The sequence below is a fragment of the Microcaecilia unicolor genome, chromosome 2 (assembly GCF_901765095.1).
Source record: "Microcaecilia unicolor chromosome 2, aMicUni1.1, whole genome shotgun sequence".
Classification (NCBI taxonomy): Eukaryota; Metazoa; Chordata; class Amphibia; order Gymnophiona; family Siphonopidae; genus Microcaecilia; species Microcaecilia unicolor.
The window spans coordinates 522,803,200-522,875,288 of record NC_044032.1 but is presented as its reverse complement, the minus strand read 5'-3'; positions in this window follow the sequence as shown (position 1 = coordinate 522,875,288).

Sequence of the window (72,089 nt, the reverse complement as noted above, 5' to 3'; positions counted from 1 at the left end):
AATTGTGACTTAAAGAGGTCATTTGCAGCTTATGTGATTAGTTGTAGAATTGAAGAGGTATGTTTTCAGTTCTTTTCTGAACTGGAGATAGTGATACCTCTTGTAGCTTTTGGTATTCAGCTCCCCCATTTGGATCACAGGAAGATGAAACCTGAGCTGCTTTTCCCAGTTTCTCTTTCCTCTGATCCTGGCTCATCTTTCAGTACAGCTCTTCCCTTGTTCAATATGGGATATAATATCAGGGATAACAGTTGGAGAACCCACTCCGTCACATCCTGTGTAAAGCTTCTTCTGCCATTCTTCTAGACTGCCACTCCTCCTAGGAAAAATAGACTGTGATATCCTCAGAGATTACTGGGACCTGAGCAGAAACTCCTGCAGGCATTTTCCTCTCTGGTTTTGCTTCTTTCTGGGCTCTCTTTGTGAAATTAGGGGATGAAACATGTGACCTGTGGCGCTAAGGCGGCCTCAGCACAGCAGGGCCGGGTCCGGCTGAAATTACCTAACGAACCCCAAAATTACTTTTATTTTTTTAAATTAAATACAATTATCCAAAGACTCTCAATCAGTCTCTTTTTCATACTAAGACAGCCTTTTACTAATGATTAATGCATGTTATCTGCAGCAGGGCTCATAGGAATAAAATGGGTCCTGAGGAAGATAACATGCACTAATCATTAGTAAAACACCCCCTAGATTATTACTTCGAGACTGTAGTAATTTACAGGATCTCCTTTTCAGGTCCTTAGTTTCTTAGCTAAAATAAAATCAACATCATTATTATTAACTTCACATTGTTTTCAGTTCTTAACACAAAACCACTTTCATAAATTCCTGAAATATTTTTCTAAGAAAGGCTTTGGTTCCAGTTAAATCAAGTGTATTTACCAAGCACTCTTTTTCACATTCACCACAATTCCACAGCGTCAACCAGGTTACAGCTCCAGTTTAAATTTTGTATTCATTTTCAAAGCACATAGACTTACAAAGTTACACAGAGGGGCATTTTTGATATGATGTCAAAGTCAGACTGTGGACATTTTTGTGCTAAACGTCTCAAATCTGAATAGCAAACGTATCAAAATCTTTTTTTTTAAAGGGCTTGTGCTCTGTGCGTTTATCTTTTCATGACATTTCTGAAAAAAAAATGCACAAGTAAAAAACGTAGAAAATCAAGCTACTGGAATGTAGGAGGGGCCATCATTTTTAGCAAATTGGTCCCCTAGACATCCCAGGAGAGCAATGGGGCACCCTAAGGGGCACTGCTGTGGATTTTATATAAATGCTCCCAGGTACACGTCTCACCATTGCTCCCTTATCTGCTGAGGCCTCTAAAACCCAGCCAAAACCCACTACCCTCAACTGTACACAACTACAAAAGCCCTTATGGGTAAAGGGCTCACCTACTGTATATGTGGGTGCAGTTGGTTTCTGGTCAGTTTTGGAGGGCTCACAGTTTCCACCACAAAAGTAGCAAGTAGAGGGAGATATGGGCCTGGGTCCAACTGTCTACGGTGCACTGCATCCACCACTACATTACTCTAGGGACCTGCATGCTGCTCTAATGGACCTGGCTTTAACATCTGAGGCTGTCATAAAGGCTAATGAGTACTATTTTAGTCACATTTTGGGAGGATGGGAGGGGGGGTCAGTGACCACTGGGAGAATAAGGGAGGTCATCCCTGAATCCGTCCAGTGGCCATCTAGTCATTTAGGACACCTTTTTGTGTCTTATTCATTAGAAAAACAGGTTTAGACCAAAACGTTGGAGTTTTCGCCCTAAACCTTTTTGTTTTGTTCCACTATTATTGTAAAATGTCTAAGCCCACCCTAACTCAACCTTCAAAACACACCCTTTGTGATTTGGATGCACTGTAGATAGATGTCTGCTAAACAGGTTTTGAAAATACCAATTTGGACATTATCAGAAGAAATCCGTCCAAATAGTGCTTCATGACACTTTCTGGATGTTTTTCTCATTCGAAAATGAGCCATAATAACCTATGTAACTTTGTAAGTCTATGTGCTTTGAAAATGAGCTTTGCACATTTCCTCTTTAGCAATACAGCTGTTTCAGTCCCATATCTAGGTATTTTCTCAATGCAGGGGTTCTGGACTTATGTTCTTAATTGCAAGTAGAGAGAGAGAGAACTGATTCTTCCCAAGAGTGTTTTGAACAATTGAGAATGAAATTATTTTCAGAATAAGTGTTGCCATATTGCGACAGACCGAACATTCATCAAGCCCAGTATCCTGTTTCCAACAGTGGCCAATCCAGGTCACAAGTACCCAGCAAGATCCCAGAACAGTAAAACAGATTTATGCTGCTTATCCTAGAAATAAGTAGTGGATTTTTCCCAAGTCCATCTTAATAATGGCTTTTGGACTTTTGTTATAGGACACTATCCAAACCTTTTTAAACCCTGCTAAGCTAACTGCTTATACCGCAGTCTCTGGCAAGGAATTCCAGAGTTTAAGGAATATTTTCTCTGGTTTATTTTAAATTTACTACTTAGTAGCTTCATTGTGTGCCCCCCCCCCCCCCCCCCCAGTCCTAGTATTTTTGGAAAGAGTAAACAAGCGATTCACGTCTACCCGTTCCACTCCACTCAGTGTTTTATAGACCTCTATCATATCTACCCTCAGCCATCTTTTCTCCAAGCTGAAGAGCTCTAGGCACTTTAGCCTTTCCTCTTAGGGAAGTTGTCCCATCCCCTTTATCATTTTCGTTGCCATTCTCTGTACCTTTTCTAATTCCACTATATCTTTTTTGAGATGCAATGACCAGAATTGCACATAGTATTTGAAGTGCAGTCCCATCATGGAGCAATACAAAGGCATTGTAACATTCTCATATTTGTTTTCCATTCCTTTCCTAATACTTTCCAACATTCTATTTGATATCTTAGCCACTACTGCACACTTGAGCAGAAGGTTTCAACATATCATCAACGATGATACTTAGATCCTTTCCTGGGCGGTGATTCCTAATGTGTAACATTGCATCATGTAGCTATAGTTTGGGTCCCTCTTTCCCACATGCATCACTTTGTACTTGCTCACATTAAATGTCATCTGCCACTTGGATGCCCAGTCTTGTAAGGTCCTCTTGCAATTTAACAATTTTGAATAACTTTGTGTCATCTACTACTACTACTAATCATTTCTATAGCAATACTAGACATATGCAGTGCTGTACACATTATATTCAAGTACTTTCTCTGTCCCTAGAGGGCTCACAATCTAAGTTTTTTTTTATCTGGGGCAATAGAGGGTTAAGTGGCTTGCCCAAGGTCAGAAAGAGCTGCACTGGGAATCAAACCCAGGTCACCAGGATCAATGCCCATTGCACTAACCATCATTGGAGCCGACTATGTGGGTGCTGTGGGTGCTTGAGCACCCCCAATATTGAGAAAATTCCTTGTATGTGTCCAAGGAGGGGTTGTTTTCATTGGGCTTAGCACCCCCAATAATTTTGAAAAGTTGGCTCCTATGCTAACCATTAGGCTACTTCTCCATGCCTGATGTAAATTTTTGACATTTGCAGTTGCTCCTCCAAGTTTTTTTTCTTTTTTCATCATTCTCCTCATGTTATCATGGAGGCTTATTTTCAAAGCACTTAGACTTAAAAAGTTACATGGAGGGGCATTTTCGATATGATGTCTAAGTCCGACTTTTGACGTTATGCAAAAAAATCTGAATAGGAAAGAAGGTAATTTTCAAAAAAGAAAAATGTCTTTTTTTTTTTTTTCAAAAATACTGTTTTGAACAAGGTTTTGTGATTTGAACGTTTTGTTTTTTGGCCCATTTTCAAACAAAAAATGTCCAAGTGCAAAACGCACAAAATCAAGCCATTGGGATGTAGGAGGAGCCAGCATTTTTAGTAGACTGGTCCCCCAGACATCCCAGGAAAGCAATAGGACACCCTAGGGGGCACTGCAGTGGACTTCAGAAAATGCACCCACACATCTCACCATTGCTCCCTTATCTTGTCTGCTGAGCCCCCCAACCCCCCCCCCAAAACCCACTAACCCAATTGTACACCACTACCATAGCCCTTACAGATGAAGGTGGCACCTATATGTGGGTACAGTGGGTTTCTGGTGAGTTTTGGAGGGCTCTTAGTTTCCTCCACAAGTGTTAACAGGTAGGGGGAGGTATGGGCCTGGGTCCCATCTGTCTGCAGTGCAGTGCACTCACCACTAGAATGCTCACAGAGCCTGCATGCTGTTCTAATGGACCTGAGTATAACATCTGAGGCTGGCACTGAGGCTGCCAAATAATGTTTTTAATCACATTTTTTAGGTGTGTGAGGGGGTTAGTAACCACTGGGGGAGTAAGGGGAGGTCACCCCTGATTCTCTGCAGTGGTCATCTGGTCATGTAGGGCACCTTTTTATGCCTTATTCGTTATAAAAACAGGTCTAGCTCAAAACGTCATAGTTTTAGTCCTGGATAGTTTTGTTTTGTTCCATTATGGCTGAAAAACGTTGGAACGTCCAGATCCTGTCCTTAGCATGCCCCTGACATGCCCCCTCGTGATTTGAACGCACTTCTGATGGACTTCATAGAAAAATGTCTAAAAATTGGTTTTGAAAATACCAAGTTGGATGTTTTTGTGAGAAAAACATCCAGATGCAGATTTATTCCACTTTTTGGACATTTTTCTCTTTTGGAAATGAGCTCCATAGTAACCTATGGAACTTTTTCAGTCTAAGTGCTTTGAAAACGAGCCCCTATAGAGTCTCCATTTTAAAGTTAAATGCTAATGTATTGGATTTCCCGTGTGTACTTACAGCACAGTAGAGAGGCAATGGTTAGTGCAGCGGGCTTTGATCCTGGTAACCTGGGTTTGATTTCCACTGCAGTTCCTTGTGACCCTGGGCAAATCACTTAACCCTCCATTGCCCCATGTACAAAAAAACGTAGATGGTGAACCCCTCTAGGGACAGAGGAAGTACCTGTATATAATGTGTACAGCACTGAGTATGTCTAGTAGCACTATAGAAATGATTAGTAGTAGTAGTGAAGTCATAGCCACACCCCTTTTTCCAAGATGGCAGCCACCAGAGGATGCACTATATCACTTCCTGTTTCACTAATAGCTGACATCTTGGATGGAATCACATGACAGGAAGTGCTGTCAAAGAGCCCCGACACTGCCCCCTACAGCCTTGGAGGAATGTGCGCAAGATAGAAAATAGGCCTTTTTAGCCTGGACTCACCAATTTTCTATTTTTTTTAAAAACTTTTAAAAATGCTTTATTTTGCTTTTACCAGTGTTAACCTTAGAAACATAAACGTTTTTGTTTTTTTAAAGTTAAGCACAGCATCAGTAAAAGAAATAGCAATGAAAATTAGTGGCAGAATAAACACTTTATACAGGGGGTTGCTTTGCCCTAACAGTATTCATCTAGGAGGCATACAATGTTTTAAAAAAAGTTAAGTAAATCATATGCAATCATTTAGCAAAAGCAGCAGCTCCCAACCGGCTGTGGTCAGATAGAAAATACAAAGTTGGTGGTTACAACATAACTGAGGAAAACACTTACAGATAAGCAAACTTTTTCCAGAACTAACCTGCTGTACAAAAGCCTCTGTAATGACTGTGAATTGCTTGCTTTGTGACAACGCTGTACTGCCTGTGTAAGATCAATTAGTCAAAACAGGAAAAGGGAGTACATGCCTTCCAAAAAAACACAAGCACAGCAAACCGAAGGTGGAGGCAAGACCAAGTCCAAATGACCAGCCCAAACACTAAAGTAAGAGCTTCAAAACAAGTTTATTTGGACCCAACACTGTCCATGTTTTGGCAACAAAGACTTCTTAAGGGGTCAAGTAGCATAAACAACAGCAGCAACACCAAAAAAATATATATAGATGTGCTGAAAAAAGCACAGGCAGGGTAATGCTGCATCCACGAAATCCAGTCTCTGGGAAACAGATGCAGCGTTATCCTGCCTGTGCTTTTTCAGCACATCTATATATATATTTTTTGAAGTTGCTGCTGTTGTTTATGCTACTCGACCCTGTAGAGAGAGGCATAACTAGCAGAAGAAAGGAGGTGTTGATGCCCCTGTACAAATCATTGGTGAGGTCCTATCTGGAGTATTGTGTTCAGGTTTTGAGTATTTTGTTCAGGTTTGGAGGCCGTATCTTGCCAAAGATGTAAAAAGACTTGAAGCGGTCCAGAGGAAGGTGACAACAATGATATGGGGCTTGCGCCAAAAGACGTATGAGAAGAGACTGGAAAATCCGAATATGTATAGTCTAGAGGAAAGAAGGGACAAGGGAGATATGATACAGACATTTAAATACTTGAAAGGCAGGGGCTTTTTTGTGGGGGTACTGCACCTTTTTTCATTGTCTACTAAAATTGACCCATGGTCCCGAAGTTTATGTGAAAGAGCTCAGGCCCTACACATCAATTCTGCCTTGTCATAGATTATGTGACTGGTTGCAGGGGGCCTGACCATTGTGGGGTGGGTCCCTCAGTGATCACCTCACCCCTGAAGGGTGGCCTGGCATTTGCGTACCGGCAACTTTTACGTTAGAAAAAACGCGCTGTTGAAAGGTATTAATGTAGAAATAAATTTTTTCCAGAGAAAGGGAAACAGTAAAACTAGAGAGCATGAATTGAAGTTGTGGGGTGGTGTCAAGAAATTCTTTTTCACAGAGTGAGTGGTCGATGCGTTGAATGGCCTCCCAAGGGAGGTGGTAGAGACAAAAACAGTGACGGAACTGAAAAAGGTGTGGGATGAACACAGAGCATCTCTAATTAGAAAATGGATGATATGAAAAAAACAAAGCTTACATGGCTGCATGTGTGTGGATGTGTTGAGTGTCACTTAGATGCCAATTCCAGTTGTGAAGAACTAAGGCCGGTACTGGGCAGAGATCTATGGTCTGTGTCTTGTTTATGGTAATCTAGTTTAGGATGGGCTGGAAAGGGCTTTGAAAGCAACTTCAGTAGCTGGAACGTGAGGACAGTGCTAGGCAAACATTTATGGTCTGTGTCCTGCAAATGACAAGCTGAGTTTGGATAGGCTGGAATGGACTTCAACAGCAACTCCAGTAATTAGAATGTAAGGACAGCGCCGGGCAGACATCTGTGGTCTATGTCCCAGGAACGCCAGGGAAGGACCATCATCAAATGTTATACTCAATCCCTCATCTTCTTCCCTCCATCCTTTACCATTTCCCTCCCATTCTCCTTCCCTTTCACCTATCATATCCTTGTCTACCTTCCCTATTCTAGTTCATTACGTTCTTTTCACATGTCCTTTGTAATGCCTTTCATTTATTTATTTATTTTATTTATTTATTGCATTTGTATCCCACATTATCCCACCTCTTTGCAGGCTCAATGTGGCTTACAATATATTTTGGATAGTGGAAATGAGAGGAGAGTTGACATTTAGTGTTACAGAAGTAATTTTGGGTTGCATGGTAATGGAAAACATGATAAAGATATAATGTGAGGCGCTCTTAACATTGCTTGCTAGATACTGTATATGTGGGGATTTCATATGTTTGTAAGTAGTTATGATCATCACAATTTATAATACTGTTCCTACATTTCCTTGTTTTTACTGTATTCTTTACCATGTAAGATGCTTTCTTTTACTATGTAAGCCGCACTGGACCTGCTGTATGTGGGAAAGAGCGGGGTACAAATGTAATAAATAAATAAATAAAAATATCACGTTCATTGTTAGTTAGGTTATGGATTGATGATGAGTGTGACTGTTTGGGCAGACTGGATGGACCATTCAGGTCTTTATCTGCTATAATTTACTGTGCAGCTGTGTGGGAATTTACGCATACTTTATAGAATACGCCTAGACGTATTGTTTTTTTTACACCAATTTTTCAGGTGTGATATATAGGATCTAGTCCATAGGGGTAATTCTACAAGGAGTCACTTTGTTTTAGGCAGCTGTATCCTAGTTATTTATGTGTCTAAGTAGCCTCTTATGGAATACCGACTATGGAAAAGTATATGCCATGATCTAATGGAGCACATAGGCAGAGTTTGGTGGAGTATGGGTGGAGTGCACAGCTACACACGAACTATAGAATGCTATCATTTACATGCATAAATACTAACATCTAGGCATGACCATTTAAACCAGCTATATTGCTGGTGTAAGTGATCACGGCTTAAAGTATATGTCTTTTATGTCATTTGAACTAGTGTTCTATAAAGAAATGAAGGCACTACTTTTCTTTGTAGAATAGGCTTTAAGTAGGCTCCATTACCCTTGATTGAAGTGGGCACCCCGTTATAAGATTACTCTCCATGTGGTTACCGCTATATGAATAAGTGAGGGTTTTTTAAGCAATTTTACAAAATAATTCCAAGAATAAATCTTAATACAGAAAAGATGAATAATATTGAAACAAACTGGTAAAAACAAAAATAAAATAAGCAACATATTATATTATCCAATCTCTAGTCCACAATAGAAGCGGGAGAACAAGACAATACCAAAGAAAAACCAAATCACTATTCAAAATTAGAGACAAGAAGAGAGTGTCATGGAACCCAGGTTGGTGAGCCCTTGGGCTGCAGCAGACAAGTTCTCTGGGGAGGCACAGAGCAGAGGCGAACCAGGCACTGAATACAAACAGGATACCAGACATGGCAAATAGACAGAGCACACTCAAGACAAGCAACAAGCAAGACAATACACAAGGCAGGAACAGGATTCAGGATTCTCAAACAAGATTCAGGATTCTCAAACAGGATACTGGAACAGGATTCTGGAACAGACTTGGCTTGGCTGGAACAGGATTCTGGAGCAGGCTTGGTTGGAACAGGATTCTGGAACAGGCTTGGCCTGGCTTGACCGGAACAGGATTCTGAAACAGGCCTGGCTTGACTGGAACAGGATTCTGGAAGGGACTTGGCTTGACAGTAAACAAAACTAGCTCAAACACAGAGCAGGGGCAGAACCTAGCTCAAACAAGAAGAGAACTTGGCAATGCCACACAGAACTCAAGGACAAGGGAAGCCACTCATGGGAAAACTGTAAGCTGTACCATACAGTACGCAGAGAAAAGGGAAGCCACTCAAAGGAATACTCAAGGGTGTGCCACTAGGCACTCAAGGAAAAAGGGAACCCACTCATAGGAATACACTCTAGGCTGAACCTTAAAGCACTCAGGGAAAAGGGGAAGCCACTCATAGAACACTCTAGGCTGTACCTTACAGCAGTCAGGGAAAAAGGGGGAAAGCCACTCATTTTATTTTATTTTTTTATTTATTTGTTGCATTTGTATCCCACATTTTCCCACCTTTATGCAGGCTCAATGTGGCTTACATAATGCCGTAATGGCGATTGCCATTTCCAGATTGAGAAATACAAAACGGTTATTAAGTGACAGAGTAGGTTAAGCAATCAGGTGTAGCGAGTTAATTTCTGGCATGAGAAAAAGAGTGGTATTGCTATAGAGTTCATGAGTGACAGGGAAAGTTAAGCAATCAAGTGTAGAGAGCTCATTCCTGGAATTAGAAGTAGAGAGGTATAAAGATACCAAAGTACAGTTAAGCAATCCAGTGTCGAGAGTTCGGTTTTGTCCCATTCTGGTATGGATTTCGTTGTCTGGTATTTAGGATGGATCATTGTGGTATGCCTTTTCGAACAAATTGGTTTTTAATAACTTTCAGAAGTTAGTTAGGTCGTGTATTATTTTGATGGTAGTCGGCACGGCATTCCATAGTTGCGCGCTTATATAGGAGAAGCTGGATGCATATGTTGATTTATATTTTAGTCCTTGGCAGCTAGAGTAATGAAGATTCAGGAACGTGCGTGCTGATTGTTTTATGTTTCTGGTTGGTAAGTCTACGAGGTTTATCATGTAGACTGGGGCTTCGCCGTGAATGATTTTATGAACCAGGGTACAGAGTTTGAATGCAATACACTCTTTTAGTGGGAGCCAATGTAGCTTTTCTCTTAGGGGTTTGGCACTTTCGTATTTCATTTTTCCAAATATGTCTGGCTGCGGTGTTTTGGGCGGTTTGGAGTTTCTTAATGATTTGTTCTTTGCCTCCAGCATAGATTGCATTGCAGTAGTCTAGGTGGCTTAGCACCATTGATTGTATCAGGCAGCAGAATATTTCCCTTGGGAAGAAAGGTTTTACTCTTTTGAGTTTCCACATTGAGTGGAACATTTTCTTTGTTGTATTTTTTCGCATGGCTTTCTAGTGTGAGATTTCAGTCGATTGTGACTCCGAGGATTTTCAGGCTATCTGAAACATGAAGGGTGTAGTCTGGGGTGTTTATGGTGGTAGGTTTGTTCGTATTATATTGTAACGAGAGGATGAGACACTGTGTTTTTTCTGCGTTGAGTTTTAACTGAAATGCATCCGCCCATGAATTCATGGTTTGGAGACTGTGTTTGATTTCGTTTGTGATTTCAGTTAGATTGTGTTTGAACAGGATGTAAATCATGACATCATCTGCGTAAATGTAAGGGTTGAAGCCATGGGTAGATAGAGATTTGGCTAGAGGTGTCATCATTAGGTTGAAGAGGGTCGGTGAGAGCGGTGATCCCTGGGGTACTCCACATTCTGGTTTCCATGGTGGTGATGTGCTCAAATTTGATATCACTTTGCATGTTCTTGCGGTTAGGAAGCCCTTGATCCAACTAAGTACTCTTCCCCCGATCCCAAAGTATTCTAGGATGTTTAGTAGTATTTTGTGGCTTGCCATGTTGAACGCACTGGACATGTAACATAGTAACATAGTAGATGACGGCAGAAAAAGACCTGCACGGTCCATCCAGTCTGCCCAACAAGATAAACTCAAATGTGCTACTTTTTGTGTATACCCTACCTTGATTTGTACCTGTCCTCTTCAGGGCACAAACCATATAAGTCTGCCCAGCACTATCCCCGCCTCCCTACCACCACCCCCGCCTCCCACCACCAGCTCTGGAACAGACCGTATAAGTCTGCCCAGCATTATCCCCGCCTCCCAACCACCAGCCCCGGCACAGACCCTATAAGTCTGCCCAGCACTATCCCCGCCTCCCAACCACCAGCCCCGCCTCCCACCACTGGCTCTGCCACCCAATCTCGGCTAAGCTCCTGAGAATCCATTCCTTCTGAACAGGATTCCTTTATGTTTATCCCACGCATGTTTGAATTCCGTTACCGTTTTCATTTCCACCACCTCCCACGGGAGGGCATTCCAAGCATCCACCACTCTCTCCGTGAAGAAATACTTCCTGACATTTTTCTTGAGTCTGCCCCCCTTCAATCTCATTTCATGTCCTCTAGTTCTACTGCCTTCCCCTCTCCGGAAAAGGTTCGTTTGCGGATTAATACCCTTCAAATATTTGAACGTCTGTATCATATCACCCCTGTTTCTCCTTTCCTCCAGGGTATACATGTTCAGGTGAACAAGTCTCTCCTCATACGTCTTGTAACGCAAATCCCTTACCATTCTCGTAGCTTTTCTTTGCACCGCTTCCATTTTTCTAACATCCTTCGCAAGATACGGCCTCCAAAACTGAACACAATACTCCAGGTGGGGCCTCACGAACGTCTTATACAGGGGTATTAAAACCTCTTTTCTTCTGCTGGTCACACCTCTCTCTATACAGCCTAGCAATCTTCTAGCTACGGCCACCGCTTTGTCACACTGTTTCATCGCCTTCAGGTCCTCAGATACTATCACCCCAAGATCCTTCTCCCCGTCCGTACCTATTAGACTCTCCCCGCCTAACACATACGTCTCCCTTGGATTTCTTCTCCCTAAATGCATCACTTTGCATTTCTTCGCATTGAATTTTAATTGCCAAACGTTAGACCATTCTTCTAGCTTCCGCAGATCTTTTTTCATGTTATCCACTCCCTCTGGGGTGTCCACTCTGTTGCAAATCTTGGTGTCATCCGCAAAAAGGCAAACTTTACATTGTAACCCTTCGGCAATGTCACTCATAAATATATTGAATAGAATCGGCCCCAGCACCGATCCCTGAGGCACTCCACTACTCACCTTTCCCTCCTCCGAGCGAACTCCATTTACCACCACCCTCTGGCGTCTGTCCGTTAACCAGTTCCTAATCCAGGTCACCACTTCGGGACCTATCATTAGCCTGTCTAGTTTATTCAAGAGCCTCCTGTGGGGAACCGTGTCAAAAGCTTTGCTGAAATCTAAGTAGATTGCGTCCATAGCACGTCCTTGATTTAATCTCTGGTCACCCAGTCAAAGAATTCAATGAGATTCGTTTGGCTTGATTTCCCTTTGGTGAAACCATGTTGTCTCGGATCTTGCAACTTATTTGCTTCTAGGAAATTCACTATCCTTTCCTTCAGCATCGCTTCCATTACTTTTCCAATTATCAAAGTGAGGCTTACCGGCCTGTAGTTTCCGGCTTCTTCCCTATCACCACTTTTGTGTAGAGGGACCACCTCTGCCGTTCTCCAATCCCACGGAACCTGTCCTGTCTCCAAGGATTTATTAAACAAATCTTTAAGAGGACCCGCCAGAACCTCTCTGAGCTCCCTCAATATCCTGGGGTGGATCCCGTCCGGTCCCACTGCTTTGTCCAACTTTAGATTTTTAAGTTGTTCATGTAACCCTATGGGTTAAATTTTAAAAGATTACCTGGCTCCTTCTGGATCTGGTGTGGAGACAGTGAGCAGAACAGAGGCTTGTGCTGGGCTTGTGCTGTGTATGACATAGTTAGAGTTCTAAATGTTACTGTTAGGCAGTTGGGAGGTAAGAGCGATGCTGTACAGACATGTGTTAGTGATCTGTGTACAGCTGTAGTAGGAAATCTGTTTAAAAAAACAGATTTGGGGTATCTTTTGAGGTTGTTGCTGTGTGAGTGAGAAGTGTAACTAAGATTAATTGCTTAATTGTAAAAGTCATCCGCGATTTTACTGGCTTTTAGAGTGGTGACTGACAGCTGCCTGGAAAGCTGTAGTGTTAAAAATGAAATAACTTAATAAGTTCTACAAGAATATTAATAGTTTGATGAGATAAATGTACTGGTTCATCTAACAAGGTGACATATTTAAAAGTGCTGGCTTAAAGTGCACTTTAAAACTCTATTAAACCTAAGGGGTTTTAGAGGGGGTTTGAAAAGTGAAAAGCTGCATTGTAGTTTTAAATAATTGTTTATTTAGGGAAAATAACATATATCTCACTGAACTTAAGTTGCAGTTCATAAGAAACAGCTGAGAGCTGTTTTAGCCTTAGAGAACCGTACGTTTTCTGTAGTTTTCAAAGAAAACTATCCCAACTTACCTGTTGCTTAATTAATTGTGGGAGGGAAAATATAGGGAGTAAAAATTATCCATTTCTTTAGTTGGGGTAGTTAGATAGGAAAATAATTCCCTACTCATCTTTGAGAGTTCCTGTCACTTAATTAGTTAGAATTTAGGGTTTTTGAGTTTCTTTACGATTAGAGTAGTAGGTAACTTGGATGGTTCGTGGTTGCTGGTTCCTGAGATCATCGCTGCACTAAATGGTACCGAACGATAAAAGAAAGAAGAAGAAAGAAAAAAATACAAGAAAGCAGGAAAAAAATATCCTTTAAACCCTTTTGCACGCTTGAGTGGGACTGCAAAGGACTGTCAGATTTAGTGAAAATTGATTGTTTAACAGTGTTGAATAAATTAATTAATTTTAAAAGTATAACATCTGCTTAAATTATTTACTTTAGATTTAATTCCCTTCTTGTTTTAGAAACAAGTAAGCGAGGTTAGTGAAAATAAGTGCACCTCACTTCTGTCCGTTTCACAGGAGTTCACCCGATGTATTCCAAGGGTAGCTGTAGGGTTAGCAATTGTATCCAGAGGTGGGGTCACATTATATTCATACACACTCTCTTCTGTGAACGGTGCTATATCCACTCCATTCTCACATGCACTTTTGCCAGTCCATCACGGTCCTGCTCCAGGATTTTCTTCTGTGAAAACAGAACAAAAGTATCTATTTAGCAAATTTGCTTTTTCTTCATCATTATCTACATAGCGGTTCGCAACATCTTTCAGTCTCACAATTCCTTTTTAGACTTCCTCCTTTCACTACTATACCTGAAGAAATTTTTGTCACCCTCTTTACATTTCTAGCCATTTGTTCTTCCGCTTGCGCTTTCGCCACACATCTCTCTCTCTTGGCTTCTTTCAGTTTCATCCAGTATTCCTCCCCGTGTTTCTCTTCTTGAGCTTTTATGTATTTCAGGAACGCCAACTCTTTAGCCTTTATTTTCCCAGCCACTTGTTTGGAGAACCATATCGGTTTCCTTTTTCTCTTGCTTTTATTTACTCTCCTTACATAAAGGTTTGTGGCCCTATTTATAGCTTCTTTCAGCTTGGACCACTGTCCTTCCACTTCTCGTTCATCCTCCCATCCCATCAGCTCCTTCCTCAGGTATTCCCCCATTTTACTAAAGTCAGCACGCTTGAAATCCAGGACTTTGATTTTTGAGTGGCCGCCCTCCACTTTAGCCGTCATATCAAACCAAACCGTTTGATGGTCACTGCTACCCAGGTGGGCACCCACTCGGACATTTGACACACTATCCCCATTTGTGAGCACCAGATCCAGCGTCGCTCCTTCCCTTATGGGTTCCGTCATTATTTGTCTGAGCAGAGCACTTTGAAAAGCATCCACGATCTCTCTACTTCTTTCCGATTCCGCAGACGGAACTTTCCAATCTACATCCGGCAGATTGAAATCTCCCAGCAACAGCACCTCTCTCTTCTTTCCCAACTTATGGATATCTGCGACCAGATCTTTATCTAGATCCTCCAATTGCGTCGGAGGTCTGTAGACAACACCGACGTGTATAGAGGTTTTATCATCTCTTTTTAAGGTGATCCATATTGCTTCTTCCTTTCTCCAGGTCCCTGACATTTCAGTTGCCTCGATGTCATTTCTCACATACAGAGCTACTCCTCCACCTTTTCGACCCTCTCTATCCTTCCTAAATAGATTATAACCCGGTATGTTTGCATCCCGTTAATGGGAACCATTTAGCCACGTCTCCGTGATTGCAACAATGTCTAAGTCTGCCTCCAACATCAGGGCTTGAAGGTCATGAACTTTATTGCTTAGACTGTGAGCATTTGTGGTCATCTCTTTCCATCTACATTTTCTGGTATGTGTTTCAACATTTGTGATTTGGGGGTGTTTTTTGTCTTTAGGTACCTTCATATCTTTTTGTTCCACCTCCATTGCTTTTTCTTCCGCCTCAATTCTATTTTGAGGAACATCACAGTGCTGTAATGGAGCAAAAGAATTCTGTAGGGGCAACACTTGTGAGGGTGGATGCCTCTGTGTCACATAACGAAGTCTGCTTGAGCCTACGGTGAACCATCTATTCTTAAGTGGTTTTATCCTTTGAGGCAGTGGTGTGAATTTGGCTTGCTTCTGTGCATTATGATGTTGTGCAGTCTTAGAAGTTGCTTTAAGTGCATCTAATTCCTGCTTTACTTTACTGAGCTCCTGTTTTAAACTAGTGAGCTGATGAAGGATAGGACAAGCCTTAAGGCTCCAGACGATTGTTCTTGAAACTAAAGCACCACAATTATTACAGAGAATAAAAGTCATCCTGATTTGTTGGAATGGGTATGAACAGGTACGCTATGATGGGGTTTAACAGTGTGCAAGATTAATTTTACTCCTCAGCAAACTGAGACAGTTGTAATTAGGGTGGAGTTAATTTGTGATAAGTAGTGTATTTAGAAAAACTATTTAGGAAGTGTCAGTCTTGGGGTGGGTGGGATGAGAGGAAGGGTGGGTGGGCTTAAACTTAAAACCTTTGGAATGTGTTTGCTGTAACCTATCTGTAGAGCTGCATTTAAATGTACCAGAAGAAATATCCAGGTTCACAGCTCTAAGGATTGGGACAAGCAAATCACAATTTTAGCAGAGTAGAATTGTAGGAGAAGTACATTATTGCCAGTTGCAATTTCTTGTTTGAAATTGGTTAGGAGAGTGATTACTACTGTTTCGGTGCTGTGGTTGGTTCGAAATCCTGATTGTGATTCGTGTAGGATTAAGAATTTGTTCAAGTAGTCGGTAAGTTGTTTAGTTACCATGCTTTCCATTAGTTTGACTGCCAGAGGGATGGATGCTACCGGGCAGTAGCTGGTTATGTCTTTGGGCATTGGAGTGAGTAGTATGTTTTTTTTGTCCTTAGGGAAGAGTCCATGTTGAAACATATAGCTGAGGGGTGACGTGAGGTCTGCTATGAAGCGTTGAGGGGTGGATTTTATTAGGTTGTTAGGACAGGTGCCCAGTTTGCAATGGGATTTGGTGAATCTGTTGATTGCTTGAGTGACGTTTTCATCGGTAAGTAAGGCGAAATTTGTCCAGGTTCGGTCTGCCGGATATTCACCAGGTATTGGGTCCAGGCAGTCGATGAGTTTTTTGTGGTCTCTGGTGTTAAGTGGTAATGTGTTTCGTTGCTTTATAATTTTCTTGTTGAAGTATTTGTCAAGGTTGTCTGCTGATGGGGTGTCTATGTTGGCTGTGGTAGCCGGTGTGGTATCTAGTAGTTTGTTCACCTTACAGCACTCAGGGAAAAGGGGAAGCCACTCATAGGAACACTCTAGGCTGTACCTTACAGCACTCACAGAAAAGGGGAAGCCACTCATAGGAACACTCTAGGCTGTACCTTACAGCACTCACGGAAAAGGGAAAGGAAAACCACCTATAGGAATACACAAGGCTGTGCCACAGAATCAAATAACAGACACTAGAAACAAAGGGAAAATCAGGGAAAGCTGCCTTTACATACACATCAGAAAGAAGCAAGGCTTACACTGCAGTCAACGGTCTAAAGCATACAAAGGGAAAAAACCTTACCAGAACTCAGCCAGTACACACAGCCAGGTAGGTAAGGGAAAGGCAGGCAGAGACAGAGTACACCCTGCTGCATGGGAGCAAGGCAATCGGGGAAGCAGCTAGGCTGTGGAAGCAAAGCAATCAAGAAAAGCAGCTGAGCTGGCAACAACCAGCTCTCTGAACAGTGAAAGGTAACAAGGGAAACCACACAAGGAAACAAAACAGGACTTTGCTTGGAAGCAAAGTTAACAGGCTAGTAATCCATACAAGTTTAAAGCAGAACAACACCCACAGAGAAACAGAAGAGGGCTTTACGCAAAACAACCCACACAGAGAAACAGACACAGAGAAACAGAAGAGGGCTTTGCTTGAAAGCAAACCTAACAGGGAAGTATTCCATACAGACTCAAGCCAAAACCACACACACAGGGCTCAGAGGCACAGAGGGGTAAAACATGCACAGAACGCAGGTACAACCTTAAGCAAAAGCATAGAGGAGTAAGCTACATATCTGCACAGATTGGCAAGAGCAATTCTAGCTTTCTTACTGGCCAGACTAGATGGAGCATGCTGGTCTTTATCTGTCCATCTATTACTGTGTTATGATGTAACTATGTTAACGGCATAAACTTACCAACTCTATCTTAAAGCATATGACTCCAAGTAAGGCATCAAAGATCAAAGTAGCATTCACCAGAGAGCAAGAGATAAAACAAAAAAAGCATGATCCAGTGTCCCCAAAGAAAATGGTGAGACCAGAAGAATCTGATCTCTGCTGGATTAGTTGTGCTTTACCAAAGACATGTAGCTTCAAACCAGGCTGCCATTAAAGATCTTAATCCAGAGATGGTAGTGCAAATGACAGGTTTTCAGGATCCCAAAACAAACTTACGAAGCTGAAAGGTAGGTTGTGGCTTTGGAAGTAGATTTCGTAGGTATTCAAACAAATTCTAGGCACACTGCACAGCTGCAGTGAACGGTTGAAGATGTCGCTAACAGAAATTGCAGAAATAATTTGTCCATTCTAGGCATTCTTGAAGGCACTGACCCTGTCAGGTTCTTGCAATAATTTTTAACTTGAGCTTCTACAACTGGAATCTTCCATGGTGCTGGAACCTGAGGGTGCCCATTGCACACCTTTCCACAAGATACAGCAGGTTAAATGCCCCAAAATTATCATCATTAGTATCCTGAGATATCCGTAATGTATGTGAATACTATCTCTTGCCAGGATTAAGTCTCCACTAATGTGACAGGGATGTAAAAGTTTGATCTTGCTGGATATACTTAATCTAGCATTTGGTAACACAAGCAATTTCTAGCATTGCACAGGACTCTACAAAATAGATGCTCAATTTGTATGTTTTTATCTACTCAGAATGGATATCATGATTAATAATGTAACTAAGAAATTCAAGGATCCAGAAGCTTTGTATAACTACCTGCAAAATCTATCTGCTAGTAACATGGAGACTGCGTAATTTTGGATGTTGAGCACCCTAGGGCCTGCTTTTCATTCTGATATGTTTTTCCTCTTGAGGATCACCAAGCACTCACTCGTGTGACTTGGCTGATGCCCTCCAATTTATCAACAGGTACTGGTAGTGCCTCAGGAAATCAAGCTAAATCCAGCTGATGTTTAGGAGATTCGTTTTACACCCACTGCCTCCATTACTGCAAATGGTCTGTTTTTCATCGGTACACTGCTAAGTGGATGCTGACTGCTCTAGCTAGGGCAAAGTCTGTACACTTTGCTCATATGTATGCTTGTGTGATAAGTTTATGACTATGTGTATGGCTTGCTTTAAGGTGGGTTTCACTCTTGTTGCTGTTGTTTGAACTTTGGATCTTTGTAATTGCTACATATTCATATTTCAGTGGGATGTGGCTCCCAACAGGACCCAGTATGTCCTGTCATGCTTTTGTACTGTTTTGTGCTATAGAAGTATTATGTGGTGTGTTGAGGTTTTCTGGAGGTGATCTAATGTTTCAAACTCTACATGGCTCTCATCACTGAAGGACTGTTTGTTTAACGTTATCATGTTGTTTTCAGTCCAGCTGCTACAATAACATATGCCCACCAACTATGCTCAGTGCTTCCTATGACATCATCATATGCCCACCAACTATGCTCAGTGCTTCCTATGACATCGTCAAAGGTTCTGGAATTGGCCCTCCTCTCTCATATCTAGAATGGTGAAAACACAGTACTTGAGATTCTTATCCTGATGTGAATGGTTTGGACAAGACATCTTAAATATTGCCTTTTATTATAAAGAGCTACTCAGATATGGTCCTGCTGCATCAGTTGTATCTAATTTTCTCTGAATCTAAAAAACTCCAAGAGAGGTGGGTGCAGGACTGTATTTTCTCCCCTACAATTCATAAGAAATGTGGAGTAGCAGTTCTCCTCAGAAAAGAATCTAGTTTCCAGAGCCTATGCCAAAGATGGGACAATGTGGGATTATGGGTTTAAGTTACATTGTCCGTGAATCATCACAAGATTTGTTAGGATCTCTATCACGCTTTTTTTTGAAAGAGAAGGACGCCCATCTTTCAATACAAATCGGGAGATGGGCGTCCTTCTTGTAAGGTCGTCCAAATCAGCATAATCGAAAGCCGATTTTTTGACACCCTCGACTGCTTTCCATCGTGGAGATGACCAAAGTTCCCAGGGGCGTGTCAGCAGGGTAGCGAAGGCGGGACTGGGGCTTGATTAGGAGATGGTCATTCTCGACCGATAATAGAAAAAAGAAGGGCGTCACTGACGAGCACTTGGCCGACTTTACTTGGTCCATTTTCTTTTCACGACCAAGCCTCAAAAAGGTGCCCCAACTGACCAGATGACCACCGGAGGGAATCAGGGATGACCTCCCCTTACTCCCCCAGTGGTCACTAACCCCCTCCCACCATAAAAAAACAAGTTTAAAAATACTTTTTTGCCAGCCTCAAATGCCATACTCAGGTCCATTGCAGCAGTATACAGGTCCCTGGAGCAGATGTAGTGGGTGCAGTGTACTTTAGGCAGGCGGACCTGGGGGGGGGGGGTTGGGGAGCCCAGCACCCCAAGTAAGGGAGCTATGCACCTGGGAGCAATTTCTGAAGTCCAGTGCAGTGCCCCCTAGGGTGCCCGGTTGGTGTCCTGGCATGTGAGGGGGCCCAGTGCACTACAAATGCTGGCTCCTCCCAAGACCAAAGGGCTTGGATTTGGACATTTTTGAGATAGATGTCTTTAGTTTCCATTATCACCGAAAACCGAGGACGACCATCTCTAAGGTCGACTTAAATGTCAAGATTTGGCGTCCCCGACCGTATTATCGAAACGAAAGATGGACATCCATCTTGTTTCGATAATATGCATTGCCCGCCACTTTGCAGCACCGTCCTTAGAGTTGGGCGCCCTTAGAGATGGTCGTCCCCATTCGAAAATGCCCCTCCGCATGACCCAAACATGGATGCTCCTGAGTTTTTCTGGGAATTGGCCAATAAAATTGACACTGGCTGGGATATCCCCATAATTCTTGGTGGAGCATTTGGATCAAATTTTGGACAAAAGCTCCATTAATAAATGAAGTTCTTCCAAAACAGTTCAGGTGATTAAACCAGCAACGTCAGTCAGAGATCTGATTGATCCCTGACAACTACTTAATTCCACAGGTAGAGAATATACTTTTTTTTCAGCACTACACATGACATATACCTGCATAGATTATTTTCATATGTAAAAATCTCTAATGCTCTTTGTGATTTTGACAGATGTATAACAGTATTTTAACCTCAAACAATGCAGTCATTTCCTTGACCTTATGCTTAAGCCTCATGGCTTTAATCAGTTTCTATGGCACTTTATCTTGAGATTGTTAGCCGATGATTCTTTTAAGACTGGGATAGCTAATGTTATTAGATAATTTTTTGCTTTTAACTGTGAAGCCCGTTAGATGAGAAAACTTTAAAGCCAAAAGTAGAGGAGTGATTATAAATTATCAGTCCAATCTTCAGCTGCACCTACTAACCAGATAATTGCTACTGACTAGGGATATTCAGCAGCCCTATAATAGTGCTGTTAAATATCCTTATAGACTGCCTCTAGGAAGACTAGGCATCTGCCCAGGATGGCAGAATTTGGGGTGGGCTGGAGCGAGAAGCAGCAGCCAGTGTGGGAGAACAGCCTACTCCCACCCCATGATCAGCATCTCCACCCTCTTCCCTTCCCCTTGCTAGGCCTGCCACTTCTACTGCCAGTGCTCTATCTTCGCCTAGGCCCAAAACTACAAGAGGACTGAGCACTACAAGGGGCCTTTAAACAAGCGCTGCTGTGTCCCATCCTTCTCCCATGCAAACTTCCTGCTAGAGAGGGACAGGGCATGGCAGTATTTTTGAGCACATACCTGTGCTTAAAAGCCCCATGCAGAATGCAATTCTCTTGCAGCTTTGGGACTGGGAGTAGGTCGGGCAGCAGCAATGGCAGGCTTCATAGGGGAACAGGAGGGAGAGGTGGAGAAAGGTAGATGAGATGCTAAACCAGAAGGTGGGTAAAGAAGGGGAGATAAGATGCTGCCCAACTAGGGGTAAGGAGGTAGACCGGAGAAGGGGAGATGCTGGCCATCTGAACTATAGAAAAAGTAGGGAGGGATGAGACTTGGGATGCTGGACTATGGGGGTGGATTGAGGTAGGATCTTGAGGCACCACAGGGGGGGGGGGGGGGATATAACCAAAGGTTCACCTAGGGTATCATATACCCTTGAGCCAGAACTGTCCTTAGCACTATCCAGACAGTGCCAGGGCAGTTTGTGGTCAGAGCAAGGGTGTTCCCTGGAAATTATCAGGTTAGTGGCAATATTCAGTCCACTAACCTGATAACTTTGTCTGGATTAGGACAGCAATAATACTGTCCTAACTTTATCCAGTTAGCTCTCAAAATAGCTGGCTGAATATCACCGCTATCCAGATAGTTGCTGGCACTGAATATTTGGATAGGGTGGCTAATGTTAACATTATCTGGATACCAGCACTGAATATTCAGATATGTTTAAAAGCCACAGTGGTCACTGTATAAAAAAAGAACATGACTGTCATGGCATAATATTGACCCGAATGTTGCTGGTAAAAAGAAGAATAGCAGCAGAGACCTCAACAAGATAGAGAGAGAAATCAAACATTTAGAACAGCAATTTTTCCCTAAGAGGCTTCTCACACATAATGGGCTAGATTCTATATATGGCGATTAAAATCTAGGCGCATCCAATTTACGCACCTAGCAGTATTCTATAAGTTGCGTCTACATTCAGATACGGTTTATAGAATAGCCTGGGTGGACGTGCCTAGATTTAGGCACAGACATTTACGCTAGTGAAAAGCCCTAAATCTAGGTGCACTCCCCCGAATTATATAACCACGTGTGTAGATTGATTGATGGCCCCAACATGCCCACATTCCTCCCATTGTCATGCTCTCTTTTTGGCTATGTGTGCTAGAATTCACACACACCTCTTTAAAAAGATGCGTGCATAAATTCCAATTATTGCCAATTAGTGTTGACAATTTGTCATTATCAGTCAATTATCAACACTAATAGGCTCGTTAATAAATTGAGTAGAACATGCAAATTGGCCATGCGCACAATTTAACATGAGCTACTCTGTGTGCCATATATGGAATCTGGGGGAATGAGCTTTACAAGTTATAAAATACAAATATAATACTTTTTACGCCCAGCAACCCTGTACCTCTTTAATTTTTCACAGAGCCCATTATTATGCAGAAGCCAATAAGTCTTCACCTATTAGCCCAGTACTTCAAGATCAGAAATAATGGAGAGGTTATTCCCACGATTTGCTCGGCTGATGGCTCCATTCTGATCACAAATCAGTAAGAGGTTTAGAGAAAGTTATCCGTAACTATATACATCTGAAACAAGCTCTTGTCATGAACGAGATGCAATATTTTTTGAGAGCCTCACTGTCTCCTATGGAATGTCCCTTGATGCCAACATCACAAAGGATGAGATGCAGAAGAGTCCTACTGTATAATTTTCCTGGGCTTTTAAGGGCTTTTTGCTCCCCTATTTGCAGTAATGGGGTAATGCAGATGGCACCTTCTGGATTCAGTAGTGGTGATCATTCCTTGGAAGGCAAAAGCTATCACCATGTCACTACTTAATACTGACTTTAAGAAATTTGCATACATTTTGGCTGAGTGTTTGGGACAAGGGATTTAAAAAATAATCTATTCTGAACAATTGGACTTCATTAAAAGTACTTCACTACATAAGTAACATTAGGCTCTTATATAGCAGTTTACATTATGGCTGCATTAATTATGGCTGCAGAAAAGGCCTTTGACAGGCTCAAGTGGTCCTTTTATTTCATATGATACAATGGTTTGGAATTGGGAACAATTTATCAAGACGATCCAAGCACTCTGTAGTTATCCTAAGGCTCGGCTTCGGGTGAATAGCATATTAACAGGCTCTCTAATGTTTGAATAAGGAACTCAGACAAAAGAGGGGATACGGGATAGCCCTGTTAATATTGCGCTTCAGTCATTAGCTAGTGCATTCACTCTGCTGCCCCTCACTACCTCTCCACCCTCATCTCTCCCTACACTCCCTCCCAGGATCTCCGTTCACTAGGCAAATCTCTCCTAATTGTACCCTTCTCCTCCATCGCCAACTCCAGACTCCGTTCCTTTTATCTTGCCGCACCTTATGCCTGGAATAGAATCCCTGAGCGATTATGTCAAGCTCTATCCCTGGCCGCCTTCAAATCCGGGCTAAAGGCCTACCTGTTTGATGCTGCTTTTAATTCCTAATTTGTCACCTGCTCGAAACCTTTATCTTGTCTTCCTCTCTTCAGTTGTCCCTTTCCCCTTATGTCCTATCTGTCTGTCCTACCTTATCCCTTATTTGTCCTGTCTGTCTGTCTTGATTCAGATTGTAAGCTCTTTTGAGCAGGGACTGTCTTTCTTCATGTTAAATTGTGAAGCGCTGCGTACGACTGGTAGCACTATACAAATGATTTATAGTAGTAGTAGTAGTAAGGTCAGGGGAGTACAAATCATCCTAATAGCTGTGAGAATAAAGTTTCTACACATACTGAAGCTACAAACAAGATTTATCCTATTTGCTCCCACAGCTTACTTTTTCCATATTCCTTGGGGTATAAGGTAAGCTTGGACAAAATGGTAGCCCCTACCTTTAAGCAGATACTGTATAAAAGCCCACTGTAAAGAATACTCAGTTCTGCTAGCAGACAGCAAGATGGCGTCCTGGTAGGAAGTGCCGCTGATCGCTCCTCTCTCCCACCCTTACCTTGAGAGTTTTTATATTGTTTTATCCCCAATCTGATGCCTAGACAAAAGGGGAAACAGAGCTTATCGTGCAGCTTATGTTGGACATTCAGTGGGACCGATGGACTGCTTCTTGGTCCCAAGCATGATGCCGGAGCTAGAAGCTTCACTGCGGATCAGAGCAACGGGAGGTGAACTGCTTCCTCCGCTTGAGGCAGATATCTCATTCAGTCCGGAGATTCAGAGTTCTCCGGTGATGCCAGCAGTCTTGCTCAGAAGTCTTCCCAGGTCAGTATGCCCTGAGGAGGGGTTGCCAGTCTCAGGAGCAGGGGTAGACCAAAGCAATCAACATCCGAGTGTAGCAGCGCAAGGAAATAGCAGCAATTCCGTCAGAGTTTCTGGAGCAAAGGTGAAGGAGGCGTTTGAGAGAAGCAGTGAGAATATTCAGTGTTTGTCTTCATTACCTGCAAAACCAGCTGTGATTATATTGGAATTGATATGGGAAGCCCTGGTGAGTCTAGAGACTTCTTTTTCCAACTAAAATTTCAACTTTAGTGACACAAACCCAATTACTTCTGGGTAAAGTAGCAGATTTGGTGTTGAAGGACACAGAGTATGGAGACTTTTGGCTCATCTACTAAATTTGATATTGGGAAACTTCAGAAGAGACAATGTGCATTGATTAAAGAAAACTTAGTACTACAAAGGAAAATAGAAAACTTGGCGAATCAGCAAAGATTAAAGAAATTGTGCTTTATTGATTTTCCCAACTTACCTGCCGTTGCCCCTTTAATTACTTTAAAATAATATCTTGCTGAAATATTGAAAATACCAGAACAATCATACCCACCTGTATCTAGACTATATTATTTGTTGCCCTATACAAAGAAAACTATGGGTCAGGTGATAACAGAGGGGTCTGAAGTATCTTTTGATAATTTGAATTTGACGCAGATGATAAGAGAATGAAACCATTGGAATCCAGGCTGCTACTTTGATTGTAAATTCTGTGCTGCAATCAGATTGTGATTGGATTTTGAAGATGTTTTTTCGTCATAGACAAAATTTATTTTTTAATTATAAGATTAGGGTTTTTACCGATGTCTTCAGACAAACTGAGTGGAGATGTCAATCTTTCCTGAAATTACATTCACATGTTTTGCAGCTAGGAGGCATATTTTGGCTTAATTTTCCCAGTAAATGTGTAATTAAAATCCAGTCAGTTAAATATATTTTCTTTGATCTGGTACATTTGCAGGCTTATTTTCGAAAGAGAAGGGCGCCCATCTTTCGACACAAATCGGGAGATGGGTGTCCTTCTCTCAGGGTCGCCCAAATCGGCATAATCAAAAGTCGATTTTGGGTGTCCCCAACTGCTTCCCGTCGCGGGGATGACCAAAGTTCCCGGGGGCGTGTCGGAGGCGTAGCGAAGGTGGGACTGGGGCGTGCCTAATAGATGGGCGTCCTCGAGCGATAATGGAAAAAAGAAGGGCGTCCCTGATGAGCACTTGGCCGACTTTACTTGGTCCATTTTTTGTTATGACCAAGCCTCAAAAAGGTGCTTGAACTGACCAGATGACCACCGGAGGGAATCGGGGATGACCTCCCCTAACTCCCCCAGTGGTGACTAACCCCCTCCCACCCTGAAAAAAACAACTTAAAAATTTTTTTTTGCCAGCCTCAAATATCATACTCAGGTCCATCGCAGCAATATGCAGGTCCCTGGGGGGGGAGGTGTGTGTATGTCAGCGGAGGCATAGCGAAGGCGTGGACGTCCTTCTTTCAAACATTTTGGAAGTCCTGAACTGCCCCCCCCCCCCCACAGAGACGGCCAAATTGTCAAGGGACTGGAGTGGACTGGATGAGTAGCCTAGTGGTTAGGGCACTGGTCTTGCAATCCAGAGGTGGCCAGTTCAAATCCCACTGCTGCTACCTGTGATCCAAAATCCAAATAAATAAATAAAGGGGGTGTCAGAGGCATAGCAAAGGCATTGACATCCTTCTCACAGAAACATCCACATTTTGGACATCCTCAACTGCCCGAAGGCACCTAACACTTGGACGTCCTGTTTTCACCTGGACTTGTGTTTTTTTAAGGTTGTAGATGGCAATTTATTTAAGGTTGTAGACGGCTATTATAAACGCAGCTTCTCTGCGTGTATGAAGCCATCTTTAGCATGCGCAGAGCAGCCACGCATAATGCTTGGCTGCTCTGCACTGGCTTCCCCTCCTTAGGAAGGAAATCGTGTGCAAATGAGCTAACAGCGAGCAGCTCAGCTCATTTGCATGCGATTTCCTTTATGCATGCCCATTGTTTTCCGAATCGCTAAGGGATTGGTACGGGAAGGGCTTTTTCCGTTCAGTTAGTGCATCAGTTAGTCCACTGCAGTGCCCCCTAGGGTGCCCGGTTGGTGTCCTGGCATGTCAGGGGGACCAGTGCACTACGAATGCTGGCTCCTCCCACAACCAAATGAGTTGGATTTGGTCGTTTTTGAGACGGGCATCCTCGGTTTCCATTATCGCCGAAAGCTGGAGACGACCATCTCAACATTTATGTCGACCATCTCTAAGGTCGACCTAAATGTTGAGATTTGGGCACCCCTGACCGTATTAGCGAAACAAAAGATGGCCGCCCATCTTGTTTCGATAATACAGGTTTCCCCACCCCTTCACGGGGACGTCCTGCGAGGACGCCCTCAGGAAAACTTGGGCACCCTGTTCGATTATGCCTCTCTTGGTGACCTTCTTGGACACTAAGATGACCTCTACTCCCCCTCCCCCTGCCTCAGTACCTATTTCATCTACTCCATAAAGTATAATTTGCTTGGACTAGGCTTTTTGCTTCTTTTGTTTTTTGTTAACAATATTTCTTTGAATTGTGCCTTGCCCTCTACCAATTGTGGACTTTAAATATGATTCTCCTTTTTTAAGATTTTCTTTGTTTCTTATGAGATATATAAGGAGGATGTTGTTGGATTTGTATTAGTTACATATTTTTTTCCTGCACGAGACTTTTTATTCCTTATTAATGAGATATTGTATCTTTCTGTTGAAGAGTTTTCTTGTAAAATTTGAAAATTATTTATAAATACAATAAAATTAAAAAGAATACTCAATTCAATGGGAGACTTCTCAGGTCAGATACTTGAGAATTTTGTTTCATCTGCACCTAGAAACCACACTGGAAAGGCTCATACATTCGGTTTGAGCAGCTACTGCTGAATGGTAGCCTCCACAGCTGTCCCAAGGTGTGTGTGAGCAGAAAGGCCACACAGGGCATAAATTGCTCCCCATCCATTTTCTCTCCTGCAGTGGACACAACACAGTGGGCAAGGCAGGTGGCATAGACGTATCTATTAACCTTGTTATTATACATTAAGCATATTTATATATTTGGATTTTGCTCATACCTTTTTCATTAGTAGCTCAGGTACACGGAATATTTCCTTGTCCCTGGAGGGCTCACAATCTAATTTTGTACCTGAGGCAATGAAGGGTTAAGTGACTTACCAAAGATCACAAGGAGCAGCAGTGGGATTTGAACCGGCCACCTCTGGATGTGCTATAACCGCTAGGCCACTCCTCCACGCCATATTACCATGCTTTTTTTTCTATAGCTCTTTATAAGAAACTTGAAAACATCCATTTTATGTTCTATGTATAAGAAGACCCCCAGAATAACTATAAAAGTGTTGAGCTACCTAAAGTCAGAGGGGCTATAAATTCTTTCACTATGACTGGATTTTCATTATACATAAAGGGGTACTATGATTTGAGGTGTACGATCCAATATCTACTTCTAGATGACTTCTTAGAGGGATGTCCACTTTTGAAGTACCTTCCAGGCAAAAAGTTGCCTTTGCATATCGGACATCAACTGGTCAGCTACCCCCTGGTCTGATCATTACAAATTGACCCTTTCCTTATACTGGCGTAAAAAGGGCCTGCCTAAAATACAAGACCCTATAATAATCAAGACAAGAGGTCTGATCGACAAGGATAACTTCTGGCAACAAATCTACAATAACAACTGGTCAGCACAACGAAACTCAATCCACTTCCTCACTGACTGGCATAAGAGATGCAAACTTATCCTGGACGATATTGCACCACTCCGCACCAAAACCTTACGCCAGCACAAACCGGCGCCTTGGTTTAACGACCTGCTAAAAAACCTAAAATCACAAACCAGGAAAATTGAAAAAACATGGAGCAAATCAAAAAACAATCTCACCTTCATCACTTGGAAACAGTCACAAAGGAATAACAAAAATGCCATTAAACAAGCCAAAAGATCCTACTACACGCAACAAATTACAACCAGCGGCACAGACATAAAAAAACAATATCAACTCATAAAAAACCTTCTAAACACCAATCCAATTACCACCTCACCTATGAACTGTCCATCTACCGACCAGCTGGCAAAACACTTCAAGGACAAAATTATCAATCTCTGTAACACGATTCCACAAGACTGCAACAACATTGAACCTTTCTCGATGAACTGGACCCCACCATGGAAGAAATTCCAGCTGACCGCTCATGGATGAATTTTGCCCCCCTCACCATTGAAGAAGTTTCTATGACGATCTCCAAACTCTCCAGATCCAAATGCCATCTTGACCCCTGTCCCAACTACTTAATGAAAGATGCCCCTGTACGCTTTATTACAGATCTCACTTCCCACCTCAGCTTCTTGCTCCAACAAGGCTCCTTCCCTACTGATCATGGCAACATACTACTTATACCAATACCCAAAAACACTAAGAAGTCAACGAGCGATATTACCAACTACCACCCTGTCACCTCCATCCCCTTACTAATCAAACTTATGGAAAACAGGGTAACCTCTCAAATCAATGACTACATAAATAAATTCAAGCAGAAAAACAGCACAAAGGGCCTTTAAAAACAAAGGGAATACAGTTCTTTCATCAAAAGAATCCTTTAATAGTAAAATTTGATTGGAGGAAGACCCGACACGGGCCGTGTTTCAGTGCTACCGCACCTGCGTCAGGGGTCACACCAATGACAAAAGAGGCTTCAACAGACTAATTTCAACCGTCTGATGTTTTCCAAAGTGTTCCTCCGAATGTCGTGCAATGCAAGGCTCACGCACACCATTAGTGTTAGTCTCAATATGATAAATAAATTCTCCATTCTACATGAGTCGCAATCAGGATTCCATCCTGCCCACAGCACAGAACCTGTGCTACTCACTTTAACATCTATATTCAAAAAAGAAATTTCATTCGGAAATAACATTCTTCTTCTTCAATTCGACCTGTCCAGTGCATTTGACATGGTAAATCATCACATTCTAACACGACTTCTGGATAAACTAGGTATCGGCGGAAATATCATCAAATGGGTATAAGGCTTTATCACAACAAGATCCTACCAAGTTAAATCAACTTCAACAATCTCATCTCCTTGGTCATCAGTTTGTGGTGTACCACAGGGATCTCCCTCTATCTCCGATCCTCTTCAATCTTATGATAATCCCCCTGGCTAAATCCCTTTCCAGACATGGTCTCAACCCTTTCATCTATGCTGACGACATCACCATATTCATCCCCTTTAAATCCAATTTATCAGAAATCTCCGACAAAATAACTACTGGCATGAACATCATAACCTCTTGGGCCAACGCCTTTATGATAAAACTGAACAAAGAGAAAACACAATGCCTAGTCCTCTCATCCCAACACTCTTCTCCCCTCCCATCTACTCTTAGTACCCCTGACGTCACTATCCCCATATCTAACAACCTGAAAATTCTTGGAGTGACACTAGACAAGCATTTATCACTTGAAACTCATGCAAAATCCACTATGAAGAAAAAGTTCATGATGTGGATACTGAAACGTGTTAAACCGTATCTCTCCATGAAAACATTCCGCAACCTGGTACAATCCACCGTACTTACTCATGTGGACTACTGCAACAGCATTTTCATAGGCTGTAAGGCCCAAATCCTGAAAAATCTTCAGACTGCCCAAAACACGGCAGCCAGACTCATTTTTCGCAAATCACGATTTGAGAGTGCATCACCCCTTCATGAAAAGCTTCATTGGCTCCCTATTAGAGAACGAATAAACTTCAAGGTCCACACACTGATTCATAAGATCATCCATGGAGTTACCATTGATAGACACCTAACACTTGAAAACCGCGCGAAAAACACAACAAAGTAGATGTTCCACTCAATGTGGAAATTAAAAAGAGTAAGACCTTTCTTCCCAAGGAACGTCTTCCGGAACCTGGTACAATCAATGGTACTCAGCCACCTGGACTACTGCAATGCACTCTACGCTGGCTGCAAAAAACATATAATCAAGAAACTTCAAACAGCCCAGAACACTGCAGCTAGACTCATATTTGGTAAAACAAAACATGAAAGTGCTAAACCCCTACGAGAAAAGCTACACTGGCTCCCACTTAGAGAATGCATTACGTTCAAAATATGTACCATAGTTCACAAAATCATTCACGGAGATGCCCCTGCCTACATGTCAGACCTGATAGACCTACCACCCAGGAACGCAAAAGAATCATCCCGCACATTCCTCAACCTTCACTTCCCAAACTGTAAAGGTCTAAAATACAAACTAATGCATTCATCAACCTTCTCTTACTTGAGTACACAATTCTGGAACGCGCTGCCGCACAACTTAAAAACAATCTATGAACTAACCAACTTCCGCAAACTACTGAAGACCCATCTCTTTAATAAGGTATACAACAAAGATCAACAAATATGAACTCCTACACATACATCCAGTGTTGCCTTATAATATTTGCTTCTATATCATGCTTTTTCATTATCATGTTAACTAAATCCTTCCATAATACTATATGTATATTTCATTGTATACTCCACTATTCATGTTATATTGTAAGCCACATTGAGCCTGCAAAGAGGTGGGAAAATGTGGGATACAAATGCAATAAATAAATAAATAAATCTCCAAACTACATGACTGACTTGATCGACCTACCCACCAGAAACACGTCGGAATCCTCTCGAAATTACCTCAACCTGCACTACCCTAATTACACAAGACTCAAGCATAAAGCCTCGTATGGTTCCAACTTCTCATTCAAAGGCAGTCAACTCTGGAGCGCCCTTCCCAGATCCATTCATTCTATTAAAGACTATCTACCCTTCAGAAAATCGCTGAAAACCCATCTATTCAAGGAAGCTTATCCAAACGACACAACCTAACCCTACGAAACCTACCTATTCATCACCAGTTCCTGTGACAACGGCAATGACTCAGACCACACCTCTTCCAATTTTCCCTATGCTTATCCTGTCCCTATCCTTGATTATATCAATCTAACCTAATACTAACACCTCCTCCTACCTCCTCTACCCCCTCTCCCTTATAATATTACCTATCCACACATCCCCATTACTCCGCTAAGCTTAGCCTGTTTTTCTCTGCATTATATTCTGTAATTCAACTACTGCATTATTGTCACATTTTCAAAGCTGGAAACTGGGTTTGTGAGCCCTTGGGCCACTGCTGAGGAGTGGCAGTGGCAGGCAAAACCACCCCACGCTAGAGACAGGGCAGATCTCTGGCAAACAGCTAGGCTTCACCTGCACCTGGCCACTTTCCACCAAGAGTTGAGCTCAAGGCTTCAGGTGGCCGGCAGGACTTACTGGACAGAGCAGGACTGGCTAACAGCTAGGTAGCACAGGGTCAGCAAGGCAGGGAAGGGATAGGCTAAAGGACAGGACTGAAATCTGCGAGCAGCCACTGAAACAGGGAACAAACACAGCTAGACAGGAGACTGAACTGAAAGCTACAAGCAGCCACTGAAACAGGGAACAAACTCAGATAACCCCAGAACTAGACAAAGACATACAAACAAGACACAAGACTGGGAAACAAGCAATACCCTAAACCAAACATAGACTAACTAGAACAGGCAAGACTTCAGGCAAGAACTAGAGCAAGGAAGCAAACTCAGACTGAAGTGCAAAAGCACCAACATATCAGGGCCTTAGACGCAAGCAAAGGCAAAGCAGCAAGGTTTCAGAATGGCTAATAAGCCCAGCAGCACCTGGAGCTCAGCTGCAACCATCACCAGGAAACTACGGGTGCTGTGTAGGTTCAATCCAAGCAAGCAAGTCTGGCAGCCCGGAAGATCCGGACCGGACTGGGCTGAAATCTGGAATGGGTGACGGTCCACAGCAGCCACCGGTTCTGGCCACCAGAGGGCGAGGTAAGCACAGATGTAACAATTATACTTTGTAATTCTACTACTATGTAAGCCGCATTGAACCTGCTATGAGTGGGAAATTGCAGGGTACAAATGTAACAAATAAAGAAATAAATAGAGCTCATCCTATACTGTCATCCACCAATGCTGTTCCTCATCAGCTGGATACCTTAGCTGATGTCCAATGGACTGCCTCTAAATGGATATCCTTATGGTCATAACTATCAACATAAGATTGATAAGAAGTGTATACAGTGGGACATCTGGTTAGTTCAAGGTTTTTGGTAACTCAAGCATAATTTAGAGGAACACATTAATCCCTTTGCACTTTTGCAGGATAAATATGGTTTGTAAACTTAATATTACTGTACTACAAGTGTATGCAGCTAACACATTGTCTAAAATGATACTAGGTATGGAAATTGGGCCATATCTGCCGACCTGGGATTACAGCATTTGATTATAGCAGTCATCTAGTTCACAAGTAGCATCTCATAAGAACATAAGACCTCACTAATCAGAATGTTACAAACTGCTCAAAACACAGCAGCTCATCTTGTACTTAAAGCTACCCGATACTCCAAAGCGACCCCGCTTCTACTCAAACTACTGGCTACCTATAAGTTCACACATTACTTTCAAATTATGTGCATTCATCCACCAAATAATTTATGGTTCATCTCCATCTTACCTGCAGAATCTTACAGAGCTATCAAAACACAATGCTAAAAAATCATTCAGACTTTTTGTACTACACTTTCCTCAATGTAATAAAATCAAATATAAAACTATCCACAATGCTGGATTTTCATACCAAAGTACAACCAGATAGAACTCTTTGCCCAAACAACTCTATCAAACAGGAGAATATCTCATATTTCATAAACTATTGAAAAATCACTTGATAACCCTCTAACTAAACTGCAATAACAACAATTCTGTCGATATTCACATTCTATCCTATGTATTACAAACATGTTATATTATCAGGATTTCATGTTATGCTGTTATTAGTAATTTTGTATTGTGACAAGGCAAGTCCCAGAGATTTCCCAGTGAAGCAGCTGAGCCCAGAACTACGGGTCCCAGAAGTCCTTGCAAGAATGAGAGAAGAGAGTAGTCCTAAAAAAATGGAATGGATTCCCAGCCCCAGCAGGAAGAGCAATGTCTCAAGGCAGGGTGAGCCTGTTACTCCCTTCCCCACTAGAGGGAGAGGGAAGGATGAAGCTCAGTTTCCCTGGCTTCGCCATCAGTATATAATTCCCCCCAGCTGTGAGAAGGGGAGAGCAGATTTCCTGGAGGCTCTCATTCACCAGGAGAGAGGGGAAACGAATGGAGAGAGAGATTCCATGGAATATGTGGAGGAAGGAAGTAGCCTGCCACTAGAGCTGCCTAAGGGAGAGGAGCCAGCTACCATGGAGTGGGAGAATTCAAAGGTTGCCCTGCCCAGCACTTGAAGGCAGTGGAGGAGGCCACACTGGGCGTGGTGCTGAGAGGTGGGAGAAACTACCAACCCTGCTCCTTACAGGGTTCCCTCTGTGCTGTGAAAAGGCAGGTGATTTGTGGTATTGGTTTGATGTGCAAAGACTGTCCATGAAGATTTGTTCTGAACTGTTGTGCTATATTGGAAGTGTGCTGAACTCTTACTAAACCCTTCTGAAGGAGGGGGAAGGGAAAGCTAATGCCTTAATAGAAGACCTGAGCGTTTGCTGAGGGATTTTGTGACCTGGACTGTACCTTTTGAAGATTATCTTATGAGGACTGTACCTTTTTCTTTTGAAGACTATATTGAGAGGACTGTACCTTTTTCTTTTGAAGAATATGTTATGATCTTTGGTATGAAATTGCCTTTATAATAAAATACTTTGGCCCCGAGTCCCAGTATCAGCAGCATTCTGCCCTGGAACCCTGGGAGACCCGCAGGTTTGCTGGCTCCACCCAAGAGGAGGAAGTGGACCCCCCCCCCCTTTTACAATAGATATAGATATATAGTGACACCTAAGGGGTCACAGGAGCAGTCATGTAGTGAATGGAGATTGGTGTTAGCCCAACCAGAAACCAGGTACAAGGATTTCTGCCTGGGACAGCAGCAAGGGAGTGCTCATGCCATAGGAGAAAGCTGTATGTCTGAGATCAATGGGGAAGGGGTGAATAGACTTTCAGAACTCCACAGCAGCTAGAGCCTAGGGAATGGCACTAGGTCTTCTGGGAGTTGTAGTCTAGCCCTATTCCCCAGAGAATAGGGCTGATGATGTCATCTCCATGGGATAGGATAAGGGCAGGGTTCGGAAAGCACCTGGCAGTCCTTAACCCTAGAAAAAGGGTTTCTTCAGACAGAGAGAGAAGGGAGGAGAGAACTTCCTAAGATCTGGCCAGCGAGATTGCAAGCAGGCTCTCTAATCCTGGGCAGTGAGAACCCCAAAGCACCAACTGGACCAGAGTTGAGTATTCCCTGAAATGTGTTGGGACATTTGTTTGTTGAGCAAGATGCACCAGAGCATGAGCAGTGCTCAAAGTTAAGAAAGGAGATGGGAACTCCCTAAGAGATGGCCAGTGAAAGTGCAAGCGGGCTACCTATCCCGGGCAATGAGGACCCCAAAGTACCAACTGGACCAGAGCTGAGTATTCCATGAAATGTGTTGGGATATTTGCTTGTTGGGCAAGATACACTGAGAGTGGGAGGAGTGCTCAAAGCTAATCTTGGACTGTGGTTTGAAATACCAGGGCAAAATAAAGCCTATATTTGTTTTCTGCCTAAGGCAATGAGGAGGATTCCCAGAGAGAGTAAAGAAGCCTCCTCTATGCTTCTGCAAAGACCCCACAGGAGCAGAAGTTGGCATGAGGCATGGCAGCCCTTGAGAGAAGGGAAACCTGACTTTAAAAAGTTGTTCCAGAGGTGGGTAAATGTCATGACCATAAATAGAAGAAGACTACCTACTGTATTAGTGAATGTATTATCCTGGATACTGCTGGGCTAACTCCACTCCAGTGCTTGTGTTAAGTCTGTGTTTAATTTTGGAAGAAGTATAATAAACTTGGGGGGTCTTTTACTAAAGGTAAGCTCGAGTTATCTGTAGCAGTTCCCATTTTATTCCTATGGGCCCTGCTGCAGATAACACAAGCTCATCTATAAATAAAACAACCACTTTCTCAAGTCACTTCTCAACTTTGAACAGCAATAGCTTGTTATACAATAAACTCTGACCCCTTGAAGCATCATCTGTTTATTGTCAGAGTCATCTTTGCTGTTTTCCTGCATGTTTCCTAGACTGCAAGGATTTTGTTTCTTTTGTGTGTACATCAGAAGTTCTTGGAGACATATCCTCAGTATGAGAGGATAGTGCATCCCCTGGTGGGCAGGTCCTGGCTACAGAAGTGCAGCCTACTTTACCAGGGTGATGCTCTCCTCTTAGGAGATGTCCCTCCTCCAAGGCAGCACAAGGGCCGCAAGACTTGAGGTAGGGCTTCTCTACAATGTCCCTGTAGGTCTCTTCTATGTATCTCTCTTAGCTCCTCCAAGTCTGCTACTCTAGCCTCACAAAAAAGACTCATTCTCTGAGAGCTAGGAGCTCTTTGCATCGGGCACACACATATAACCTCTCACCAACTTGGAGATAATCATACATGTGACACTCAATGCAAAACACTGGATAGCACTCTCCTCACTGCTGACGTCTGTCTGCATCTTAGTATTATTGAGTTGTTTAATAATTTAAAATTTGTTAAGGTAGTAAGGATATTAGACTAATATGAATTTTATAGGTAGTTTAGAGCAAACTAAACTGGAACACAAAGTATGGGAACAAGATGTGAGAGATGCACTATCTCAGGTGCATTGGAGTACTTACTGGGGAAGATACCTCAGGATTTCACATGTGGCTTCACGTTCCCAATCACTATACTTCATTGCACACTGAGCAGTGTGGACTCCACTGAAACGTTTCTGAACAGACCATAAAGACGATAATACAGTGCAGGTTGGTTTTGTATTCATGCAGTGAGATTGTTATCGCATATGGTTATCTACAGGATTTTGGAGAAAAGTTTGAAAAGAAATATGTGTAATGGTAAATGTCCAGTATATGCTTTCCCCTGTTAGTATGATTTGGAAAACTCTGGTAGTACCCTGTGCAGTGTCATGGTCATCAAATCGGAAGCCATCAGACCTATTGGTAGCATTAGTTATAAATATAAGTTTAAGTAGTTGGAAAGAAGTTGTATACATTCACTTTGATGTCTGTGTTACTCACTGGGAGAAGATAATAGGAGCTGAGAAATTATAGAAAACTATGGCATTTTGTAAAATGCAGCAACCTGTTTATCTGTATACGCTGCAGATATTAGTTAATATGGCAACATATCCATCCGACCGTTCACTTGTCTATTAGATTGTAAGCTCTTTGAGCAGGGACTGTCTCTCTTTGTTAAATTGTACAGCGCTGCGTAACCCTAGTAGTGCTCTAGAAATGTTTAGTAGTAGTTGGATAAAAGTTTTATTTTTGTGTTTAAATAGGGATTTATATATATACTAGTATAAAAGGCCCGTTTCGGTAGGCAAGGTAATCCGCCCCCCCCCCCCCCCCCCCCCCGGAGCCACCCATCTGGTCTCAGGACCCCCTCCCACCAGCCTTCCTCTGCCCCTGCAGCCACACATGTGCAGCGGCCCTCCTCTCTCCCCTGCTCCCCCTGCAGCCACCCATGTCCAACGACCAGTGGCGTAGTCAGACTGCCAATTTTGGATGGGCCTGAACCCAAAGTGGGTGGGCACAAAATTTTCTCTCTACCCCCCTCCCCCAGCAAAATTTAGTCACGCTAATCAGATGCATTTGTCACACAGGGTAAAGTGTTGCTTTTCAGTGCATCAGATTTCAGAAAATTTATTTAATAGCCTAACACCCTTTTCAGTGAGCTTTCAGAGGCCAAAACCTCCTGCCTCAGGTCAGTATAATGCTGTTACGGTATCCTCGCCTGACCTAAGGAAGGAAGTATTGGTCTCTGAAACTTCATTAACACAGGTACCATATTACTTTATCCTAAATTTAAAATAAAATTATTTTCTTTACCTTTCTTGTATGGCCATTTACTTTTTCTCATTGTGTCGCTCCCAGTCTCTAGATTCTGCTTTCCTTGTATTCGCTTAACTCTTCTGCCAGGTTTTCCTGGCCATTTGTCATGTTTCTCTCCTTTTTCTTTGCTTTCTTCAATATTTTTCTGCCTCTCTCTCTCTCTCTGTCCTCATTTAATTCATTCTTTAAATTCCTTCATCTACTTATGGCTTTTCATCTTTTTCTCACCCTTGTTCTCCCCATGCCCCTTCCTCTTATTCTCCAGTCTTTCACTACTCCCCTTTTCCATCCAGCAGCTCTCCTCTTTCTCTCCCCATCCTTCCAGTAGTCTCCCCTCTTTCTTTCTGCATCCTTCCATCCAGTGTCACCTCTTTCTCCCTACCCTTCCATCCAGTGTCTTCCCTCTTTCTCTCCCCATCCTTCCATCCATCTACCCTCTCTCCTGATCCTTCCATCTAATGTCTCTCTCTCCCTGTTTCTAACCAGTGTATCTCTGTACACTATTCTGTTCAGTGTCCCTTCTCTCTCCACATCCTTCGTCTCTCCCCTTTCTCTCTGCATCCTTTCATCCATCTCCCCTCTTTCTCTCCCCATCCTTCCATCCAGAGTCTCTCTCCTCATCCATCCATTTCCCTCTTTCTCTCCCCAACCTTCCATCTGTTTTTCCCTCTTTCTCCCCATCCTTCCATCTGTTTTCCCTCTATTCTCTTTTCCTCGAGGCCCGCCCTGCATGTCAGCCCCAGCTCCCATGGCCGGCCACTGCTGCTTTTCCTGTTGACAAAACAAACAATTGTGCCTATGCTCTGTCGAGCATCAAAATATAACAAAATATTTAAACACACATGAATACAAGTGTATTGCTTCTTCAGCTTATTGAGAGTGGAGTAGTCTCATATGTAACACACGATAGAGGTTATTTGATTTTTCACCCACTGACTGGGTGTATTATCTGTGTGTATTGTCTAATCATTGACTGAACCTCCACCACCCTTTGCTAATCTTATATATAAAGATATATTTCTATTTATCAATATGCTATCATCTAATTTTATACAGCACTTAGCTTGAACAAGTTGGTGCTCTTAAAACCCCGACAGGTCCCCGTTTCGTGGCTACTTTTTCAAGGGGGAGTCACCAGTTCTAAAACCAAAAACAAGATGCAGCACAAAGTTACTTACAAAATAGTTCTAAAAGGCATATTAGTTGTATAATTACTTGTATTCTAAATAAAATTGCTGTTAGCTTACCAAGTAACAGTCTCAAGTGCAACTGCAGCATTACTCTGTCTCTCTCAAAAATGGCCACGGCGTCTTTTTGTTAGTGCTCAGCCATGCCAGCTGGTTGTGAAGCTAGCTTCAAAATAAAAGTCCTTAACACAGTCTTCTAACTAAATAAAAGCCCTGTCTAAGACTAGTATAGAAAACTGCCACTGTTGATATTCATCTTGTATGTCTCGAGCAAGCACTCCTTGATTAACCATTTGTTTGTGGCAAAAGTTTTAACATATCAAAAGATTTTTCTATATATTAGGAAATGAAAAAAAATTGAAAAACATTGAAAAAAAATGTTAAACTTGATGCCTACTCATCACTCTAGGACTGATATGGAAATATTCCAATACCAGTGTACGTGTTTGTTATAAACCATACAACCAGAGACAAGAACTGAATAGCTCACTTCTTATATCAAAAGGGGAATGTTATGTTAGAAAAAACAGCTCCACTGTGTATAAGTGTTCAAGCCCCTTGGTTCTATAGTATCCAGTGTAAAAATCCAAAAGGTTTCACGCTGTAAAATTTTTCTGTTTAAATCACCTCCTCTAGTGGAGGGAATCACTTGTTCAATCACCATACATTTAAGATCTTCGATGGTATGATTTTGCGATGTCCAATGTTGTACCATAGGTGCTCCAAAATTTTGTGCAGTAATTCGTGAACGGTGTTCAATCAGTCTCTCATGTAGTGACCTCATTGATTTCCCAATATAATATTTGTCACATGGACATTTGATGTAGTAAATAATGCCCGTAGATCGGCATGTAGTTCTGCACTTTAATTTATAGCTCCTGCCGTTGCAGACGAAATCTGTCCCTTCAATGGTTGTGGGGCATGTTTTGCAACGAGGTTTCATGCATTTAAAGTGTCCAAAGTTGCCTACGTTGTCAATGGGAACCATAGGTAAAACCGCTGGACTTAAAATTTCTTTCAGATTTTTGGAACGTGAAAATGCCATCCTGATGTTATGATTTGTGAACACTGGATGTGCTTTAATGATGTCCCAATGGCGGCGAATAATAGCAGCAGTAGCCTCTCCACCCGGAGTGTATCTTGTCACAAAAGTCATAATTTGTCCATCGTGTTGTGTCCGTGGTGGAGATTGAAGCAATAATTCTCTGTTGTTGTACTTGGCTCTGGTGTAGGCTCTCTTGATGGTTTTGTGTGGATAATTTCTCTGCAACAACTTAGAACCAAAAGATTCAGAATGTACCTTGTAATCGGCATCTGTAGTACAAATACGCTTAAAGCGGAGAAACTGAGAAAATGGAAGACTTCGTTTTAATGCTTTGGGATGGCAACTACTGTATTCTAAAAAAGTATTCCGGTCAGTGCTTTTAACAAATACATTGGTAATGAATTGCTTCTCTGTAAGAAGAATCTCAACATCAAGAAAATGTATCTTGGATTCTGACCACGTTAAGGTAAATTGGATTCTGGCATGACATTGATTCAGCCAACTGTGAAATGACTGTAATTGTTCGATACTACCATACCACACAATGAATATATCGTCGATGTAACGTTTCCATGTCCCTAGCATGTCATTGTAAGGAGATCTGGCTAACCATTTATCTTCAAACTGAGCCATAAAAAGATTGGCTAGAGTGGGAGCGAATGTCGCTCCCATAGCCACCCCAGATTTTTGTTTGTATAACTCATTTTGAAAGCAGAAAAAATTACTGCATAATGCTATTTCTGCCAGTTTACACAAAAAATCAGTGGGGACTTGATGTGGGCTGGGACGATTGTTTAAGGTTTCACCAATAACTTCTAACAATTCATTTTGAGGAATCATAGTATATAGAGATTTTATGTCAAAGGTTGCCATAATAATGTGTGAATCTGGTAACTGTATATCCTGCAATATATTGAGAAAATGTGTAGTGTCCTTAATGTATGTAGGAGTTTTTTTCACCACGTCTTGAAGGAACGTATCTACATATTGGGACAAGGGTTCAAGCAGTGAGCCACGGGAAGACACGGCTTTTCCTGTTGAGCAGCAGGGCCGGTGCTACAAAAAGAAGAAGCGCTAACGCTAAGGACGAAAAATGTTTTTTAAAAAAAAGCGCGGCACCGGCAGGCACTGTCTAGGCAGCCTTGAGGCATTGGCTGCTAGCTCTGCAGGCTCCTCCCGTCTCTTACGTTACTGCCCCTGCGTCGCTCCAGGGGCAGTGACGTAGGAGACGGGCGGAGCCTGCAGAGCTAGCAACTCCTCCCCCTGCCTGGCTCGCGGTTTTGCAGGGCAGGGGCTTGGGTGTTGCGCTGAGGGGGGGGCACTGGCAGCTGTTTCCCAGGCAGGGGGAGGAGTCTGCGTGTTTCCCTACTCCTCCCCCTGCCTACCAATCAGCTCTCAGTGCCCCCCCTACTCCTCCCCTTGCCATGGAATCAGCTGTCAGTGACATCACTTACGTCAGTGCATTCTAAACTGCCTAGCAGACCACCTCCGAGGGAGCCACGGTCCCAGGCACATTAGAACGTTGGAGGTGAGAATTATTATATAGGATATGTTTATATACTGAATAGGTTAATAAAAGCATTAAACACAGAAGAAAAATATTGTTAACTGTGCCTAAAATAGAGGAGTTACACTGTTTTATGATGCAGTCGTTTTACTGCTCTAAACTGCTTAACCTTTCTAGGATAATACGCTCTCTTACATGCTTTTATATACTTAATCTGTAAACAAAACCTTTGAATTGAACCCACCAAGGACAGTTCCATTTCTATCTTCTCCTTATCTTTCATCACTTTTATATAGTACAACAATAGCTATAAAAAGTTCTTAGGATCATAATAAAATGACATTAAAAAAAAGAATTAGCCACTGAATGTTTTCTATAGAGAAAAGGTTATTGCCAGACAAGTAGCACTTACAGGCACACATATGTTGTAAATGCTACTGATTTAACAGTTTTTGGCTGGGATTTTTGCTTTGAACTTCTATAAAGTTGATCTATTTAAGGCCCCAAACATCTTTTGCAGTGTCATTAACGACTTCACATTCTATTAGGTAGAAAAGTAAGGCTTTAAACCCACACACGCAAATTAAAGATTAATAGATGCAGCAGTTTCGTGCTGCAATCCCTGTTCAAAAACAAAATTCCAAAGGAAACACTGTAGATTCGTAGATAATTTCTCTTCTAATAATGCTCTTGCTTAAGTAAAAATGCAGAACCACTAGGCAATTGCACAACATCATTGCAGGGGTTTATTTAAATTGAAAATCAATCCTGTGAAATTTTTACAAAAAACAGAAAAGCATTACAGAATTGCAGTGACAGCTGGTAGACCACAAAATAAATTTAGTGCAAGACTGGGGTTTCTCCCTCACCGTCTGTATTTTATTTATTTATTTATGTTTGACTTATTCACCTGCCTTTTGTCAAAAAGACTCAAGACATCAATTAATCAGAAAAAATACATTTTCAATTTGCAAAACAAAGAGAGCAATCATAATAAAGCATAACGGTCACATGAGCTCAGCAGTAGTAATTTAAGTAAAGACACTATTGACAAAATACGTGTATGCATACTGCCAACTTGACAAATGTCCCAACTACATGATGAAAAACCCACCAGACTGGTTCATCGAATATCAATTTCCAACAGAGAAAGGCGACATAGTACTCGCACCTATCTCCAAAAACAGTACCATCAAGATCAGTGATATCACAAATTATAGACCAGTAGCCTCAATACCACTACTGACCAAAACAATGGAAGGTCTAGTAACACAGCAACTAACGGAAAAATTCTCAATTCTTCATAAATCCCAATCAGGTTTCAGACCACAACACACTGACATGGTCATAACCACCCTGATAACAAAATTTAGAAGCAAAATATGCCAAGGACATAACATATTACAACTACAATTCGACATGTCAAGTGCGTTCAACGTAGTAGATCACACCACACTAATGACACTGCTCAACAACATCAGAATCGGTGGTGCAGTAGCAATATGGTTCATTGGTTTCCTAAAGACTAGATCCTACATTGTAAAGATGTCCAAACAAACATCGGCCTCATGGATCTCTGAGTATGGGGTACCACAGGGATTGCCAATATCACCAATACTGTTCAATGTAATGATGGCGCCACTCAGAAATAAACTGGAATTAATGGGTTTCAACCCATTTATATATGCAGAAGATGTCACCATCTTCATAACTTTCCAGAACAATATCACAAATATACAGGACAAAAAAAAAAAGGATTGGACCTCATGGAAGAATGGGCAACAACTTTCAAACTGAAACTGAACAGAGACAAAACCAAATTCCTAGTACTATCCTGCCCACAAAACCCCACATCCTACCAAAAATTCACAATCAATCAACAAACATACCACATTGAAACACAACTTAAAATACTAGGAAAATTTATTGACAACCATCTAACACTGGACAAATATCAGCAGTAACATCACAATGCTTCAAAACACTATGGAAACTGAGAATAAGAGACTATTTTCCTAAACAATCTTTCCGGATGTCACAACTGTCAGGAATAGTGAGCCCTAGGACCAAAGCCGGAGCATTGGCAGATAAATCACCTGGGCTGGCACAGGCAGGAATCAGAACAGATTGGACTAGGATAGACTAACAGACTCAACAAGGCAAGACAGAGGTAACTAAACACAATGAACAACACAAGAACCGGATCCAGACGAGGCAAAGAAAAGAAGGCAAAGGACCAGAACTGGAACCCAGACAGGACAAGGCAAGACTCGGAACTGGATTAAAACTGGGACTGGGACCCAGAAATGCAAGACAAGGCAAAACACGGAAGTAGATTAAAACTGGGTCCAGAAAAGGGCAAGACCAAGGACAAGGCAAGGACTGTATCCAGACAGGACTAGACTGAAAGAGAGAAGACAAAGCACAACTAGACAGGCAAGGCAGGGTAGGAGCTAAGCAACAAGAATAACAGAAGCAAGACAATAAACAAGGCAGGAACAGGATTCTGGATTCTCAAACAAGCTTGGCTGGAACAGGGTTCAGGATTCTCAAACAGGCTTGGCTGGAACAGGATTCAGGATTCTGGAACAGGATTCAGGATTCTCAAACAGGCTTGGCTGGAACAGGATTCAGGATTCTGGAACAGGATTCAGGATTCTCAAACAGGATTCTGGAACGGGCTTGGCTTGACTAAAACAGGACTCTGGAACGGGCTTGGCTTGACTAAAACAGGATACTGGAACAGACTTGGCTTGGCTGGAACAGGATACTGAAAGGGACTTGGCTTAGCAGGGAACTGGGACAGAACTAGCTCAAACATAGAGCAGGAGCAGAACCTGGCTTAAACACACAACAGGAACAGAGCTCAAGAGCCAGGAAGCAAACATAGCAGGCAAAGGATTAAGCAGACTAAGGCCCAGATGCATCAACCAAACGTAAAAAAATGTAAAACGTAAAAGTCCTTAACGAATTTTTAAAAACGAAGAATGCACCAAAAAAACAAGTCTTTAATGTTCGGTACGGTATTGTAAAGTACAATGCATTAAATATTCGTTAAATTGGTGTAATCCCCGTTGGTAATTGGCCCCTAAAACATGCGCAGAGCAGCAAAGCGTTATGCTGGCTGCTCTGCGCATGCCACAAATGTCAAAACAACAACAACAAAAAAACCAACACAAACACGTGGCTCCCCGCTTTCCCCTGCATAAAATATAAAATCTAAACAAACATCAAAAAAGGATGGGGAGGGGGCAAAGGCGCTCATCAGGAGCATCCTGTATGGACGGCCTTGCCCCCCCCCCCCCCCCGAGGTCGCCGCTGCTCCCCGCTTCTCCCTGTATTAAATAAAAACTCAAACTAAAAATCAAAACTTTTGCAGTGCCGGGCCCCCCTCCCTTCCTTTCTCTCTCTTTCTCTTTCTCCCACCACTGCTCCGCCTCTCGCCATCCTCGGCCCCCCCCCGCCTTACCGGGCCCGCGCAGTGCCTCTCACCTCTGTGTAAAGGCGCTGAACGGGCAAGAAGAACAACAGCTGATCGACGCGAGTCTTCAGGACGTCTCTCCTTCCCTGACCTGGGCATGCCCCCGTCAGACGGGGGCATTGAACATAAGCATGTACCACCACCCATTCTGTAGGCAATTTGGGTTTGCATGGTATCCGTGCTCTAACCAATTAGCGCATGGTACTATAGCTGCACTAACTGTTTAGCGCAGGAATGCCCACTCTCCATCCCTGACAAACCCCCCTCAAAACGTTTTTAGCATGTGGTTAGTGTGTACATATTTCAGGATTACTGCATGATGCTGTAGCGCATCCTGCAGTATTCTATTTTTAGTTGTGTTATGCTAAGATTAGCACCTAACACAGCTTAGTAAAAGGACCCATTAATTCATAAGAACTACCATACTGTGTCAGAACAAAGGTCCATGAGGGTCATCTATGCAGTGTGTCACAAATGCGAGCGTTGTCCATCAGGTATGTCCCAACTGAAAAAAGGTGGAGAACCACTGCTTTTCAATTAAAGACACTCATAAAAAGTCAGAGACCTGATATTCAGATGCTATATGGATAAGTGCCCTAACTGAATTTTCAGAGGTACTATCTGAATAGTGCCACTGACAATTCCTACAAACCTTCCCAGCACTACCTAGATAGTGCCAGGGCACAGTGAGGGCAGAGTGTAGGATCTGCCTAACTTCTACAGGTAGCTGGCAATATTAAGCACTATCCATATAGTTATGTGGTTTAATTTAGGCATGTATCTGAACTGCAGGGTGTGCTACATCTCATTCAACCAGCTTAACCCTTTCTACCCACTAAAATCCTACACCATTCAAACTACCACCACACACCTTACCTCACCGGCCACATACTCTCTTACCAGCCATACCACAACTTCCAGACACACACGATTACACAAACTCATTGCCCCCTACACACACACACCCTCCCCAATGCACATCTAGCTCCTCAACACATACACACTCACTCTTCCATCACCACCCCACACCCAACCCCAGAGCGCGCGCACACACACTCCCACCATCACCCACCCCGATATACATACATAGCAAAACATACACATACATGCAGCCACATCACACATACACCCTTCACCCTCATACAGACAGATACACACCCAAGTACACACATGCCCCATCCCTTAACATACCAATAGTTCCCAGTCCCCATACACACAAACCTCTACCCTCACACATATTCCCACCTCCACTCATAATCCACATATATATTCTGCCCCCAATACATACACGCACACAAAACATATCTCCAAATACTCCAACTCACACCACAAACCCAACCCCCCCCCCCCCCCCCCCCCCAGACACAATTCCCCATACAATACCCTGTCTCCTTCCATATACAAAAGGTGATGCCGAAAGCTACTGCAAGCAGCAAACGGTTCATGAGAGCTCAATGTGCAAGTTAGCAAGTAATGGATGCAGGTTCAGATTCAGCAAAGGAGTATGCTTCGTGGTAGACATCAGTGCACAGCATATTAAAATTAATTGTAACTAGACTATTGGCTATTTCTCTGTGATACAGAGAAGTACACAGCAGATTTCAAGATGAGCACAATGCAAGAAATTACTGCCTAATCTAAGGAGGTGTAGAAGGGTTAGCTCACCCTCTATAACAGGGCAGTAAAGTTAATACCCCCCCAGTCTCCCCATAAAATAGCCCTACTGTCTAGTAGCACCCCCTATCCCTCTGTCCTCTAAACCAGTAGCCCTGGTGGTCACAGAGTGGTTGCTGTTGCACTACAATACCATCACCAATGAGAAAGAGCTTCCTGCAATGATGAACACACATGAGTTGCTAATAAAATTCACTAAGGTACATGTGGACACTGTAAACTTGCACTGTATGTATGGCAATTACTTTGCATGTTCAGTGTTGCCCCAGTATGCTTTTGAGATGGCATCTGCTTATGATTCACACTCCATCCACCTGTGTTTCTGGGTGACAGGTGCAGCCACCAAGTCTACCTCTATACCCAAGTCTGCTTCTGTACTGAGTCTAGCACCTTGTCCTATGCTGCCTGCTAATCTGAAAATGCAGGCTCAACTTCCTCCCATCACAGCCGCCTGAATAACAGGTGTCAAATTTGAGCAAATGACAGAGCCGGGTGGCATCTTAGGGGTTAACCAATTTATTGAGGCTGAGCGTTTCAAGATAAGAGTCCACTTCCTTAATGACAAACCTGGACTCTAGTCCTGAAAAGCTCATTCTGCTGAACAAAACAACCTCTGCACTTCTAACACCTCATATTATTTTCAGGTAAGATCCCTGGCTCAGTGCCCCATAATTCACAGCCAAATCCATAAGGTCCCTCTTTACCTTTTGTGCAATAACAGCATTATTGGCATTAGCTACCACAAAACCTGTTGTATAAAATGGGCTTTGCAGCACGTAACGAGCAATAACGCCATTGGCATGATACTAAGCTTTAATAAATAGAGACCTAAATATTCTCTTAGGTGAACCCTTAACATCCTTTTTTTTTTCTTTAATAAATAAAGCATCTGGCTTTGCAGAATATTTTAACACAAGTTGACTACAAATGAGAGCCAAGTGATAAATATGGGGAAAATGAAATTTTAGAGTAACATTTACATTATACTACATAGGCAATAAAGCTTAACAAGGTCCAACCAATAATTTTTAATGCGAGTATGTGAGCATATTGGGAACAAAGGCTTGCTCTTTACTGGAAAAAATATCTCATGTACACTTGGTACAAACTAAGGTCCCTATTTACTATTGGCACTAAGCTTTTGCAATTATCTCATTCTTGCAGTTGAAATAATGTGTTGTAACTGGAAAACCCTTTGTATTAACTGTTGGGGGACAATCCTAACATTTTGGGGAGGGCCACCATGTATGTAACACAGAGAAAAAGTCAGTACCATACACTTATAGCACAGGAGAGTACGTTAAACTCATTAACTTTAAGGTACAGTGTCCACCCATTTCCTGACCATTCCCCACCCCAAACATTTTGTTTCCACAATTAAAAGCACACTAGAAGTCTTAATTTCTCATTATTCATGGTATTGTCTTTGGTTAAATTGGTCACTTCCTCCCTTCAGCAGTCTCCGTCCATCCGAAGCTGAAAACTTGCCTAAGAATGAAACTTTTGTACATTTTCTATGTCTTTGGGGTCTTTTTACTAAGGTGTGCTAACAGATTTAGAGCACGCTAATGATTAGCGTGTGCTAAATGATAAAACGCACATAGGAATATAATGGGCATCTTATCTTTTAGCTCATGCCAAATCCATTAGAGCAACTTGTTCTTTATAGTTCTCTTTTTCTTTTATCTGTTGCACATAGGTGCTGAAGCACAGGGCGTTCAACTACAGGGGAGCTTGGCATGGTCTCTGTGTACTTCAGCGTTTCAGCAACTATGTGCGATAGACAAGATAAGTAAATTGTGTCTCTCTGAATTGGATGCTGGATGTTATAGAACTCTGGCTTTTGCAGTTTCTGATTTAATGACTTGAGATTGCTATCAGTTTCGGTATTCACTGAATGCACATTAATGCACTATTGCACTTTTCCACATGGAGTTATTTGCCCAGTGAATGAAGTGCAAAGTTCACCCTTTTAGCAGCCGTTACTCTGACTGACTGTCATGCAAGTATATTAACCATCTGAAGGCATTACTCCTTATTTAATTGGTGTTTTGCCTTACATAAGCAGTAGCAGATTTGATTAATGATTTATTTATATATTTAGTGGGATTTATTAACAGACTTTATGACGAGATTCACCCAAGGCAGTGTACAGCAGGTACAGTTTAACATAAAACTTAGTTCTGTTAACAGCATAGCAATTGTAAAATAACCAATTATAAACATAAACACAATAAATGTACTAAACTTGAAAACAGCAAATTGAAACCTAATAATAGGACTACCATGAAACAGTATCAAAAATATACACATTTAACAGCACTGACATTCAAATAACAGAAATATAATACGATGTCAGCATAATACTAATGAAGCACCTATTAAGCACACATTAAAACATTCAGATAACATAGATATGATGCTAATGCTTTTCACAATACAGCTTACCACATAGCTGAGGGACCAACTGCAGATATATAGATGGGGACAAGACGGGTGGTACAGAGACAGTTGGGATAAATAGATGGGTGGCTAAACTGAAGGCAAGTTCTTTGTACAGTTAAATAAGATATAAGGACCTGGTCTAAGTGTGTGTAGCAAGCTAGTCCAGGTACAGAATGAGTATATAGTCAGTCACCCTATGTATAAAGGCTTGGGAGAAGAGCCATGCTGTCACCTGCTTGTGGAAGTAGAGGTAGTCTCAAGTTAGACATAGCCCTCTGAGAGTAAATTCCAGAGCTTGGGGGCTACTCCTGAGAAGGCTCACTGGCGGGTATCTCATCGTACAATTTCTTTTGATGAGGGTAAAGATAGTGATGCCCCTTAGAGGACCTTAGAGGTCTCAAAGGTATGTAAAGGGCTGAATTATTCTTTAAGTACTCTGGCCCATTTTGTCTGAGAACATATGATAAAAGGTATAGGACTTTCTTCTTTGGTTTTAACCTGTAGGATTTATTTTGTTGGATATTTTTGTTCCCCTTAGCTTACCTATTTTGAATGTATTTTGAATATGACCAAATTGTAGTATTTTTCCTGCCAGTAGGTGGATGTAGTTGCAAACAGAGCTATGTGGGTGGTGGCAGGCCAGGGACAGGGCTTGACCCTGACTATATGATATTTGTTTAGGATTCTTTTTGTACTACTGCAAGGGGTCGGCCTTTTTGGCTGGTGTCATTGATGTTTCTGTATGAGTGCAACCACTTTTTTTTTATAATTTTATGGTGTTCTTTTCTTGCTTAATGTTTGTTTTGTAAACCGCTTCATCCTATTGGTCAGTAGAAGGTGGTATATCATATTTTAGATAAACATAAATACTGAATAACGGCACTGCCCTGATAACTTCTGGGTTCACCTCAACTCCACTATGGATTCCTCCTGGACCACCCCAGCACTTACTGGATAGAGCTGTAGTGGTATGTCTGGATATTCAGTGGCACTATCTGGGTAAGTACTGCTGAAAACTAGGGATGGAACAACTACCCTATGATAGGTTAAGAAGGCTAGGACTCTTTAGCCTGGAGAAAAGGCGGCTGAGGGGTGATATGATAGAGGTCTACAAAATAATGAGTGGGGTAGAGCGGACAGATGTGAAGCATTTGTTTACACTTTCTAACAATAATAGAACCAGGGGACACAAGATGAAATTAGAATGTGGTAGGTTTAAAACTAATCGGAGTAAGTTTTTCTTTACTCAGCGCGTGGTTAGACTATGGAACTCATTGCCGGAGAAGGTAGTGACGGCAGCTGGCCTTGCTGAGTTTAAAGGGGGTCTGGACAGATTCCTGAAGGAAAAGTCCATTGATCATTATTAAATTTTGGGTTTTTGCCAGGTTCTTGGGGCCTGGATTGGCCGCTGTCGGAGACAGAGTGCTGGGCTTGATGGACCTTTGGTCTTTTCCCAGCGTGGCAGTGCTTATGAACTTATGTAGGTATCCTCTCCTACCTGAATAAGTCCTGGCAAATATCAACTGCAAATCATCATAGTCCTGAAAGGTTTATTTCTCCGAGGACAAACACACCATATTCTCGCATGTGAGTGATGTCATCCATGTCTCCCGATGTGGACCGCTTGAAAGCATATTACAGCTTTTCAACAGCACATGCAGCGTTCCCACCACGCATGTTCAGGTGCTTTCCCGCTCACCATGAGAGCACAGGACCTGTAGTCTTCTTCCATCTGCCGTGAGGAGAAGATGTGCAGTTTCTTGACTCCCTCACAGCGTCTGGTGCGGTTGCTTTTCAGCAGCAAATTTTTTTGTGCGCCTTCTCTACTGGATTTGTTCCTGGTTTTTTTTTTGTTTTTTTTTTTCCCCTTATGGAGTTTCCTTTCCTTTACCCTTACAGTTTTAGCAGTTTTCCCTGCATCTATGTTTTGGGGGGTTTTTTTCCATGCTCAGAAGGCCCTCTTAGGCCTGATTTCTGGTGAGGGTTATTTTTTCCTTTTTCGTGGTGCTTAGCCCCTTTTTTCAAGTCACTAATAAGTCATTTGATTTGGCCATGGAAATTTTTCCATACATGTCATACATGTCATCGAAGGTTCCCAGTGGCTTTAAGTGCTGTGCCTAGCGCAATCTCTGGCAAGGACACCCATTCTTGGTGTCTTCAGTGTTTTGGGATAAAACATACCCCTTCCAGCTGTATTCTTTGTCTTCATATGAAGAAAAGAACACAGCTCACCAAAGAGGGTCAAAGAGAGAAACTTTTTGGAGCCTGGTCTGTATCCTCGGCATTGGCGTCAAGCCTTGAAGCGGCATCGAGTGCATTGGTCCCCATGGCTGTGAGACCCTTGACAGACACTGGGAGTGAGCATGCATTGAGTGGGTCTCCACCTGCCTCAACACCAGCTGCTGTGCAGGGCCCCTGGAACTGGTCAGCATCAGACCTGACACCAAGATGATGTGGGGATTCGACGTAGTCTTTATTGGCACCAAGGAGTGTTGATGACTGGCATCTGGTGAAGGCTAAGAAACATCAGCATCGATCCCCTTTGACGCACGGTGTCAGGAGCTGCACCAAGGGATTCAGTCCCTTAGAAGCATCAGTGCCAGGAGGACCCCCCCCCCTTCCATACAGGAGGTGCTGATGTATGAGCATCCATGCAGTCAGGATCAGGCTTTCCCCTCAACCCCAGCAATTCAGCAACCTGTCTCCGACCCGACACTCCAGTCTTTCTCAATGGCCTCTCTCAATGAGCCCATTCAGTTCATGCTTCAAGAGCACTTGGCGGGGATTTTACAACAGTGTGCATCGGCGTCTGGGGTGCTTGCATCAGCCATGCCATTTGCTGCTGCCCCTCAAGGCCCTCAGCCTGCTGTGAGGTCTCCAACACTGGTGCTATCTGCAGTACCAGTGTCGGCAGCTGCCTGTGTGGGCGCCCCTTCAATGTCAGTAGACGAAGCTTTGAGGGTGGAGCCTACACCTGGACGCCCCTCTCGAGGTAGTGGTCCCACTCAGTGTTGGATCTCCCATGAGGAGTTCTTTTCTGACACCAATAAGGAGTGCTTATGGGAGTGTGATGAGGATCCATGGTACTTCTCAGAGAAGGAGTCCTATGGTATCCCATCTGACCCCTCTCCTCCAGAGGAAAGGATGAAGTCTCCACCTGAGTGCCTTTCCTTCCTCAGTTTTGTCAGGGTAATGGTGGATTCATACAATATATCCAATCAAACTAGAGAATGAAGAGAGCTCCAGTAAATTACTACCACAGAACAAATATGCTCTTTTCTATAAATTGCTAAAAGTACTTTAATACCTCAATATACAAATGGAGTGCAATCAATAAAATCTTAAAGGGAAAAAGCTTCAGCTCCCGCTCCTCCACCCTTATTTTTTAATATAAGAGGCGATAGGGTCTTCAGCGAGTTAAATTGTTTAGAGGCATTAAAAAAAACCTTTTCCAGAAAAGATCGCTAAAACTCCATGTGCCTTCAATCAAAGGGGCCAGATCATGTCAATTAACAAAGAGAAAAAAATCATATTCAAAAGCATACTTAGCTTTAGTAAGGAGGTGCTCTTCAACTTATAAACAATCACTTTTCTGAAAAGGGCTTTTCGTGCCTGTGAAAAAAGTTAACCCGCTGAAGATCCTGCCACCTTAAGATTGAAGGAGCAGGAGCTGAGGCTTTTTTCCTTTTCAAGATTTTTTTTGATTGCACTCCATTTGTACATTGAAGTGTTAAAGTACTTTTAGCAATTCATAGAAAAGGAAAATGGTAGATGCAATTCCAATTCGTTTGGAAATAGAAAGCGAGCCCAGGGCTAAAGATGTTCAAGGTCCTGGAATACGACTCTCCTCCTAGAGAGGCTGTGATGGCCCTTTCACCGGATCCTGAAAGATGTTTAAGTGAAGAACTAGAAGTCCCCTCTGTCAGTCCCTGTCCTGCCCAAAAAGATTAACACCATGTACCAGATCCAGAGCTCCACAGGGTTTGACAAGCCTTAGTTGCCTTATCATTCAGTGGTGGTGGAATCCGCGCTCAAAAGAGCCACGAGTTCCAGAGACTATGCCTAGAGCCCTGGATTCATTAAGAGGAAAATGTATCAGGCCTCTATGCTTATCTCCTGAATACAATCTTACCTACTCTACATTAGTCTTTACTTGTGGAACCTGGTGTGCAATATGTCTGATTTGGCAGACTCTATCCCACTGGAGCAGGCCGAATCTCTTTGCCAGTTGGTCAAGCAACAGAAAGCGTGTCGTAAGTTCTTGTCCAGGGGCGCTTATGATACATTCGATGTGGCATCCCATACAGGGCTGATGAGAGACAGAGCCTGGCTCGGGGCAGGGCCGCAGTCACTGGGCTCCCCCTCACTCGGAACGCAGCCGCCACTGCTGCCTCTCACTTACTCTTGGGCTGCCACGAGATCCCGGCACTGGGCCCCCCATTTGAGGCCAGGGAGGAGCTGATGCACTTATGTGGGGGGCCCACCCCCTACGTCAGTGCATCCTCTCCTCCCCAGCTTCCAAGGAGGGCCCAGTGCTGTGGTCTCTCTCTCTCTCTCACCTGCTCCAGTGTGCTGGGACAGGATCCTGATAGGAGAAGGAGAAAGACAGACCCCGGGGCCTGGTGCCAGGTCCCCCTTGGAGGCCGGGCCCAGGGAACTTTGCCCCCCCCCCCCCCCTCTCGGCAACCCTGGACCTGTATCTCTGCCCAAAGTATAGTGATGCATAGAATCTCCTGGCTGCATATCTCTAACTTGGACCCTGCAGTCCAGGAGAAATTGGCAGATGCCACGGGTGCCTGACGTATAACCTTTTTGGAGAGAAGACGAAGAAGGCTGCTGACCTTATTAAGAAACACACTGACACCATTGATACTCTCTCCCGCCAGGTGCCTTCTACACTCTTCTCCTCATCCAGGTTTTGGGCAAGTTGAAGAGGGGTCCCTACTACTCGCAGAGGCGTAGGTATGCTCCTCCTTCTCATCAACCTCAGCATCTCAGTCACAGCATGCTCATTCTCATCAACAGCATGCACCCAAGGCCCAGCCAGCTCCCCAGTCAAAACAGGGGATGAGTTTTTGACTGGCTCCAGCGCAGTATAGCCGTACTCAAAGTAACTGCCTGGATGACCTACTGGTAGGGGGAGGCTGAGTTTTTCCAAGAAAGGTGGCCCCTTGCAACCTCAGACTGGTGGGTTCTTCAAATAGTCCGTTTCAGTTACACCCTGCATTGGCAGCACTGACCACGAAATTGCCTACCGAGAGCATCTCATCTTAGCTTTTGTCACAAGGAGGTACTTGCACAGGAAGTCTCCACCCTTCTAAAGGCCCATGCAGTCAAGCCCCTTCCACCAGGAGAAGAAGAAAAGGGATTCAATTCCATGTACTTCCTTGTGCCAAAGAAAACAGAGAGGATGTGTCCCATCCTAGACTTAAGGGCCCTGAACATATTCCTGGTCAAAGAACAGTTAAGGATGGTTTCCCTGGGCACCCTTCTCCCAATGATTCAGGTTCAAGATTGGCTATGCTCTCTGGACTTAAAGGATGCCTACACTCACATCCCAATACTTCCAGGCAACAGGGAGTATCTCAGATTTTGGGTGGGAACATGTCACTTCCAGTATTGCCATTTGGTCTCGTGTCAGCTTTCAGGGTTTTCACCCAGTGTCTAGCCATAGTCACAGCATCGCTACACAGACTGGGAGTCCATGTGTTTCCCTACCTGGATGATTAGTTGGTGAAGAGCACATTGAAGGACAGTACTCAGGAGTCCATGCGGAGGACTATTCAGGTGCTGGAGCTACTAAGGATCATTTTAAACAACCCAAAGTTCCATTGTTGCAGGAATTACCACTAGTGTTAGCAGAATCTGTGGTACTTCAGGAGTCAAACAGCACACACCAGAATGAGGGAGAAATCTTCTTTATTTGCCAGCAAACAAAGTAGGACATCAGCTCTAAGTCTCTTCTTCAGCTCTCTCTGGATCCTGCATCTCTTGTCTGTCCTCTCTCTCTCCTTCTTCTGTCTGTTCCAACGTAAGCTGCCTCTGCTCCCAGTTATATACAGTTCCAACCCCCTCCTAGCCCCCCTTACTTTCCAGATGGTAAAGAATAGATTAATTACCCTGTCTGAACCAATCACCTCTATACATATATTTCCCAAATATCAGTTACATAGGTTTGAGATGTCCTAAACTGACCTATGACCTGGGGCCTCTCACGCTAGACAATGGCTCCTATCTCTTGGCATTTTATTATTATTAACTTAGGTTCATAGAGGGGCTAAGGGCCAATCTTACTTAATGGCATACATATCAGTTATTACTTCCAGGACCATTCTTACATTTACCTATAATTAATCAAGACTTTTCTTGACCTCTTTCACCTATTAGCTTCCTTCACAGAACTCGCTAGGACTGTGGATAATTCAAACCAGATGATGACCTTTTCAACTGCAGTATTACTTGAGAGTCACACTGAATTGAACAGACATTCCACACAGAAATATTAATTACACAGAATAAAACATATTCTAAAATAAGCAGAAATCAAAATTCCTTATAAGGCACAATCTAAATATTTATAATGGTATCTATAATATCTAGAATATCTATATCTAACCTGTTTCCTTCTAAGCATTTTAAAACTACAATATGTCTGCAACATGCCTTGTTCATAATGGCACCCATATGTGTGGTAAAATAATACCTATGAACTAGCCTTAACCATCCATCACTCACAAGGGGTCAAAGAAAGTTTCTCTCTCTGACCTTTCTAACCTTTAGCCCGGCAAACGTTAAACTTCTAAATAATCTAAACCATATGGCATTCCTTCACTTTACTTTACAGAACTGAGAATTTAAAACAGAATTAACAATTTCTTTGTCCACTGCCTCATTCCCCCCTTTGAGACTAAAATCAGCTTACGCAGAGATAAGTCTCACAACTCAAACTCTGGAGATTATAGTGATCCTAACTAGGAATAGGCTTGTGAATCACCATTACCCTACTCGTTAAGGTCCGACGGCATACTGCCGAAGCACATGAGGCCAGGAAACAAAACAACAATCCTGCTAAAACTAAAACTATTAGGGAAATGAACAAGGGACGTATCCATGAGGTCAATGACCACCACCAGGAGGTAAGGTCTAATCCTCCTCGGTAATCCTCCACATTAAGGCTAGCCAACTGTAGGACTTTATCCATAGCATGCCTAACTACATGCGTCCTATTTATGACAATGGTACAGCACTCTGAAGAATTTAGCACTGTGCAGAGGCCACCCTGGGCTGCAAAGAGGTAGTCAAGGCCCATACGGTTATACCGAGAAACTATACTTAATTCATTAATTTGATCCTGCAATGCATTGACTACCACGTTCAGCTCATGAACTAAAACATGGAGTAGGGACTGAAGTCGCCGGGTAGCCATGCCTAGTTCAGTAATACCCGCTACCGGGCCCCCAATTGGAATCCAGGCCGTGGCAGAAAGGGCTACGAGTCTCTTTTTAGTCAGAGGATAAGTAGAGTTGATATACTGGAGGGCTAATTCAATCGCCTCATCCTCTGTGGCAACGGAGGAGGGTAAGGACAAAGCCTCTCGCTTAGAGCGGTGCGGGGATGGTGGCCTGAGAAGAGGAATAACTTTAGGAAAATAATTCAAGGTTACCAATACACAAAACTCATACGTGGGGGGAAGAATCATGTGGAGGACATTATCACAGAGCCAGTAATGACCAAGGAGAGGGTGAGGAAAGTTCCCAATAAATGTTGGCTCAGGCTGGACAAGGTACTTAGGATGCCCATAGTGCGAGCCCCTATCCCAGGGGGAACGAAGACGAAATGGAGACTTTGCACACCATAGGTGCCAATCCCCAATTGTGACAGGCTGCTCATTTGTTATAAACTCTTCATACCCCGGGGACTTATGAAAGTAGAAAATAAGCTTGGACACTATAGTCCTCTTAGTGGTACGGTTAGGAGCCAGATAATCACCTGGGTCATAATCTGCAGGTACGGTAGTAGGGCACATAGGAGTACCTGGAGAAACTACCCACACAGATTCCCCCTTCTCTGGGAGAACATTGGTATAGTTACAGGGAATGGGAAGAACAGTTGAGATTGTATAATTATACTACAGCAAGAGGCCCTCACTGGATGCCCACCGGAAGGGTGGAAGGCCAGATTTTAGGACTCAGGCTGTAAAAATACCAGCTAGGTTTAAAAATCTATGACTGGCTGAGCAAGGACTTGCTTTTCCTGCAAGTTAATATGTGTTCTAGCTTGAGACCTATCCACTGGAATAGTGGTGGGCCAAGCTACATAGCTTTAAACAGCTGAAGAGCACTGACTAGGCCTGAAACCAGCTGATGGCCTTATAGCAGAGAGCCTGCAAGAGTCTTAATGAAATCTGGTACAACTTTCAAATTGAATGTAACACATACGATGTAGAAATTATGGACGAAAATGGAAAGTTTGGTTTGTAAGATGGAGAATGTTTTTAATAAGTTGGCACCCAGATCACAAGATGATATAAGACAGAGATGTCCATGTTTTGATGTTTGGATGTCCGTATCTAGGGAGATGTCCATGTTTGGATGTTTGGATGTCCGTATCTAGGGAGATGTTGACAAAAAGGGAAATTGCGCAATAACTTGCAATAGCTAAAACGGAACTTCATAAGAACAAATTGTTGACAAAAAAGGAAATTGCGCAATTCCCATAGACTTGTATTAGGACCAGATACTATATAAGGAAGGGCATCAGATAGATCGTTGGAGGTTCTCCCCAACGCATCTAGGACGCAGAGCTCCGGTCAGCTGAATCCAGAATTTGTCTGATGAATGTATCTGATTAAAGTCTGATTTGCAAATAAACTCTTCATTCCAAATGATGATTTGTGGGCTTCACTTAATGATGAAAGGCTGTAAGTATAAATGCTTTTGCTACATCAGGCTATCATTCGCTGCATTATATAACCTGTGGCCTAAATCCAGTTTGTCATAAGGCTGGTATCTATTCCTTGCCAGTGCTGAGAGGCGGACTAATGCGGGTATTTGAAACCTAACGTCTCTCTCAGTGGCAATTCCTTTTAAAACCTCATAACTCCTGGATTACCCCAGTACTAGTGTTATTTAGAGATGGAGTCAGATTGAGGTCACTCTAGCCTTCTTGGGGGGCTCAGGACCCCCCCAATTCTCAACAAGATGTTTCTTGTTAAACAAAACACTCCAGAAGCTGGATAGGGAGACGTAAAGACTGGCCTAAGAGAAGATTCAGAGGGGGAAGTAGCATTATAAAAGGACCACCAAGTATAATCCTGGCTCCAAGGGCCTGAACTCGAAAAGTAGGGAGGTATAAGAGCTGTAAGCGGCACAGGGACAGGAACAGCTGGGACATCTGTGGTATAAGGAGAAAATCGGGAACACACAATACAAGGGGAAGTAATCTTTGCCTGGCTAATTAGTTCCTGGACAGAGTGTAACCAAAGGTTGGAGCGAGTTGGGGTATTAGGAACAAGGAGGCAAGGAGTAGAAAACAACAAAAGCACCCAAACTACTAACATTTTCTTTTTCCCTAATCTAAAACAAATACAGCAAACTAATTAAGCAATAATATTCCAACAGTCTGTGCTAATCACAGATTACTCTAATACAATGTTCTCAGTCTTTGAGTTCTTATACCAGTTGGGATAGACCCTCAACTGACAAGGATCAAGCTCTCAAATTCCAAGAAAGCCAGAATCAGGCAAGAAAGAGTCTCAGTATGAAGCCGAAGTTCAGCAGCTCCTGCAGTATGCAGTTGACCCTTCTTTTCAGCTAGTAGATTCTTTGGTTCGGGTCAAGCGCAACTTCAATGGCTCCGCTTGATCACTTTCTGCTCTCCACTGTTTAGGCTCCTTCTGATCCGTGCTGGGCTCAGTCTGGTCAGCAGACTTAATTCGAGACCAATGGACCCATGGAGTTATCCCTGCGACCTTCACAGCTGTAGGGGTAGAAAGCAAAACAGTAAAAGGTCCTTTCCATCGGGGCCCCAGAGGCTGGAGCCTCCAGTCTTTCACCCAAACTCTATCCCCTGGCAGGAAGGAATGTACCTGAGCCTGGAAGGGGACAGGGTTTATTTCTCTCACATACGACTGAAGCTCAGAAATTATCCTGCCCAAGAGGGCTACCTGCTCCTGCACCTGGGCAGACCCTAAAGTCCCTATGTCTCCCTTAATTCCCTGCAAAATGGCTGGGGGCTTCCCATACACAATTTCAAAGGGAGAGAGGGCTGTTCCTTTAGTTGGGGTGCATCGGAGGCGGAAGAGGGCTAGTGGCAGTGCCTGTGGCCATTTCAGTTGGGTTTCCTGACAAATCTTTGCTAGGCTATTTTTCAAGGTTCTGTTTGCCCGCTCAACCTGCCCTGAACTCTGGGGACGATAGGCACAATGCAATTTCCAGGTAATGCGCAATGCGCGGGATAGGGCCTGAAGTGTAGCTTCAACAAAGGCGGGACCATTATCTGAACCTATGGCAAGGGGCAGTCCATACCTGGGGATGACATCCCTAAGGAGGGCTCGAGCTACTTCTGTGGCTTTCTCAGTGACTGTAGGGTATGCTTCCACCCACCCAGAGAAAGTGCAGACCATGACCAAGAGGTATCGGAGCCTACCGCTCCTGGGCATTTCTGTGAAGTCTATGACTAGGGACTCAAAGGGTGTTAGTCCTCTAGACTGAACTCCTGGTGGAATACGGGGTCCCTGACGAGCATTATTCTGGGCACAGAGAGTACATCGGGCAGAGGCAGTGGCAACCAGACTATCCAATCCTTCCAAGACCACTACTCGACTGAGTAGGCGGGCTAGTGCTGTTTTCCCTAAGTGTGACAGGTCATGAGCTTGAGACACTACAGGCCAAGCTAGGTGGCGTGGCACCAGAACTCTGGTATCAGGGAGATGTAACCAGCCATCAGGTCTCCTTACTGCACCTTCCTCTTGAGCCCATTTCTCCTCCATTTGGGTGTACATAGGCGTCCATTCTTGCAGTCGAATTTGGAACATGGGAGTCACAGTACCTACTGGGGGTCCTCGAGCAGCTTCCTTGGCCACCCGATCAGCATGGCGATTCCCTCGGGCCACTGGAGTATCTATCCTTTGGTGTCCCCGGCAGTGAATGACAGCTACCTTCTTAGGGGCCCAAACAGCCTCTAGCAACTGCAGTATTTCAGGTCCATACTTAACAGGTTGGCCTGCGGCATTTATGAGTCCCTTTTCCTTATACAAAGCTCCATGAGCGTGTAGAGTTGTGAAGGCATACTTGGAATCAGTATAAATGTTGGTCACCAGTCCTGCTGCTAGCTCCAGAGCTCGTATGAGGGCCACAAGTTCTGCTTTCTGGGCTGAAGTTCCTTGGGGCAGGGCTCTTGCTTCTATCACCTTGTCCTCTGTCACCACAGCATAGCCTGCCAATCGCTTAGAGTTCTCCACGTAACTGCTTCCATCTGTGAAATAAATTACATCTGGATCCCTCCAAGGAACATCTTTGAGATCTGGTCGACTGGAGTACACTTCATCCATGGTTTGGATACAGTCATGATCCGGTGGTCCCTCGGATGCTGACAAAAGAGTGGCGGGATTAAATGTAGCCACTGTTTCCAAGTGTATCCGTGGATTCTCACACAAGCTGGCTTGGTACTTAACCATGCGGCTATTTGTAAACCAGTGGTTGCCCTTGTACTCCATGAGGGTGAGAACTGCGTGGGGGACTTTAACAACCAGTTCTTGCCCCAAGGTCAACTTGTCAGCTTCCTGGACCAGTAAGGCTGTTGCTGCAATGCCCCTCATGCAGGCTGGCCATCCTTTAGCCACTCCATCCAGCTGTTTAGACAGGTATGCAACAGGCCTCTGCCAGGATCCCATCATCTGGGTCAGCACACCCAGAGCAACCCCCTGTCGCTCGTGGACATACAGTGAGAAAGGTTTCTCCACATCAGGAAGGCCTAACGCAGGGGCTTGGAGTAGGGCTTTCTTTATGACAATGAAGGATTGTTGAGCAGTAGGTCCCCATTCAAATGGTTCCTTTTCACCCCCCTTTGTGGCCTGGTAAAGGGGTTTCGCCATCAATGCAAAATTTGGAATCCAAATTCTGCAGAATCCGGCTGCTCCCAGAAATTCCCTAACTTCCCTTCTAGACTTGGGTTGGGGAATTGCAGCAACCGCTTGCTTCCTACTGACATCCAGTCTCCGACTTCCCTGGGAGATGCAGAAGCCCAGATACTTCACTTCTGACTGACAGAGTTGGGCCTTCGAGCGTGAGACCTTATAACCTGCATCCAAGAGTAGCTCCAGCAATTCTCTGGTAGCCTCAAAACACTCTTCCTGGGTCACTGCTGCAATCAGGAGGTCATCTACATACTGGAGTAAAACTCGCCTGGAAGGCTCAGATTTAAAAGTCTTAAGGTCTTGTCCTAGGGCAGTCCCAAAAATGGTGGGGGAGTTCTTGAACCCCTGTGGCAGGCGGGTCCATGTATACTGAAGCTTCCGTCCTATTACTGGGTTTTCCCATTGAAAGGCGAAAAGCAGTTGACTGGCGGGGGCCACCCGAATACAAAAGAAGGCATCTTTTAGGTCTAGTGTCGTGAAATGGGTAGCTCCAGAAGGTATCAATCCAAGCAGGACATATGGATTAGGCACTACAGGGTGTAATGAAATAGTGGATTTGTAGACCACTCGTAAGTCTTGGACTGGCCGGTAGTCCTCAGTCCCTGGCTTCTGGACTGGCAATAGTGGCGTATTCCATGGAGACTGGCAAGGACGAATAATTCCATGGGATAACAGACGATTCAGATGTGCTTGAATCCCTTCCAGAGCCTTTCGGGGAATTGGGTATTGGCGAAGATGGATTGGCCGGGCACTTGGAAGTAAATCTACATGGACAGGAGGAATATTTCGGGCCAACCCTGGGGGATTATCTTCTGCCCATACCCCACTGACCTGGAAACTGTCTGCCAGGGGTAGGTCAACTTGGCCATGCGACTGATGCAGCCGCCATTCTTCCTCAAGGGGGCAGCAGAAACTCAATATACCCTTAGGGCTGGATGTCGGGGGCCGAAAGGAGACTGAAGTCTGGCCATCAGAGTCAAAGGAAATTTGGGCCCTAAGCTTGGACAGCAGGTCCCGGCCTAACAAAGGGATTGGACAGTCTGGCATATACAGGAATTCATGAGTGACTGTGTGTGAGCCTAATTGGCATCTACGGGTCGTCAGAAAGGGCCTCCGGTTCTGCACCCCCGTGGCTCCCACCACTCGGACAGTTTTTCCAGACACAGGCGCTAATCGCTCCGTCACAACAGAATGTTCAGCTCCTGTATCAATCATGAATGGAATTGAGCGGCTCCCTATAGTTAACTTGACCATAGGTTCCTGGGAGCCCAGTTTGTAGGAACCCGGTCTGTCCTATTCGTCCCATTCTGCCATCTCGGCTATCCCAATGATGTCAGATTCAGGAGGCTCATACCTTCCCTCTCTAACTCGGCCTCGGCTTCCTCGATCTCCTGGTCCCCTTCTCAGTCCCTGGCGCCTCTGGGGGCATTCATCTTTCCAGTGCCCTCTTTCCTTACAGTAGGCGCACTGATCCCTCTCATATCTTGGTCTGGGATTCTCCCCTCGTGGCCAGGATTGATTGAAGGAATCTCGGGGCCTGGCTGGCGGTCCGGGGTCCCACTTTGGCTTCCCATTTGCTAGAGGTCGACCTCGGTTAAGGGTGGAATTAGTAATGGCTGCCGCCAAAAGGTCGGCCTTCTTCTGCATCTTTCGGTCAGCCTCTCGGCGCATCTCCTGATCTCTATTAACGAAAACCTTTGTTGCGATCTCAATTAACTGGGTGGTATTCATCCCTGCGAATCCCTCCTGACGCTGCAGCTTCTTCCGGATATCTGGCATACTCTGGGCCACCAATGCACTATTCACCATTCTCTGGTTTTCTAGTGCCTCAGGGTCAAATGGGGTGTATGTTCTGTAGGCTTCAATTAGTCGCTCTAAAAAGGCCCCAGGGGATTCAGTTGCTCCTTGGAGAATTTCAGAGACCTTTGCCAGATTAATGGGCCTCTTTATGCCTTTTCTCATACCTTCCAGCAAGTCCCGGCAATAGCCAGACAACAGTTCATAGTGCTGCTCATTATTTGGATCCCAAGCTGCGCGAGGGAACCGAGTTCTAACCCATTCCTCTAGGTCCGGTGTCCTCTCGGGGGCACGCGCTCGCGTGATGGCCTCAGCATTTTGTAAAATCTTCCGCCTCTCCTCAGTTGTGAAGAGGGTCAGGAGAAGTTGTTGACAATCAGTCCAGGTTGGGTTATGGGTGGCCATAATGCTAGCCACTAGGTCCACCACTGCCTGAGGCTTGTCAGTATAAGAGGGGTAATGCGTCTTCCAATTCAGGAGATCGGTAGTTGTGAAGGGTACATACTGGTAGGCCTGTGCCTGTACAACCTGACCCGGATTATTAGGATCCGGTCGAGTGGTGGTTACCTGACGCAGGGGCAGAGCTCTCGAGGAGGTGGGAATGGAACCTGAGGTAGAGCTAGGAGCTACCCTCCTATCATGCTCAAAGGTGATTGCAGCAGGTCTAACCCATTCAGAGGAGGCGTGTTGAACCCCTAAGGGATGGGGAGGAGTACTCATAGACTGAGAGGTGGTCACAGGTGATTCAGTCCATTGAAAAGGATGCCGGGCCCCTGATGAGTGGGGAGGGGTATTAGAGGGAGAGGCTGGGCTGTCAGGAGTTGAGGAGTCAGGGAGTGGAGCCCAAAGCGGGTCTTTGGAGGTTAGCAGGGAAGGATGTGGCACAGAAGGGTAGAGGCTGGCTGAAAGGTCCAACCTAGGGTGTGGCGGGGTTTGCACAGAAGGGGAGGAACTATCCGGAGAAGCTTGGGCTGGACGGCGTGGATCTCTGGGGGTGGCACGGAACCCCAACAATGGGCCATAAGGTGGTGGCTCAAGATCTGAGGGGTCATCAGAGAGTATGGGTTTCTCAGACAGGGTAGGGGCGGAAGCCACCGATTGGGTGGTAGGCTTCCTGGGGCTCTTTCCCCCTTCCAGTTTAGATTTTCTAATCTTTCTTTGAACGCGGCCCAACATGAACTTTACTGGGGATCCCATATAAGTTTTCAACCAAGAGGGAGGGTCAGTCACAAGGCTGTCCCAGGAATCTATATAGGGGAGTTGTTCAGAATATTCTGGTTCTCCTACAATTATGCTGTAGACCTTCCGGATTACTTCAATATCTAAGCTGCCACTAGGGGGCCACCCCACTCCCATAGATGGCCACTCAACTTCACACAAGGTTCTTAGAGTACTTAAGCTTAAAGTCTGTCCATAATCATTAATTAAAAATCCTTTCTTGAAATTCTTAAGCATACAATCTAGGGGAGTAGCAATTTTTCTAGACGATGTCCCTCCCATAATGCTTACAGTTACAACACACAAAAAGGGAGGGAATTTTTGGAGTGTGGTTAGGGGTCCACACTCCCGAGACAAAAGGTAGACAAACAACAATCGCTTCCTTCCGTCGCTGGCCAATTGAACTCGCGTTAACTGGAAACGCAGCTATAAGAAGTCCGCACTCATTAACATTCATGCACACACATTCAGTACAGAAAATCCCACCCAACAATTTCAGATTTCTAAGATACAGATAAGCTCAGACGGTTTTGCTACTAGTCCCCACGACTAGAAGCTACTAAGGCCTTCGCCGAGAGTTGATCAGACTCCCCTTCCCTCAATTTTTGAGGGGCTGGTTTACAGTTTCCTAGCTAGGATTACAATACAGAATACAGAATACAAAATACATACCCGGCTAATGTTCCTCAGTCAGTTGGGTGCCAGAAATTGATGCAGGGTTCAGGATCCCACCTCTGACACCAAGAATTGTTGCAGGAATTACCACTAGTGTTAGCAGAATCTGTGGTACTTCAGGAGTCAAACAGCACACACCAGAATGAGGGAGAAATCTTCTTTATTTGCCAGCAAACAAAGTAGGACATCAGCTCTAAGTCTCTTCTTCAGCTCTCTCTGGATCCTGCATCTCTTGTCTGTCCTCTCTCTCTCCTTCTTCTGTCTGTTCCAACGTAAGCTGCCTCTGCTCCCAGTTATATACAGTTCTAACCCCCTCCTAGCCCCCCTTACTTTCCAGATGGTAAAGAATAGATTAATTACCCTGTCTGAACCAATCATCTCTATACATATATTTCCCAAATATCAGTTACATAGGTTTGAGATGTCCTAAACTGACCTATGACCTGGGGCCTCTCACGCTAGACAATGGCTCCTATCTCTTGGCATTTTATTATTATTAACTTAGGTTCATAGAGGGGCTAAGGGCCAATCTTACTTAATGGCATACATATCAGTTATTACTTCCAGGACCATTCTTACATTTACCTATAATTAATCAAGACTTTTCTTGACCTCTTTCACCTATTAGCTTCCTTCACAGAACTCGCTAGGACTGTGGATAATTCAAACCAGATGATGACCTTTTCAACTGCAGTCTTACTTGAGAGTCACACTGAATTGAACAGACATTCCACACAGAAATATTAATTACACAGAATAAAACATATTCTAAAATAAGCAGAAATCAAAATTCCTTATAAGGCACAATCTAAATATTTATAATGGTATCTATAATATCTAGAATATCTATATCTAACCTGTTTCCTTCTAAGCATTTTAAAACTACAATATGTCTGCAACATGCCTTGTTCATAATAGCACCCATATGTGTGGTAAAATAATAACTATGAACTAGCCTTAACCATCCATCACTCACAAGGGGTCAAAGAAAGTTTCTCTCTCTGACCTTTCTAACCTTTAGCCCGGCAAACGTTAAACTTCTAAATAATCTAAACCATATGGCATTCCTTCACTTTACTTTACAGAACTGAGAATTTAAAACAGAATTAACAATTTCTTTGTCCACTGCCTCACCATCTGCTCCCCATTTAGCAACTAGAGTTCATTGAAGCCCTGCTAGACACACAGCAGGCATGAGTCTATCTCCCTCTGCCAAGGGCGGATGCTCTAGTTGCATTCACCATCCGGGTTCGAGCCACTCAGCAGTAGTGTTGGAGTTCAATCTGAACCATTCTATCGTCCTTCCAACATTCTTTCCCAAACCTCATGCCCATCCTGGCGAAAGCGCACTGCACACCTTGGACTGTAAGTGAGCATTGGCCTTTTACTTGGAGCAGATTAGGCCCTATGGACAGTCCACCCAGCTTTTTGTTTCTTTTGATCCCAACAGGGTGGAGGTCACCATTTGAAAACATAACATTTACAATTGGCTGGCAGATTGCATTTCATTCACTTATGCCCAGGCTGGGATGACTCTTGAGGGTTATGTCACGGCTCCCAATGTCAGAGCCATGGCTACATCAGTAGCCTACTTGCGGTCAGCCTCCATTGCAGAAATTTGCAAGGCTGTGACATGGTCTTCAGTCCACATATTCACAACTTACTACTGCCTTGAGCAGGATACCCGAAGTGATAGTCTGTTTAGACAGACAATTCTACAGAATTTGTTTGGGGTCTAGAATCCAACTACACCCCGTAGGCCCATTTTGTTCTGTTCCAGGCTGCACTCTCACACAGCTTACATATAGTTTCAGGCTGATCAGTTTTTTTAACTCGTCGTTGCGAGTTTCAGTTGACCTATGGTTGTTGTTTACGGTGATCCTGGTAGATATGGATTCCCACATGTGAGAATATGGCCCAGTGGCGTTCCTATGACGGCTGCCACCTGGGGCGGATCGCCACTGCGAACCCCAACCTGGGGCATCACCTCCACCCCCGGTTCATCACCTCCTGAGGGTGCAGGGAGCAGTCATGCAGCTGTTGGCTTTGTTGGTTCCCTGCCCTGGAACAGGAAGTAATGATAGAGGGAGCAGGGATCCGGCAGATCCAACAGCCGCTTGGCTGCTCCCTGCACCCCCTTGCACATAGGCGGTCGGTGGCCCAACTGTTTGGGGAGGCTAAAGGGGGTGGGGTTAGGGGTGGGGCCAGGGGTGGAGCTTAAATCCATAATTGTCTGATAACACACAGAAAAAAAAAAGTCACAATACCTTTTATTAAATTTAGATATTAGATATGTATCATATGTCAAAGAATAAAGTGGTTGCTCAAAGCATATACTAACCACAATCGCTCAACTGCAAAACACTATGCACAACTTTGTGCAAAAACACACTCAGAACCTTACTGTACCATAAATATTACACTGGCCACCCATATGGAAAATGCAGACCGTCAACAATATGAAACAAGGGATCATAATATCACAATTCTCATGTACAGTCACAAAACACCCTAATTCATGTTTAATGTGGGATAACATGCCATAAATAAGTAAATAAATATAAACTCGAGCACCTGATTCTCAAAGTGGACATATTCCAAACACTGTAATGAAAATAAAATGATCTTTTCTACCTTTGTTGTCTGGTGACTTTGTTTTTCTGATCATGCTGGTCCAGTATCCGATTCTGCTGCTATCTTTTTATTTATTTATTGCATTTGTATCCCACATTTTCCCACCTATTTGCGGGTTCAGTGTGGCTTACAATACATAGTGAATGATGGAAGTACAATGTGTTATAGTACAATTATGGGTTACATTATGAGGAGTTATGGGAAGACAAAGTCAAGTCAAAATCGTTTGGGGCATAGAAACCATGGAATGTTACAATGGGGAAAAGATAGGGCGATAGAACAATAGTAAGAGAACATAGGGTATAACATTTTTATCTGTGGGTGGAGTTTTAAGTGTTGTGAAAATATGGGGTAAGAGAATTCAGAAGAGAGTGTATTGATGCATTTCTATTAGTGTGTTTGGACTTCATGTGTTTTGATCCTTGCAATAAATTTTCTCAAAGAGATAAGTCTTCAATCGTTTGCGGAAGTCGGTTAATTCGTAGGTCATTTTCAGGTTGCGTGGTAGTGTATTCCAAAATTGCGTGCTCATATAGGAGAAGGTTGATGCATGCAGTACTTTGTATTTTATGCCTTTCCACTTAGGGAAGTGGAGATTGGGGAAAGTTCGGGATGATCTTTTAGCGTTTCTGGGTGGCAGGTCTATTAAATCAGACATGTATGCAGGGGCTTCACTATGAATGATTTTGTGGACTAAGGTGCATACTTTAAAGGTGATACGTTCCTTGAGTGGGAGCCAGTGTAGTTTCTCACGTAAGGGTTTTGCACTTTCGTATTTTGGTTTTCTGTATTTTCTGTCCTCTTAACTCCGTTTCCAGGGCTTCCTTTCCATTTATTTCTTTACTTTCTGCCTTTCTTCTTCATTTCTTGTCCTACATCTGTAAGTAAAAGCTGGGTCCTCCGCAGACTTGACTGTCCAGTGGATCCAGCTTCTGCCTATTTTCTCCATCCATGTGCAGTTTTTCTCCTCTCTTCCTTTTCCCTCAGCTCATCTCCTTCCTCTCTCTCCCCTCCCCTCTATGTCCAGCAATTTCTCCTCTCTCCATGGGCCCAGCCCTCCCATCCATGTCCATCCATGCTCCTCTCTCCCCTGCCCCCCTCCATTCACCCATATCCAACAATTCCCCTCTCTCCTTGAGCCCTGCCCTGCCCTGCCCTCCCATCCATGTTCATCCATGCTCCTCTCTCCCCTGCCCCCCTCCATTCACCCATATCCAACAATTCCCCTCTCTCCTTGAGCCCTGCCCTGCCCTGCCCTGCCCTCCCATCCATGTTCATCCATGCTCCTCTCTCCCCTGCCCCCCTCCATTCACCCGTATCCAGCAATTCCCCTCTTCTCCCCCCCCCCCCACCCCCAGGATCCCTTTGCTTTTTTTTTCTTTTAATTTTACCTCCGAGTCCGGCAGCACAGCGTCAGTGAAAGCACTCCATTTGTGTATATTTAAAAGTGGAACGAGGACAAAGAACTAGAGACAGGTTTTTATGATTTACCTTCTGATACCTTTGTCATTAGCTCAGGTCATCCCTCTTATCAAGGAGAAATCTCATATGTATTTCAAATTTACTATACCACCTTTAACTGGCCAAGCAGGACAAAACGGTGTACAATCTCACATTTATCAGAGAAATACAGTAGTAAACAGGAAAGAGATGAATTCTCCCTGAGCACTGTTGTTCGATTTATAATGTACACTGTAGTTTTAAAAAGAACAAAATCCAGATATCCTCTTATCTTTTCCAGGACAAAAAAGTACAGTAGAACGCCGATTATCTGGATGCCAATTATCCAGACCAATTATCCATCCAATAGTAATGTGCCTTCCCAGCCAATCCTCGCGGTCCACACAGTCTGTTACAGGAAATTATGTGAACAGGAGTGGGGATGTAGCAGAGAAAAGCCCTGCCCTTTCCTGACTCCTACACAGCTCGCAGGGACACGGCAGACAAAACAGAACTGTATTATATGTTGTATTTTCTTTCTGCCAACTTATTGATGAAAATAAAACTAATGTTCAATATGCCATGCTCTGCGGACTACCCTCTGCAGAGGATAGTCTGGATAATTAGCATTCTACTGCAATTGCTTTAATTTTAAAAATGACTGTTGACATTAGCATATTTTCTTCCATCATATGATTTGCTGACTGTCACACTGTTAGCCTATTTTTACCAGAAGGCTTGAATCAAAATGCGCCATAATATATGCTTGTAGTTGAACTAAGACCCAGACGCATTAAACCTAACGAGCCAGCAACGTGGTTTTTAAACTAGTCGGTTTAGTAAAACGAGACATCCACAAAAGGGTTCTCCAAGACATTTTGCTGTCACGGTAGCAACGGAATGCAAAGCTATTATAATGAGCTAATTACTGTTATAAGAAAATGTTCCACTCAGTGTGGAAACTCAAACACGTGAAACCATTCTTCCCGAGGGAAACATTTCGCAACCTGATGCAATCAATGGTTCTAAGCCATATAGACTACTGCAATGGAATTTATGCGGGATGCAAAGAACAACTCATAAAGAAACTTCAGACCACTCAAAACACGGCAGCCAGGCTTATATTTGGAAAAACGTGATTCAAAAGCGCCAAACCCCTCCGAGAAAAATTGCACTGGCTTCCAATCAAAGAGCCTATTGCTTTCAAAATCTGCACCCTGGTTTATAAAATTATCCACGGCGAGGCCCCGGGATACATGACAGACCTCATCGACCTACCAATTAGAAATACAAACGGATCAACACGAACATATCTAAACCTCCACTACCCAAGCTACAAAGGACTCAAATACAAATCAACTCATGCATCCAGCTTTTCCTACATAAGCACACAACTGTGGAACGCATTACCAAAAGCCGTGAAAACAACATATAACCACCTAAACTTCCGGAAATCACTAAAAACTTACCTGTTCAAAAAGGCATACCCTACCGACCCAACTTAAATGCCTGAACCCTGCAACACTACAAAACCAAAGCACATAATGGACATAACGTAACTCTTCCTCTGTACGATTCCCTAATATGTCTGTTCCACATGAATCTCATTCTACCACAACATCACTGTGTAACTGTTTATACCGGAATTGGCGAACGCCTGTATGGTACTATGTAAGCCACATTGAGCCTGCAAATAGGTGGGAAAATGTGGGCTACAAATGTAACAAATAAACAAATAAATAAAGTGCATGCAAGGTGATGCACAGCTGTTTTCTGACCCAATGCACAGAAGCAGTCCGTAGCTATACTGTTGATAAGTTAATGGGAGGTCTGGAGCTGTCGGTCCTGACAGCTCCAGACCACCCATTAAATTAGATAAAGACAACACCATCAGCATGCTTGAAATTACCACATCTGCTGCCTTAAATCTGAATTCCAACATTGCAACCATTGGGAACCATGAACATTATCATTTCAGTATAAAGAAGGAACAGGTGCGGTGACATTAATACATCCATGCCAAATTCCCTCCCTGATGCTTAGAAGCTCCGTTCAGCTTCTTGTTTCATCCAATGCTTTCTGCTTACAACACAATATGCACAAGAATTCATTGAAGGATCTGTGCTCCAGAGAGGAACCTGCATGGGCAGTATTGGCAGTTGAGCTGGGCGGTATCGGTTTTCAGCGATAATAGAAACCAAAGGTGCCCAGCTCAAAAATGAACAAATCCAAGGTATTTGGTCGTGGGAGGGGTCAGGATTCATAGTGCACTGGTCCCCCTCACATGCCAGGACACCAACCGGGCACCATAGGGGGCACTTGTAACAATTAAAAAATATATTTAAATACCTCCCAAGTCCATAGCTCCCTTACCTTGGGTGCTGAGCCCCCCCCCAAATCCCCCCCAAAACCCACTGCCCACAACTCTACACCATTACCATAGCACTTATGGGTGAAAGGGGGCACCTAGATGTGGGTACAGTGGATTTTGGGGGCGGTTTGGAGCGCTCCCATTTACCAGCACAGGGGGGTAGGGGTAGGTAGGGGAGGATGGGCCTGGGTCCACCTGCCTGAAGTCCACTGCACCCACTAACAACTGCTCCAGGGACCTGCATGCTGCTGTGATGGAGCTCGGTATGATATTTGAGGCTGGCATACAGGCTGGCAAAAAAAGTTTTTAAAGTTCTTTTTTTTGGTGGGAGGGGGTTAGTGACCACTGGGGGAGTCATGGGAGGTCATCCCCGATTCCCTCCAGTGGTCATCTGGGCAGTTGGGGCACTTTTTGGAGACTTGTTCGTGAAAAAAAAGGGTAAAAAAAAGTGACCCAAATTCTCGCTTCTGGCGCCCTTCTTTTTTCCATTATCGGCTGAGCGCGCCCATCTCTCCTCAGCCAATAAACACGCCCCAGTCCCACCTTCACCACGCCTCCAACACGCCCCCATCAACTTTGTCCGTTCCCGCAACAGACTGCAGTTGGAGACGCCCAAAATCGGCTTTCGATTATACCGATTTGGGCGCCCATGAGAGAAAGGCGCCCATCTCCCGATTTGGGTCGAAATATGGGCGTCTTTCTGTTTCAAAAATAAACCTGACAGCTTGTCTGCGTGTATGAGAGACGTCTGTAGCATGTGCATATCTGAACTGCATATTGGCCATACTTTTGTTTCCATGTAATAGAACAGTGGAAGATGAGACCGCTTATTAAAAGGCTCATTGGGCAGCTGTTGGTCTGCTTTAACCCTACTGGTGATGTGATTTTGTTCTGTAGCGCTGATATAGAAACATAGAAAACCAGTATTGAGCCAAGGGAGTGCCATACATCCATCTGAACAGCATTTTGGCACAGTGATATCGGAGGCATCCATAGTTTTTTGTTTGATTTTGAAGAAAAAAAAAACTACACCAGATCTCATACACGCAGCTTGTCTGTGTGTATGAGAGCGAC